General features: G+C 39.8%; 1 protein-coding gene and 1 long non-coding RNA gene across 2 annotated transcripts; one reads left to right on the top strand and one right to left on the bottom strand.

The window, feature by feature from the left end:
* Nucleotides 1–514: 514 nt before the first annotated feature.
* LOC116670935 (uncharacterized) lies at nt 515–12,413 on the bottom strand. The gene is made up of 3 exons (XR_004327157.1): nt 12,403–12,413; nt 7,794–7,796; nt 515–695 (listed from the first exon to the last, which is right to left on the bottom strand). It is a non-coding gene; the product is annotated as an uncharacterized LOC116670935 (long non-coding RNA).
* Nucleotides 12,414–13,901: 1,488 nt separating this feature from the next.
* slc39a11 (solute carrier family 39, member 11) lies at nt 13,902–42,464 on the top strand. Its single transcript, XM_032502198.1, has 4 exons — nt 13,902–13,985; nt 16,085–16,202; nt 17,583–17,621; nt 42,252–42,464. The coding sequence occupies exons 2-4, from the start codon at nt 16,095–16,097 to the stop codon at nt 42,447–42,449; spliced, it is 345 nt and encodes a 114-aa protein (XP_032358089.1). The 5' UTR covers nt 13,902–13,985; nt 16,085–16,094; the 3' UTR covers nt 42,450–42,464.
* The last annotated feature ends 29,625 nt before the right edge of the window (nt 42,465–72,089 follow it).

Genomic DNA, 72,089 nt, shown 5'->3' on the forward strand with positions numbered 1-72,089 from the left:
GAAAATTTGAATTAAACAACTAAAGGGTTAATCACTGATATCTTCCTAATGGAGAACATAATACCTAAGACCAAGACACACATTAGACAAAAGGGGTGACACCACAGTCTAGTACACATGTCCTGAACTCTCCCCTTCCTGAACTCCACGCCTCACTCCACCTCCATGCCACGTCAATGCTCACGGACAGATTCCCTTACCAAGAACTCAATAACACCCCCCAGATAAACCTGATCACCTCTTTACTCAGGTTGCTTTACTCCCTTTTTGAGGCAGTAACTGCAGGTTGGATATCATGCACACAAAACAGCTAGGGGACATTTTGCATTTGATTTGATGCTTATCAAGGCAATCATTTCCTGGGACAAATTCAAACCCAGATTACTTCAGTTCTCAGGCAAATTAGAGTATGTATGCCCAGGAATTCGGCCGAATATTGGGCTTTCTGACCAGGTTGGGTTTGTGCTGAGCCTTACATTTTTTTCCCGCTGAACCGAACCCTATCTAATTACGAGAAGGTGTTCACGTAGGTGGACGGTTCAATGCAGTAGGCTGTGAGAAATTGAAAATGGAATTTGTTCGCAGAAAAAGTTTTGTTTGGCAGTACTTTCAGTCTAAAGAAGGCGATTCAAGTCAAGCTACATGTTCAATTTGCAATGCTGATTTGTCCCGTGGTTGCAAGGACCCTAAAGTATCTAATTAGGCCCTATGACTTCATGTCAAAACTGTTTTAAAATGATAAATATTCTAGCCGTGCAACAAAATCCCCTTTTGGGCAGATACTGAACTCTGTTCCCTCTCACTGTCAAATTCTTCTTTGCCATTGGCACATGAGCATCGTTTAAACTTCCCGGAGATGTGGCTGGGGTTTATTAGCTCTTTTAAAAACTAGCCAGAGGACACAAGTGGGTTTCAACAAACAGGCAGTACATTTACAGTCGTTCCAGTTCACAGGATGCCCATCAGGAAAACAAGACACTCCAGAAGACACTCAGTTTGCTTCTTTTGCTGCCATGAGGTCTCTCTAATTTCCCCTCTTTGAACCTCAAACTTTTATTTCAACAGAACGTCAAAGTTTACAGCAGAGATCTTCAAGAGGGGGTCAAAGACCCAAAGCATTCTCACTCCCATCACGTAAAATTTGGACGCCTGGCCATGTGCATTTGGGGTTGTTATTGATGCTAAAAGTCTCCTTTAGCGCCATATCTAAACTTGATTTGTCTAAACGCTCTTGGTCAAGACTAATTGCGTCACTTTTGATGCTCTGGGTCAGGACGTACATTTAACTGACATGCTGGCCAAGAATAGGACAGTTGGGTTATGGACTGTTTGGTATTTATGGAATAAGAAATATTTCCCTCTGCAATGTAGTGAACCAAGTATCACAAAATAGAAATACTCAAGTAAAGTCTGAATACCACAGAACTGTATTGGAGTAAATACACCGAGTAACTTGCCCCTACTACTGTGACTTCAGGAGTGGCAGAGTGGTAAGAAATTGGTAAAGAATCATAGTGATATTTCCCAAGACTTATTATTTATTATCAAATGAAGGCAAGGAAGGCCCCGGGCGGCATCAGCCCAAGTCTCCTCGGGGACTGTGCGGACCAGCTCTGTGGTATGCTCAGGCACTTATTCAACCTGAGCCTGAGTCTGGAGAAGGTCCCAGCCCTGTGGAAGACCTCCTGTGTGGTTCCGGTACCGAAGTCGCCGCGCCCCAGAGAGCCAAACCACTTCAGGCCATTTGCCTTGACTTCTCACCTGATGAAGACCATGGAGAGGATCATCCTGTGTCACCTGCGACCCCTGGTGGGCACACAGCTGGACCACCTGCAGTTTGCTTATCAGCCTAGGATTGGGGTGGACGACGCAGTGATCTACTTGCTGAACAGATCGCTGCTCCACCTGGAGGACAGCAGGAGCACTGTGAGAGTCATGTTTTTCGACTTCTCCAGTGCTTTTAACACCATCCAGCCTTCACTGCTCAAAGTGAAGATGGAGAGTGCCGGAGTGGACCAACATCTGGCTGCATGGACTACGGACTACCTCACTAACAGACCACAGTATGTGAGGCTCCATCACTGTGTGTCTGACGTGGTGCACTGCAGCACAGGTGCCCCTCAGGGTACGGTGCTCTCCCCCTTCCTTTTCACCCTCTATACCTCGGACTTCGCGCACAACACCACCCACTGCCACATCCAGAAGTTCTCCGATGACACAGCCGTTGTTGGTTGTGTCTCTGAGGGGAACGATCTGGAACACAGGACGGTTATCAAGGACTTTGTCAGCTGGTGTGAGCTCAACCAGCTTCAGCTTAACACCAGCAAGACAAAGGAGATGATAGTCGACTTCAGGAGGAAAACATCCCCTTTCTCACTGGTGAGCATCCAGGGATCGGACATTGAGGTAGTAGAGAGCTACAGATTCCTGGGTGTTCACCTAAACAACAAACTAAACTGGACTGATAACACCCATGCTCTATACAAGAAGGGCCAGAGTCGCCTCCATCTGCTGAGGAGACTCAGGTCCTTTGGAGTGTGCAGGACTCTCCTCAGGACCTTCTATGACTCTGTGGTGGCCTCTGCCATCCTTTATGCTGTGGTCTGTTTATAATTTAAATTATGCTACTGACTCTTGCTTCTTTGCTCTAATTACACATTCAACTTAATTTTAACGTCACTTACACTGCAATATTGTTTCTCTTATCATGGCAACCGCACTTTAAAATTCCTTTATTTGACGCCATTTTGCCTACTCAGTCTACCATATTATCATTGTCTATTGTTTGCCTGTATTTCTTTTGTGCTTACTTGTTTGTGTGTTATTGTTTTTTGCTGTTATTGAAAAAATGCTTCTGCTGTAACAACAAAATTTCCCCGTCGTGGGATGAATAAAGTATAATCTAATCTAATCTAAAACATTTCCTATGTAACATGAATGTATGTGTGGTTCATTCCATACTTTGCACTGGTATAAAATAAAAGCAACAAATGAAACACAATTGTTTATTTACAGTAAATATTGCTATATAGCAATAGCATGTGAGAAATGCTCATACACCAAGTGACTATATGAGTAATACATAAATGTGAAATCCCAGTCCCATGTCTTGATCAACAGCCTCAACAAAACTCATGACACAACTTGCTTTACAAAATTGATTTTTGTGTGTTTTAGATGAGGCATAAAGTGCGTAAAATTATGCACTTATATCACTGATGCTCTGTGTAACATGTTTATGTTTCTGTCAACAATATACAGATTGTCACACACGCATCCTTTTCTCATTTATATGCAATTACTTCGCTGATGATTGACAGCCAACATCTGTTCTGACAATCCTTTGACAAGGGTGTTGGAATGCTGTGATTGGATCTATTTTGTGTGTGTGTGTGTGTGTGTTGTGTGTGTGTGTGTGTGTGTGTGTGTGTGTTTAGCAGAAATGTATTTAATCACTGTTATTTAAAGCGCTCATATGTGCTCATTTTCAGGTTCATAATTGTATTTAGAGTTATATCAGAATAGATTTACATGGTTTCATTTAAAAAAACACCATTTATTTGTTGCACATTGCTGCGGCTCCTCTTTTCACCCTGTGTGTTGAGCTCTCTAGCTACAGAGTGAGACAGCTCACTTCTATTCCATCTTTGTTGGGAGTTGCACATGCGCAGTAGCTAGGTAAGGACTACTAGCCAGTCAGCAGCTAAGTTAGCATTGTAAAGTGTGTTACAAAGTGACAAGAATCACAGAAGTAAAGGCTGGACTATAATAGAGCTGTTTGGAGCAGTTTGTGAACAGGGTTTCCTGTTGGAATTGGTAAGTCCCTTTGGGGGGGGGGGGACTTTGGGCTTTTTCATGTTGTAAACCTATAATATAAACAAAAAAGATATATAACACAATGAAGGAAAAGTAAAAGGCCAAAAAGCATAATATGTGCACTTTTAATCCTCCAGAAGGCATGGTTACTCCAAGGAGAAAAAGGTCTTAAAGGTAAAGCCAAACTGCTATTTCATAAAAATCATAACTTCAATTCAGGTGCACATTTTAATTGAAGTTGATGGATCACATTCCTCTGTGTGATTTTATGAAAGCCTTTCCATTACGTTGGATTACTGTGCGTCAAAAGCTAAAGCCCCAAGACTGCGTTTCAAAATGTCTCAACTGGTGACATTTTTAAAGATATAAGGTTTAGCAAACAGCACAATCCTTTTTTTAAGAGTAAATGCTTTGTTAAATGTGTTCTCCTTTCCTTGAAAGCATCTTTTAGAAATCCTCTTAAGCAATTCAGGCTCACGCAGTATAGCACAGTACGCCTGTGTAACACAAGGAGGAGTTGCAGGTGTTTGCAGCAGTGGAAGAAGAATTCAGATCCTTTACTTAGGTAAAAGTACTAACACCACACTGTAGAAATACTCTGTTACAAGTAAAAGTCCTGCATTGAAAAAAGAATGTTTGCGGATGTATGTGGAATGTATGTGTATGTGGAAAATATGCTCTATTTAAAGGTGCCCTACCACACGTATTTTATGACTTTGTGGTAATGTCTGAAGTTCTACCATGAACTCTGTAACATAATTTGAGGAAAAAATACCACGGTTACCTTGTGTCAAGCCATTCTAGCGTTGTGTAGAAAGCCTGCAGGAAGACTCAGCTTCATTTGTGTCAGTTCTCTTTAATACTCAACGATCTAAGCTGCTTGACCCTAATTGGCTGACAGCTAGCCAATGAGAGCCTGGCTATCAGCATCATGAATAAAAATGAGCTCAGGCAACATGGCATCAGACTGACCAGCTGTTGTGATTGGTCTGATTTCTCCTCTTATTTCTTTTCAGTGGCTAGAGCTGACAGACGAGGGAGCAGTTCATTTTCACATTCACCACATAACACACACACACACACACACACATATGGACCTCACGTATTTCAAAAAATGCAAGCAAAAATGGTTTTGTGTGGCAGGGCACCTTTAAAGTACCTTATGAGTAAAAAATATACTCAATGCAGAAAAATACTCACATTTTAGAAACCAGAAATGATCAAAAAACTAATGTTTAATAAGCTCATTTTTTTAGCTAGTACGTGTAGGACATCATATTTTTGTGTAGTTAATTTATAATACACTTTGGGTTTTTTATAAAAGGGTTTTTGTGTGCAAAAATTGGATTTGATAGTAATTAGTAAAAAAAGTGTCAGGTTAAAAGAAAAATTTTTTCTGAAAGTAGGGATTAAAGTGAAAGTAGCTGAAAAAAAAGTAAAATAAAGTCAAGCATCAAAAGGGGCCTAAAAACAGTATTTGAGTAAATGAAAAGGATTTTCCACCTCTGCCCCCCCAAATGGGGAGGGTCCCCCCATTGACGCCCTAGGGGAAACCCGATGGCTGGGGGAGTTGGGAGCTGTTGGGGTCCTTTCTGTCAGGTGGCCCAAGGCAGGTTCATTTATTTGTTTAGCCCACCGGAAACCTTCACTTTGGCCTTTTTGTTTGTTTGTGAAAGCCATCAAAACGGGGAATACGGGCAGGGGGGGCCCTCCATTGTGGAAGCAATTACAAAAGGCGTGCCCCGGGGGCGGGGGGTTGTTTTAGGGAAAGTAAAATTTGGTTTGTGCTTTCAGGGTGGGAACAATATTTGTTGGAAAGTTAAGCCACAGTAAAAAAAAATACTCTGTAGTAAAAAAGTCCCCGCTTTGAAAATATTAAGTAAAGGAAAATGTTTATGTATAAAAGTAATAAAAATATACTTTACTGGGGAAAATTTAAAAAGGCTTAAAACAGTTCTGCGAAGTTTTTTTATGGGTTTTTTCAGTGGATTGAACCCCTTACATTTTTGCATAGTTTAATTTAAAAAATAAAAAAACCCCATTTTTAAAAAAGTTTTTTGTGGGCAAACATCCAATTTGTAAAGTAACTACAACCAAAGCTTTGGGAAAAAGTAATTAATGAAAGTTTTTGAAGATGAGGGAAAGTGGTGAAAAAAAGGGATAAAATAAAGTAAAAACCCTTAAAAGGACGTATTGAGAAAATGTACCGTTTTTTGAGCTTTTTAAAAACCAAAAAAAAAATAAACCAAAAAATGTAACAACCCAAGTGTAAAATCTTCTATTAAACGTTACTCCCCCAAAAGAACCCCGGGGGTTTTTTTGTGAGTAAACTTTCTTTTAAAGATTTTGGGACTAAAGGCCCCTTTTTTTGAATTTTTTTTTTTTTTATATCCAGGTTACCGTTCCTTTTTTTGGGTCAAATGGCCTTTAAAGACAGTTTGGGGCACTTTTGAGGCTCAAAATCCTTTTTTTAAAACACTAAGAAGAAAAAAACGTGAAAACTTTTTCCAAGATCCCCGGGGGATCCAAAAGAACAAGAACAAGTTTATGACACGATTTTCCCAAAAAAGAAAAGTTTAAACCCCTCAGGTCCTGGGTAAAATCCCCAATTTTTATCAAGTTTTTTTGAGAATATAAAAATATGGATATGAGTGATGAAAAGTTGAAAAGCCCGGGGGCATTGTGAAGGGAAATTGAGGAAAAAAAAGTGGTTTTTTGGTTTTCTAGCAGAATGGTACCCCGCACACAGTGTCCATTAAAGTTTTACGTTCAGGTTGCAGGCATGGGGAGGCGAGGGGCGGCGGGGCGGGAAAAGGGTGGGGAAAGGCTCTGAAGGGTCGGGAGGGGCGGGTTGGGGGGGGGTTGGGAAACCCCAGGAGTAGACAGAGGCCCCGAAACAAAGTTTGGTGAAGTCAGGCGGGCGGTTTTTGGGAAAAGAGAGGAGAAGAAGGGTTTAAAAGGGGCAGCCACCCACTCCAAACCCCAAACCACCGCCACCCCCCTTTTGGTGAACGCGTTCAGGTTGGGCACGGGTTGGGGGGGTTTGGCCCGGAGCCGTGGGCCCTGAGGGTGAGCAGCAGCGCGGGTAGGACGTGGTAGGACCGTGAAGGCCCCGAGCAAACCCCCGGACAAGGTTTTTTAGGAAAAACCCCGAGCCCCCAGCCCGGGAGGGGGGGACGGCGCAGGACCCCTTCACCCGAGAAGTGGAGGCCTCGGGAGAAGGTGAGACGAGAACAGCCCATGAAACCCAAAAAGTTTTGGCGGCGGGGGTTTCTCCAGGGGGGAAAAGCGGGGGGTTGGGCCCCAGAGTAGCGGCGGGGGACCATCGCGTCAGACAGAAGCAGGGTATGGTTGATGCCGTCCAGCACCATGACCGTTTGCACGCCGGTGCGAACACCCAGTAGTTGGAAGTTTGGTCGCGATAAAGGGGAAAAGGCCGCAAAAGAGCGCGGAGCGCCAGGTTAAAAAATTGTACACGTGGGGGAGACGCCATTTTGTCCAACTTCAAAATGGCGACGATGACGAGGGAGTTCCCAGCGAGGCCCAGGATGCAAACCACCAAGTAGAGCACAGCCATGGCGATGCCGAAGCCGTCCATCTTGCCCTCCAAGAAATGGCGCTCATCCACGTAGGTCTGATTGTAGGCGCCATCTGGTAAAAATGAGGCATCCATTCTGCCTCAAAAAAAGAGAACAAAACCACAGATTACAGTCCGAACAGTGGCAGCTCAAAGGGAGACACAACTTCTTCTGTTTAAATTCCTCCGCGGTCACCTCTTGACTCCTCGCGGTGAAGGTGAAAAGTACTCACACGGAGAGACGAGTAAACAACTTGAAAGAGACCTGAAGATCAAATCCGTTTTCAGGTTCAAGAGCAGCCAGGCTGCAGCAACTTTATCTTTAAAAAAAAGTTAATTCCTTTGCGCTTGTCTCTGATACCCACACACACACACACCACACACACACGTGCGCGTAAACACACTCGTTGCTGCACAGCGTTGTGGATATGAGCAGGGCAGCCACTCGGACACTCGCCTGAACACCCTTTCTCCCCGGGAGCCCTTTTATATCTCTTCCTCCCACAGTGTGCAAGCCAGGGAGTGTGTCTACTGCTGTGTGTGTGTGTGTGTGTGTGTAAACCCCCACTTGTTCATCTCTTCTCAGTCCTCTGCCTCCCCCACCCCCCCCCACCACCACTCCCTCTGCCCGTAATGCTGTTTCCAAGGTAAACCCCGGCCCCATCTGCTACAATACTTTTGTTTTCATAACTTTTTTTTTCTCCGCTCTCTCCTTTCTCTCCCCTCTGCTTCTGTTTATTCCCCCCCCCCATCCCACCATCATCCATTTTGTCTCACTCCACTCCCACTCCTTCACAGTTCAGTGGGGGGTCATGCTACCAGACCTAATGCCACTATCTCGTTGCTCGGGGCCACCCAACACTGCAACCCAGACTGAGCCAATCTGCCAACAGGAAGGAGAAGTCGGCTGGGGGGGGGGGGTTTCCAGGGCGTTTTGTTTTGTTTTTATGACATTTGACATGAGATGCTGATTTGACTCCTTCTATCTTCCTCCAACCCCATCCTCCTCTTCAATTTTTCCCCTCCATAATAGGAGGTGTTGAAAGAGGAAAGGTGAAAGTCAGATTAGAGCCGAAAGGGAAGGGTGGAAAAAAGAAAAGAGGTGACAGAGAGAGAGACTGGTAAATTAGAAAGGGGAGGTGATGGGGGGGGAATGAAAGACTCTGGATGAGCGATGACTCCCATCCTGTTGCCGCTCTGACACGCATAGCTAGAATACCCCGGGACCTTCCCCCAGAAAACACCTCCTGTGTGTTCCGACACCCACCAACAACGCTGCAACGAAAAGATCAATCAAAACAAGTCGGTCCCACCCCACCCCCTTTTTTCATGTTCTCTCTATTTGTTTGTTACTTTCTTTGCTTAAATAAGAAAATTGAACAATCATATGGGACATAGTCTCACATTGCCAGACCTTCTTCCACAGAGCTGCGGTGGAGCGTCCATCACGTGTTTTTAATCCTTGGCTACTAGCAACTGCATGGAAAGGTTTTCTAAGATCATATTTATATATATATATATATATATATATATATATATTTTTTTTTTTTTTAAAGGACAGCTTAGACTTGAAAGAGGGAGAGAGGGGGGTAATGACATGCAGCGAAGGGCCGAAGGTCGCAGTGAAAAGTTCACAATACTTTATTCAGATTCTAATCATTTTATTCAAGGTAATCTAATGTTTCTTTAATATATTCCAAATGTGAAAAGTATAATAAAATATTGCAAGTCAACTGTTGTTGGTAATCTTATAGTTTTTTTCTTTCTTCATGTGTGGTGTTGTTCTTTTTTTAGATGTGTTCTGTATTTTTTTAAAAAAATAACCTAGTCAATTCCTCCCATCCCTCCCTTCAATGTCTATCCTGTGATTTTTATCTCATTTCAGAGATGGGATGTCCCAGCTTTCCTCAAGACATACCTTCAGTCTGGCTTTTAACTGGTTCCGATTAACTGGAAAAAAAAAAATGCCTTTGTAGTCCCGACTCCTGATTAGGTTGTGGCTTTACGTCCCCCTGGAGACTGTAGCACTTCATAAAGAGAAGCCCGCCCCAACCCCGGCCTCACGTAAAAACACCACTTCAAACGCTAGATTTGGAGACTTTGACAGCTCCGTGTTTCACGGGCTGTATTTCACGCTGGTGTTCAGACAGACACGCTGCATGGCGTCCACGTCCACGAGGACAGAGCTGTCTAAAGGACGAGCCACGCGGAAACAGATGACATCTATCACACCGCCAAGGCTACTTCACTGTTTATCAGAAAAGAAGATTTTAAGAAGTACTCTGCCCGGGGGTCTTTTCTTCTCCAGTGATGTCGTTCTCTTCCCCTCCAAGATTTTATTCCCGTCGACAGTCATACACTTGTTTAAACAAATCCCATGGACAAACTGCAATTTTAAAAGAAAGCAGCACAAGATTTTAGCCAAACCGGGGGAATCCCATTACTCCGCTGCTTAAGGTTTTCATTGGACGATTTGAATTTTGAACCCCCCTTAAAGAGCCTTGCATGGCCAAGCACCGCTTGCCCCCCCGGACTTTTACACGCCCCCCCCCACACTCCGGGGTTCTCGGGTTTTCACCGGGAAAACCTTCAAACTTCCCCAGACCCTTTTAAAAACCCAAGGGTATAAAGCTTTTTCTGTGGGGCCCCAAAGGCTGGAATTTCCCCCCCTTTTAGCCCTAGGGGTTGTTTTTGTGGAAATTTTAAAAAAAAAAAAAACCTAAAACCCTTTTTTTAGAAAAGCTTTTAATCAACAGGTTGTATTTAGTGTGCTTTTTAATTTGTTTTTTTTTAAAAGATTTTGTCCCCTTTGTCTGTGAAAATGATTTTAAAAAAGTTTATTACTACTTATATAAAATCGTGAAAATTTGGTTTTGGGAAGATCGGAACGGGGAAACCCTGTAAACCTTTTTCGAGTAGGGAACAATTAAAGGGAAAAAATGAATCTGTTTTTTTAGCTAGAGTGAATCACCCCCTTTTTTTTCTAAAAAAGTGTGTGTGTATTGCACCATAAACCATACAAAAAATCAATTTTTGAGTCCCAAAACATCTTTTATTTTTTTTTTATTTTTTTTTTTTGTTTTTGGCCTATAGCACATTGGCACCCACAACCCTGAAAAAACCTTTTAAACCCCTATTTTACACGCTTTTTTTAAACTACAGAAGAAAAAATTGGGTGGTGGCAGTCGGCTCAAAAATTTAAATCGAAAAAAGTTTAGAAAAATGTTTTTGTTAAAGGGAAGGGGGGGAACGGTTTCAAAACGTTAAATCGGCAGGCTATTCGGCCACGCCTGCTAGGCTCTTGACGGGTCTAATCTACTTTGGTGCTTTTTAATTTGGGGCTTTTTTGGGTTTATTACCCCAAATGAGGAAACCGGCTACACTAGCTGGTGTTTTTTGCTATGTTACAAAACATGCTACTCTCACAGTGACAATGCGAACACAAAGGCCCATGGTTGGGTGCAAATTTTTGCAATTGAAAAAATTGGAGCCACTTTTTTGAAGTTTTTCTCTAAATGTGCATTTTCTGGGGGGTAATTTTTTTTAAAAGAAAACATATCCAAAAAATGGGAATCAGACTGTGGTGCCGCAGATTTGCCGGAATCATTTCACCAGAAGTCTTTTTAAGTAAGATATATAATGGAATAGCATGCTCCACCAAATGCTTTCAGCACACTCTGAAATGTGAGGAAGCCACAGACGGAAATCTGGAACTCTACATCTGGTTTATTGTTTCTGGATATCTTTCATCTCATTGTTTTTGTAATACAAATCAGACTTCCTGCAATCGCAACACAGAGATGTAAACATTTTATGGGATTGTTGGTCCCAACTGCACTTTGACATCTGTGTTTCATTAATACAATGGATAGAAATGTCATAACATAATCTAACTGCATTAGTGGATGGATTTATGATATCCAGGTGGACATATTTAGCAAGCCATTTGATTAAAATGAAGTACTCAATAACCTTTCAACACTGTAAATTTAAAAAAGGCTGTTCTGTTGTTGATATTTTCTTTGGTGGCGTATTCCTATTATTATGATGCGAAACTGCCCAAAAATATGCAGTGTGGGATATTTCCAATGCAGGTGTTTTGAAGTATAAAATAAAAGGGGGTTCTTACACACCAGAGGTAAACATCAGTCAGGTCCCCTCAATCCCGTGAGGACAGAAGTCCATTGAATAAAAAGCAGAAAGACTAATTTATCCTCAGACAGACACATAATGCATTGGATATGTAAAATATGTTGCATTCTGAGTCATGGAAGAATTAATAATTTATTTTTTTTTACAAAAGCCTTTTCAATACATTAAAAGAAACTATCCTATCTGGCTGTTGTGGTACAAAAATACTAAAATGTTGGATTTTTTTGGATGGTGAGTTGTGAGGATTATATCATTTTTAGTAAAAATGATGTTACAAAGTTATTGCAGCAGCACTTTCCAGGCCACGTTCAAGTTGTGGATGATGTCAAAACGTTGAGTAGAAAGTACTGGAGAACAGGAAGTTGAGTGCTTAGTGGAAGAGTGGAATCAGTTACTGCTGAACTATCTGGGGTCAAAGGTCAACGTGCTTAGGAATTACCAGTGAGAGGTGAACGAGAGCCGCAAACCTGGAAGAGGAACATTACAGAATCTGGTCCTCGTCAGAAGTTAGTAAAAAGTCACACACGCATACACACACACACAACACACATGCACACGCAAGTGTGTCTCACTATCTTTGTGGGGACCAGTCATTGACATAATGCATTCCCTAGCCCCTTACCCTAACCTTAACCATCAAACCTAAATGCCTAACCTTAACCCTCACCCTCACCCTAACCAGAACCTAACTCTAACCCTAACCTTAACCCTCACCCTCACCCTCACAACCTAATCTACCCTAACCAGAACAACTCTAACCTAACCTTAACCCTCACCCCCACCTAACCATAACCTAACTCTAACCTAATCCTAAAACCAAGTCTTATTCCTCAAACAGCCCTTTAAGTTGTGGGGACCAGCATTTTGTCCCCACAAAGCTGTCAGGACCCCATAAGTATACTGTATTCCCAGTTTTTGGTCCCCACAAATGTAGTTAAACCTAATACACACACGCACACACACACACACACACACACACACACACACACACATACACACACACAAGCACACACGCATACGCATACACACAAACATGCATACTGTACACATACACACACATGCACACAAAAACACACATGCACGCACACACACACACACACACATGCATACACAGACACACGTACATGCACACACACACAAAACACACACACACACACACATACACATACATACACACACATACACGCAGACATACACACACATAGACACACACACGCATTCACATACACACACACAAAAACACACACACGCATACACACACTGACACACACACACAAAAACACACAAACACACATAGACACACACGCACACACACGCATTCACATACACACACACAAAAACACACACGCATACACACACAGACACACACATGCGTACACATACACATACACGCACACACAAGCACACACACACACACCTGCAGTAGAGAAGTATTACAGTAAAACTTGTACTGGCACAGTGTTACAGTAAAACACACTAATACAAGTCCATTATGGAAAATGTTATTTGAGCAAAGTAGTAAGTATTGTTGACAATGATGATGTTCTTAAAAGTATGAAGTACTCAATGCCAAAAAAAAATGCCCCAGTGAGTGTTACACCGTCCATGTTTGGAATTACAGTTTATTTACAATCACCTTGCAACTAATTTCTGAACCTTTTTTCAAATCTAGAAACAAAACTGCCATCACAAAGCTGTCCAATGTTCAAAACATTGCATTGTGCATTCACATCTTTAAAGAAATCTCGCACTTGCACAATTATTGGTTCAAAGAACTAATTTAATGTGAACTACCATTGAAATGTTACTTTAGATCACCCACACACAAGCTACCCATAGTTTCTCTGTGTCATTGTTCACACAATCATTAAATACTGTAGTACAAAATAGGGGATACATGTTTCATAATGGTACTAGATGAAAATGCACCCCTGTAAGAGCACTGCAGTAGTAGTGAGAGTACTACAGACACAGTGGAATCATTGAACAAAACCTGAAATGTAGCGATGAAAATACTGAGATGTGAGAGTGGGAATGATGAGTAATACTAATACTAATAAGTGGAATAATACAGGTGCTGTATAGACAGTGCCTTAATTCAAAATTGTTTAGGAAAATCCAAACTGCTTAGCCTTTTGCTCATCGTTTTCTCCTGTGTATTCTCATTAGATCCTCAAAGGTTCTTTCCAACCATAAGAATTTTTGTTCTAACCAATTGAAATACTTTTGATTGAATCCCTCATAAGACAGTGACATGTTGCACTTTATATTTATTGTATTTAAAAAAAGAAAGAAAAAAAAGTCGCCCCCCAGTGCTATCTTTGCTGTCAAAGGTATTAGCCAATAGGCTGCGAGCAGAGGCGGGTCTTAAACTGTCATAGACACGCGCACCGGGAAGTAGGAAGTAAATACAGAAGAGTCGCGGTGCCGCTGGAAACAAGTGAGTAAACGTGAAACTAACTCAACAAATTACCGATAACACAAACTAAGGGTAAAACTAACACTTGCCGAATGAATGCATGTTGTTTCATAATACCACAAATAGAGTTTGAGTAAAATATAACAGCGTTTTTTTTTGTTATAATGGAAGGCGAGCAAAAAATGGAAAGTTAGCCGGTTGGCTCTCGTTTACAGGTTAGACACGTTACCTAGTTACACGAAGACCACACAGAGCAGTGTTAACCTGTCATTGAAAATGAATTGCGCTTTTATGAAATGAATATGTATATTAGTCAGCCATATTGAGTTGTCAGCCGTCAATACATTAAAGTAGCTTTCCCTGCTACAGTGTGGTAAATATTCCTAATGCATGTTTTTTTTTTATGTGCTCATGAAATTTCAATGAATACATGAAAGTAGTTCCTGGAGCTTACATTTCTAAATGCACACATGTTTATTGATTGCATAATAATGTAAGAAGTCGCGAGTTTTATTACTTTAAAGCGTTGGAAAGCAGAAATAAGACAAGCTCTTCGTGGCTAATGTTAGCAAGCTTTATATTGGTGACATGACTTTATGACGCTTATCTTCTTGTGTCACTGTCACATTATTGCACCATAACACTGACCTTAATCCTTGTGTCTTCCTGTCAACCATAAAAACAAGTTTTCTAATAACACTATTATCACTTTTTCTGACATTTTTGTCACTTTGTCAATGTTATGGTTGCTTTTTTTTTAATGTTTTTTTCCAAAGTTATTTGATATTTCTAATGTTGACATTTTCAGCTTAATTCGAAAGCCAATTTTTTTTGTGATGAAAAAACTGAAAATGGGTCAAATTTGACCCGAGGACAACATGAGGGTTAATGTAAACTCATCTGTACCTCCAAATGAACCCATTGTAGAGCTCAAGTTCACTAACATGAATGTAGAACTCCCACTTAAATTATTGGAATTTAAAAAGAGTGTGTTTTGCAGTATAAATGACTAAATCACATCCCTAGTATTCACAGCACCTACTGTACATTGCATGTGTCGTTCAATCATCAACATAATGTAGGCTGTACTGTATCATCTTGTACTGGACTGTTTGGCTACACCGATTTAATATTCAAATTCCAGGATATTCAAGTCCTGAGCAAACAGGATTCTGACTCTCTGTTGATTTATTAAGTTGTGTGCTGAGCAGGTGTTTGTCAGACTGGTAATGGGAGGGCGTAAAGGCACACATTTAGGACGAGTCAGCCTAAGCGCATTTAGCCCTGTTGTAGGATCTGTTGTTTGTTCTCTTGTCGTTCTTGTCTAAACTTGGGAATCACAAATATAAGCCCTGGTAGCCCCCCCCTCTCTATAACTCTCTCTCCCTTCTATCTTGTCTTCAACCATCCTCTCAAATAGAGGCTACAAAATAAGCTGTGGTAGCTCACCTGGTTGAGCATGTGCCCCATGTACAAAGGCTCAGTTCTTACCACAGCTGCTTAGCAGCTCTTAAATAATCTTAAAAAAAATAAACTTCTTAAAAGTGCCGGAGCTGCTTTGACATTAGTAAAGATATGACAATTTAACCTCACGGTTATAATGACCGAAATGACTACGCTTTTCAGTATTATCGCGGTATTTTTCTAAGTGTGTCCAATGTCTTTTGCTGCATCTTCTTTCCTGCACGTTCTCCAGACAAGATCACTTTCTTCCATCAACCGTCCTTCTGCATTCTTATAATAACAAAAATATGCCCATGCTTCAGCCTTGGTCCTCTTAGAGGGCTGATAAATGTCCTGAGTGCTGTCATTCCAACTTCAAGATTAAACACACGGTTTCCACACCGTGGTAATCCACCCTTATAATAATGACTTTTCAAATGAAAACGGTAATTGTTATCGTCAACATTTTTATCGTGGTTTTACCGGTAATCGTTACTTCCCTATTTCACATGCCGCGTTTTTCATAAATACCAGCTCCTAATACTTAAAGGCAGGGTAGTTACTGAAGGATTTCAGACTCCAGTTCTCAAAGATAAAAGTGAGATATTATTAGTCACATCTTCCAACATAGTGTGTGTGTGTGTTGTTTGTGTGTTGTTTGTGTGTCGTTTGTCCAGGTCTGGCACCATGCTGGAAGGCTACAGCCCTGTGACCCAGGCCCTGCTGGGGACTCTGTTTACCTGGGGTCTGACTGCTGCCGGAGCAGCCCTGGTGTTTGTCTTCTCCAGCCGGCAGGTATTGTCCTGGATGAACCCAGAACCCCCAAACACGCACAACTGTGTACATTGTTTTAAAGGAACAGTTGGCATTTTGGTATATGTGCTTATCCACTGACTTAGCAAGAGTAAGATGAGAAGATGGCACTCCCCCACCCTACGAGCTAACACATTGTATCTAATTTGTGTAAAAAAAAAAAGAGATCTAACATGTTGAGTAGCGAGCTCTAGAGGGGCTGGTAGGTGGTTTTAGTTACCCCCCGGACAGAGCCCCCCCGCTTCCAATCTTCATGCTAATTTAATTGTACCGTGATTATTATTTTTTCCATAATCAAGCAGCCCTAGAAAGCAGCATCTGAGCAGGGAGCAGCAGCGTCAGTGCTTCGTCTGTATCACACAGGATGCGTTCAGGCGCAGTATTGAGTTCAGGCCACCCACGTCAACACTCAGTCGCTGTAGTTACACGTCTAAAACCAAAGAAAATGGACTTGAAGCGGAAAAACATTGATTGAAGTATAGATTCATTTAAAACAGAAGTGAAACATCCGAGCACATTGATCAGATTTATCAGTGATAAAATAGTCACTTTCTACATGAAAACCGCACATAAATGACCAATTTGATATTGATGATACAACAGAATCTTTACCTCCGGATTATGAAAAGAAAAAAAACAACAACTCCTGGCTCGGTTTGCATGAAACATGGTGGAAAGGTGTAGCATGTGCCAAAGGAAGAACCTGACTGAAACCTTGGGCGGGAACACTAATTCTTTCATTTTCTTCAATATTGCAAGATAGGGTGTTTGTGCTGCATTCTTGTGGCCATGACTTTGCGACAAGGAAGGCCTGAAAAAGAGTAAAAATATGACTTTACCAGCCTAAATAAAATTTCAAATATAACTTTACATGGAAATATGGCTTTAACAGCCTGGGGAAAGAAAATTCAAATATAGCTTCACATAGACATTTGAGCCTTTTAATTTTAAAATCACACATCAGATGATCCGATATTGCCCGAGTGACACACTGGATATGTATTGTCTCACCCAGAGTTGGAAATATTCACACCAAAGAGTCAACTTTGTGATATAGAGCATGCCTTGGCGGAGCTCTAAGTCTTCGAGTGCTCTTCTAGTTTTAAATGTTCTCAGCCACTCAGCGGCCGTTGCCAAAGCTAAGATTTAACAATGTTACCGCTAGAGTCAAAGTACATCACATGAAACCACTCACGACAGAATGGTTTCACTGGTAGATTGAGGTTTTGTTATCTCTGGACTTTTGGCTCTCTGGACCTGTTGCATTTCCGCCACTTATGTCAACAGTAACCGGTTGACTGAGGGGTTTGAAGATATGATTCAACTGACTCGCACAATCTCTCTCTTTATCTGCCTTTTCAGAAACGCATTTTGGATGGAAGTTTAGGCTTCGCAGCTGGGGTGAGGTTAGATTTCTATTGACACACACACACACACACACACACACACACACACACACAAAACACACACACACACACACACACACACACACACACACACACACACACACACACAACACACACACAGTAAAGATAGGATGCTGCTGCTATGTGATTGGTTTTTGGACATCACACAAAAGCCTAACACTTCCAGATGCCACATTAATTCTCTCTCTACCCCCCCCCCCCCCCCCCTCCCCCGAAGGAGTTCTGGCCTTTCATGTCAAAAGAGGTATTACACGCAAGAGAAAATACAGTGCGTAAACCTCACTATGTGACTCTTAAAATTACATGTTTTGATTTCCCGAGGGGTAAGCAGTTCACGGCCGATATTTATCAAGTGTGTCAGTGTAGGGAGTCAGTGACGTCTGTTAAATTATTTAAACGGTAATAATGAAAGTTGTCTTGTGTTATATCTCTGCTGGGATTTAGGCGAGCTGCAAAGCTGCGTAACTTGTTAAAAGTTCATAAAAGAGGGAAAATTATAGGACGAACAGCTCCACGCAGTGTGAGGTGGAGTACGGAATGTAAAACATTCATCTGATTTTACATAACAAGGTTCTTTAAATCTGCAGTAATTGATTTTTATACCCTATAGGCAGTGGCACAACAGAATAAGCGTAAACAAAACGTGGCTATTGACACATATATCAAACGGATAAGCATACCAAAAACCAAAGAACTGTAATGTCTATAAAGTTAAGTCTAGTATTTTTATCAAGTATTATTTACTGTATATGTTATTTTTATTTAACCTGTGTGGATTTAGTTGCAAAACACTCACATCATTTACATACACCACAAAAACTAATTAAGTCATTCCTACATTAAGAGTTACCCTATACCTTATATTTGCCCATGAGGCTTTTGAATGCATCCACTGAGAAAACTGTTAAGGCGTGTTCACACAGAACGGGGAAATTTGCATTGCTCTACTCATGCAAGTTTGACCGTGGGACGATATTGGGATCATTTGTGTTTCATATGCGTTACTCACACCAGTGCAGAGCTGTAGGCACTGACAACATTATAGCAACATTTTAGATTAGTGTCAGTTTCTTTTACAGCTATTGTTTTATTTCCTTTCAGTATGTTTTATGTTTATGCTTGCACCATCCACCATGGCAAATCCCTTGTAAGTGTTACTAACTTTGCAATAAATCGTTTGCATGATTTTGGATTCTTTCTGTCATCAACCTAGTCGAACTAAACCACTATTGCTGTTGTGGTACCTGTTGTGGACCTTCCAGATACATCAGAAAACCAAACTCCGTCACGTCTGGATCAACTTTATAATCGTCAACGTAAACGAACAAAATAACGAGGAAAAAAAAACATTGTTGTGAACGAGGCATTACAAAGAAACTATAACTATCTTCGCCCATTCTTCCTTCCAAAAGTCGTCCAGTTCTTTGAGATTTCTGGGCTGTCTGTCACGCACTGCTCCATAGATTTTTAATTCTGTTGAGGTCAGGAGATTGTGAAGGCCATGGCAAAACCTTCAGTTTACGCCTCTTGATGTAATCCACCGTGGATTTTGAGGTGTGTTTAGGATCATTATCCTAAACACCCCCCCCCCGCTTGAAAACGCCTTAGGACATCTTCATAAATTTGATTTTATAGTTCTTTGCATTTTTTTAAAATGATAACAGTGATTTTTAGAGAACTTTGAACTCTTACATTTTGCCAGCTTTGTGAAAAAACTGTCTTATACCATATCTGAAGAAAGAAGAACATTTATTATCATCACAAACAATTATACAATACAAATACAGCCGGGCAATATGGAAAAAAATATCTATCAATCCAAATATCTAATATCACAATATGTTTGACAAAAATACCTCAACACAATATTAACACAATGAGTTTTGAAAAATTATCCCCAATAATGTGGATACAATGACTAAGTGGGTAAAGGCAAATAATAGAACAAGTCTGGTAAATTCAGAAAATCCCTTTACTGTAAAGCAGCCTTTAAAACAGGAAAAGACCACTTGTGTCATATCATGACAGGACATAATCCAAATTTAAAACAATATCTAGTCTCATATATCAATGTCGATATAATATCAATATATTGCCCAGCCCTATGCACAATGTAGTTAAATTCCATCACTGCATTAATCCCATTCTAAGCATCAGGATCTCTTTTGGTTGGGGGCCAACCCCATAGAAACAGAACAACGTACCCGCTCTAGCTCTGACCCACAGCCACTTGTGTGAAATGGATGTTTTTTTTTTTTTAGTCCTGTTAAAACATAATAGCACTTCCTCATAGTGAGTCCAAGATTGTTGGTAATGACAGGCTCAGAAAAGTGAGTTGATAAGTCTAATGCCAAATGGTAAGAGATTGTCCACGCTTCCTTGAGGGAAAGCGAATGGCAAAAAATATAGATTGCATCTCAATCCGCCCTAATCTTAATTATCTATTCTTTGGTCTTAACAGCTTTTCAATTATGTCCCAGGCTGTGCTGAAACTCTTATACATTCCACTGACATGATATAGACAGGGAGAGCTGAGGGGGAGGGGGGGGGGGGGGTTCTGTCCGACGTTTGCTTAACGTCTTTCCAATTTTGTGAGGAGCATAGCTATCTGAAATAAATTTTTGATGAATTTAGCCACTCAGCATGAACACTATGAATCATTGATACACTTTCTCCAATTGTACAGCCTCTTGTTGGCATAATATTCTTTACAGTAATTCATTTTAATTAGAATCTCAATTTTTCATTCTGTTCCTTGCATATTATGTTGTATGTCGGTGATAGTCCTGTAGATGGACTCACTTATGAATAGAATATAAAAATGTAGGGCTGGTTGAGGTACTTTTTCCACATACTTTCCTAATTACTGCTCTACCTTGGTTGTAGTTTGGGTTCTCTCACTGTAAGTGTGTGCTTTTTAATCAAGTGTTGAGACTTCTCAAATATCCAAAATACAGGATTGGTTTTGTAACAATTAATTAATTACTGTGTATTGGAAAAAAATGTTAAGAAGCTATCAGTATTAATAATACGGGATATATATAGATGTAGAGAGACTAAGTGATGCGGCTAAAGGTACCCAACTTACGCAATTTCGTGCTTGTTGAATGCAGGCCGTGAACGGCAGTCTTTTCCACTCCAGATGTTGTGCCTCTGCGATCTGGCTGTGTCGAGTGACAAAGTTACTGCTACATTTGGCATTCATATTGGACAAATTCAACTATTCAGCTATATCAGTTTCTGAGGGAAACAAATGCCTGAGGGGCTTGAATGGAAATGGGGAAAAAAAGAAGGGAAGGAGCTCTCTTCTCCCTTTTATGTTGTTTTCAAAGCAGAATGTCATGAGCAGCCTTGGGATTGCTTTCTGGCTGCAGAAGGAGAATAAATGAAGTTCAAACAGATAGGTGGCAGGTAGGGACGGAGGGAAAGTTACATTTAATGATGGAGATTCTTCTTCAGTCCTCGATAATGGTCAGCAATCAGAAATAGCTTTTATCATTCTTTAAACAATTTCTCCTTGCCTTTTATTCCATCATTTTCACTTTTCCTTGTGCAAATACACCCAGCTGCCAAGCTTTTTCCCTCTGTCTCACATCTACTAGCATTGAGAAAATCTATTTGTGATTTTTCTGCCAGATGTTGCGATTACGATTTTATTTGTGATTATAAAAAAAAAAAGAAGGAAAAAAAGTTTGGCTTTAGTTTTTCTTCGGCGTGAATACAATATTTACTGTGTACAGATTTTAACACGTCATGGAGCATTACGACATGAAATTGAAATTTCTGAAATAAATGAAAAAATCCACTGAAAAAAGGACATTTTGGTTTACAATCTGTGATTTGTAACACAATTCCAGCATTTAACTTATGAAAAAACAGTAAATAAATAAAAAAAAAAACACCAGTAACATCAGTGATATTTTCACTCTCCTCCCTTACTTCTGTACAAAAATATATCCTTTTTTTTTGATTTGCACTTTATTTATATTTAGTTTGATTGATTTGGCCAGACTATTACAAGAAACCACCCCACAAATCAAAATACACAGATCAATAACTTTATTGCCAGACTCTAGGTCCTTAAAACATAAAGTAAAAAAAGGAAAAGTAAAATATACAGAAAAAAAAAAAACAAAAGAAACCATTTTTCTCCTTCAAAATTTTAAAATTTGGGGTCCAAGCTTTACTCGTTTTTAAAAAATTAAAATTTCCCCCTGAAACCCCCCCCCCCCAAATTTAAATAACGCTGTTTTGGGGGGGAAATTTTTGATTTTTTTTTAATTTTTTTTTTTTTGCTTCAAAATATTTGTGAATTTGGGGGGGGGTTTTTCACGACCTGCATTTCCTTTTTATTTTGGTGTTTTGATTCGGGTTTCCTCCTGCCCCCCCAGGCTTTAAGGTCTGTTGTTCCCCCCCCCCAAACACACCCTAAAATTTCCCAACCCTTTTCCCAAAACAAACCCCCGTTTAGCCCACCACACACACCACACAAACAACACCACCACCAAAAACACCCCACACACGGCCCCCAAAGGTTTTATAACATCAGAAAAATTCATCATGTGCCCAAAGAACACAGCATTCTAAGCTGTTTTTGGGGGAGAGATTAGAAAACAATAAAAATTTAAATTTTGGGTTTTGAAAAATGTGGGGTTCCCTTTTTCCTTTTCTTCCCGGGCTCACCCTTTCTTTTTAAAGGTAATGACGTTTTTATTTTTGGGGAAGGGGAAAAGTGTCTTGAAAAAAGCAAATTAAAGCGAAAGACGTTAAGGGGGCAAATTAAAGCCCAGATTTTTTCCTTAGGTTATTTTCGGGGAAACCTTTTGGAAAAAAATTTTTTTTTTTTTCTTCTGGGCGGGGTCAGTTGAATAAAAACAAAGTTTTTTCTCCACAGAGAGCTTTGAAGCGGTTTAAACCGAAAAAACAATTTTCATGGTTTTAAATTTTTTCACGCGGTGTGGGAAACGTCCCCCTTCCCCGGATTGGAACAAATTTTTCCCAGGGGATAGTGTATGGGGGTTAATCCAAAAGGATAGCCAAAAAAATTTTTTATTAGCGTGGGTTCCTCCCCTGGTGATTGAAAGAAAAGCAGGAAACCTTTTTGTAGAGTTCATTTATGGAATTTGAAGGTAAAATTTTTTCAAATATAAAAAAAATCAAAACTTTTGAAGCGAAATTCAAGGAATTTTTTTTTTTTTTAATATAAAATTTTGTTGGAAAAGGGTTGCAATCCCTGTCGCCGGGAAAAAAAACGAAAGCTTAGCATGTTGGAAATAAAATTTGAAAAGAGTGGAATAAAGGCATGTGAGGGTCATGGAGCTAATTCTACGTACGAGTAACATTTGTACGGGGGGGAAATTTGGGAAAACGCGGGGAAATAGTTTTAACAAGACTTTTAAAATTTGACATCAAAAAAGTAAAGTACGAGTTAGTGTTTGTTTCCTAACTGCGCCCCGGGGTCATAGGAGTTAGCTGGGGCTTTTATGGAGACAGCTAAAGTTTGTTAGCTGTCTAAATTGAATTTTTCTTTATTCAATTACCTTTTTAAAGCGTATTTTGGGGAAAAAAAAACATAAATAGTAGTGGGAGCACCGTTTAGCATAGTAAGGCGTAGCATCATGGAAAAATATTTTTTAACGGTTTATGAAAATCGTTTCGGCAACTTGTGCTAACTTTTGCGGGTAGCTTTTAAACGGAGTGCTTTAACACATTGTTTTGATAAAATTCAAAACAGGGCGGGGGATTTTGTTTTTGCGGTCCCCGTGGGGAAAAGATGTAAACAAAGGGCGGGAAGCAATGCAGAACCAAAGGAAGTCCCTTCAGACGGGGGGGAATGGGAAGCCCCCCTTTGAGGACAGAATATGTGTCAACAACCACAGTATAGAGACGAACATGACGAACATAAGCTGGTGGAGGGGCTTGGGGTCCTTGAAAAAACCCAAATTAAATAAAATTTTTTATTTCTTTTGTGAAAAAAAATCATACTAATAAACAGGCTGCATTTGGCTTCGTATTTGATTTTATAAGAAATAAAAAAAAAAAATTTTGAATGGTATTATAGAGAAAGATTGACAGTTCTAGGTGATTCCTCCTTTTTAATTTTAAACAGGCCAGAAACACACTTCCAAACAATTTGAATCTCCATCATCAGAAAAAACCATAAATAGTAATAGGCTCCTCTCAGCAAGAACAGTGTGTCATAACGTACTAGTAAAACATACATTGATAGGTATAGAAAATAATGTCCCTTAAATTTGAGGCTCACGCTCAACACCCACTTCCTTAACCCTTTGGTCTTCCCGTCAACCAGAACTGGTCATCAGGTCAAAATGTAATTTTTGTTTTGTGTTTTTCCGATGTTTTTGTCGTTTTTTTTCTGATTTTATTTGTCACTATTTCCAGCTTTTGGCGCTTTAAAAAAAAAAAAAAAAAAACTTGAGCAGGTTTAATAACAGGTTTTACATTTATTCTTGGAATTCATGGTCAACAGACCTCATTTGTATCAAATTATACAAGTTTTTAGGTGACAAGGCAAAAATTATGAATTATTTTGACTCATAGTTGAGATCAGAGGATGTTGGGTGGATGTCAAAGTTTAGTCCAAATATTGTTTTGAAACCATAAAAAAAGAATTCAAATTCTATAGGATTAAATAAAAAACCCCAAATACTCAATGAAAGTAATAATTAATTTTACCTGGAGAATGTTGTATGGAATCATCCATGTTATTTTTGGGCAATTTGGTTGAAAGAAATTCATATTTATGAAATAAAACACTTTGAAACGGGTCAATTTGACCCCGAGGACAACACAAGGGTTAAGTCCTCAGCTATACAGCCTCCAAGTTTGAAGATGAGTTTGTCGAGAAAATCGATGGACAGACGGACTCCTTCCGTTTTGGTAAAAACTAAGTTACTCATTCCTAAAAATTCTTCTCCAGCTCGCTTCCTTGAGCACTCCTAATGCATGCCGATATCTGGCTCCACAGTGGTTGTTTGCCCACCAATGGTAAGACACTGACATTCATTTTATGAATGCAGTACACATGCTGAAACGAGCCAAATGGCGTGTGTACTGCAATGAGCAAGGGGTTGGAAGCCGGTGTAAAGGACAGACCAAAGAACAGCATTTAATGCAATTATACCATGTGTTTTTTTTTTTTTTTTAGGATATTATGTTTCATAGAATTCAGCCAACACCATCTCCAAGGATCTTCAGCCATTTTCGGCATTCCGTGCACAGTTGTTGAAAACAAGCCGATAGAAGCTGGAGCAGAGGTCTAGGCATTCATCCGTATGGGAATTAGTTATTTTGCCATTCCGCTGCCAGATAAATGTTGTGTGTAAGGTGAATAAGGGTAATGAGGGGTAGACGGTATCTGCCAGGAATACTTTGTGAGTGTAGCATGTTGTTTTTTCTGTCATGGATTTAATATTCAGATGTTTTGGGAATGTAATAATGAATAGGAACCTCCTTTTTAATTGCATGCCAATGAGTTATTTCTAGTTTTAAAAGCAGCAGATGAGCCATTACAATAAGGTTTACAGTATTTTACCCACACAGGGATGTAACGATGCATGGTGAATCGGTTATAATTGATATGAACATTTAAATATTACAAATCCTTTACACTTCACCTATTTATTTCTATTCATTTAATTAGTTTGATGTGGGATTTGTTTTAGAATGCACATTTTTATTGAGTATTTTTAATATTGGATAAAATACAATTTCAGTAGCACTTTTGATGGGGGGACACATCTGTTATTTTGCAGTTTTTATTAATAAAGGGGTATTTTTCAGTCATTTGTCTGCAGCTTAATCGTCTAAAATTGTGAACCCTATCCAATTGTGAGTTGAGTATAACGTTACATCCCTATCACTTTCAGAACACCACATACATTCCTTTTGAAATGTTCTCATGGTTTACATGTTTACATAATATTTACAGTTTTTCAATGGAACAAGTGAGGCTGAATTGGAGTGAATTCAGTTTTACAATACTTTTGCAATACTTAATTATCAAGGTTCTGCTCATCCTCTATGGATGCATGTATGGAATTTCAAGTAGTTTATTTTTCAAGCCAAAACTTCTTCCACTCTCCATCTCGAGGATCTGTCTCACTGCATCCAGTCTACCACTCCCTGTCACATTGTAGTTTTGAGCGGTGCAGAAGCTGTGACTGAATGAGGCATGAGAGTAAAAGAAAGAAGGAATGCAGGCAGCAGAAAAGTCATTTTAATGGCACAGTTGTAAAGACCATAACAAAGCACGACACCGTGTGCAGTGCACAAGGTTGCCGAGAGCAGATCTGTTGTTTTCATATTCTGTAGGTGCAGCACGCTTTACATAAAGCGATGGGTGGTGCAGAGTAGAAATCGTGAGGCTAGAGATGATGAGTCAAATTACTTGTTAAATATGTTTACTACTTGCTCTTTGCTCGGTGGAAATATAATATTCTCTAAACGATAAAAGACCTAACCCTGCGTGTAATGATATGGAGATGGATGACTTATCTGTAAAGTATTAGTGCACAATTTATTACTGAAAATATAGGCCTAGATGTTATTTTGCAACTTTTTAAACAGTCCTCTGTTACAAACAGAGCAGTCGTTGTTCAGTCACCGTGACATCACAGTGTGGGACTAAAATATTAGTATTACTTTTGCGTGAATAGGCAGGATATGTTTATTTCTTTACATGGATGAATGCAAAGCCAATTAATTGACTTATTTCTTGTAGGATCCACTGCTTTCACATAAGGAAAAAGAAAACAAACGCAGTGACAGAATTAACGCAAACATTGTCGCTGTAATCTCTCTCGGACATTGCTTTCACCACCGTTTTAAGTCCAATGGAAGACATTACTTTAAAGCTTAGGGAGATCTGCAGGCTGTATGCCGCATGTCGCAGCATACTGGAACCAGCCCTACAGCAATACATGCTACAACTGAAAAAATTAGGTAAATCAATTCAATATTCAGAGATAGATACGCCTTAATTTGTTTCGCAGCCATCAGGTCTGTGAGAACAGCAGCGGAGCTTCTAGAGACTGCTATCTTGGCTGTTTTAACTTTTACTCCTCTTCCTGTGACATTTGCTCAATAATCTCAGTTCATCTTTGCCCTCGGTGGAATACCTCTTAAAGGGTAACTACATTTTTTTTTTTTCTGTGTAAGTGACTGAAATAGACAACAATCTTTGAAATTAGTCCAGTATATAAGCGTGAAGGTTGTAACCAGCAGCCAGGACCGGGCTGCAATGTAACCCCATGGGGCAAACGTTCAGTTAGTTTGGTCCAGGTAGTTTTTGCCACTTAAAGGCTCAGATAATTATCGTCTGATAAAATCATCCCTATAGAGATAGACCTTTTTGAACCTCTTTGAGAACTGTTAAACCAGAAACTGTTCTGATGTTGCTAGTGCTAAACCCACCAGACTCCATTAAAAAAGAAAAGAAAACGGCGGTAACGCAAACTCATTTTAACAGTGTAGATTTTTTTCATCGCAAGATTAATGCTCTTTTTGGCCTAGCAAACTAGCACCGTTTGGGCTTGTGAGCCGACCAAAGAGTAGTAAGGTTACGTTTCGAGACGCTGAAATGGACGCCAATAAGATTCTGAATGGAAAGTTTCCTTTTTAAAAGTAAGATGAAAGTGTGTTTTGTCGTTTTAGTCATCACCGCATATCCAGTCTGAACCCCCTCAACCACTTGATGGCCAATGACACAGCTAATGCAATCCCCCCCCCCCCCTTGTCAAAGTATATTTTTCACCCTTTTATTGATGGACAGTGTTACTCTGTGTGAGAGATTATTTGCTCCAAGTGAGATTGTTAGTGTGAAATTGAACAATACAGTAGGCTATCTGCCAATGTTGTTTTCAATTAAAAAATATTTGCACCAAGCAAGTCGATCCACTTTTCCATGTTGACAAGAGCATTAAAATGAGAAAAAAAAAATTGGACGAAAAGAAATCAAGGGACATTTAGAATAGATAGAAATGTGCGATTAATTGTAATTAATTGCAAGTAAACTGTGACATTAATACGATTAATCACAATTCTATATTTTAATCATTCGACAGCCCTATAAAAAACAATACTTTTCGCATGAATTGAGCCAACAGGTTATCGCATGTAAATTGGGAAACTATGTTTGTTTCAACCAAAACTATCAAAAATGGCATTTCATGTTTTTATTTTGTTTCAGTCGGCTTTGAATGAAGTGTATTTTACGTTTCCAAAATGACTGTTTATTTACATTGAGTCTGGCAGGTTTAGCGAACGCAATTTTAGTTTTTTTATGCTTAAAAACAAGGATCTTACTCTTTAATAAAAACGTTGACCTCCTTAGAGATCCTTTTCATAAGGTTGTTAGACACTTAAAATATGAATCTGAGCCTATCCGTGGCAAAAGAAGAATTTTTGTGAAGCTAAATACAAGCTGCACAATTTCCCAGTTAACTTCCATTGTAGTTCTGATCTGCCGACTGCAGCAATCTTGCTTAATAATGTATACTTGATCATTTTATACTAAATATTCAACCAATGATTGTTATCCATCAGTCATTTGGACACAAAAACATACTAAAAATGGGATCCAGGTTGAAAAGAATGGTAGTTACCCTTTATCTCTCAGTGTTAGCATCTTAACACCCAGGTGTAAAGACTTGCTGCCTAAAGTTTAGAGAAGTGAGTTTGTGCAGGAAGAATCTGTTTTTGACAAGAAAAATAATGGTTACTATCTCCCTCCATCACTCCACTAATATTTATCTAGACCTGCCCTTTAGAGAGGCATACAATCATCCAGCTGCACCATGGGAAGATGTTTGGTTGCTAGCTAGATGGGTAATTGTCAGTTGTTTTTGTAAGAGAATGTTAAACTGGGCAATGCTTGGAACATGAACTTTTGAAACTAAGACTGTTGGAACTCTGTGGACTTTTAGCCCGGACAAAACCCTTCTGAGGATCCATGAATTTTGACATTTAGGGTCCTTGGACATATGATCAACTGCATTCCCCCCCCCCCCCAACCCGACCCTCTAGTTACTTTTGACTTGAAAGGGTTTTGAAATCGCCCGTGGAGGCCCACTGAAAATATCGGTTTAGGAACAACGGTAAAGTATACTATCAGTAACGTAAATTTACTAAACCCTCTGAAACATTCATTTTTGTTCCCAAAATGTATCCTAATTTAAAAACTTTGGTGATCTTTGACTTTTAAGTTCCATGTAGAGTGAACACTATTGTTATTTGTCAGACAATTGTGCAACATGAGGTCCCCTACACCTATTTCTGCTGAAAAAGGGAATTGCCTAAAATTTTAAAAAAGTCGGATTGCTTTTTATGTTTTGTCTCAAAACAGAGACAACAACAGGACACTGCATTTTTTTCCCCCCTGATAACCAAGACTTTCTTCCTTACTTTTTGACCAAGAACTGTGTTCACACAACAATCCCTTAGTAAATGAGACAATATGTCTTAGACTTAGACGTAGCTTTATCAAGGGATGACTCCCGCAAGGAAATTAAAGTTACCAGCATCCGTTACAGCATGAAGGAGAAAAAAGGTTCCCAAGGTTCTTCGGAATGGTTGGTGACTTCTATTGCTCGCACAAGCTTTTTTACTGTTGTGCCATGGTTCAGTGATGTGTTTCAGCTCAATGCTTCGAATACAAATGCACTTGACCTACAAGTACAAGTACTGTACTTTTTTGTGACCTGACCAGGGAAAAACCATTTGATATGTCCATTATGCAGTCTAACTATGGAAACGCAACACATGCAGGTGCATATGTTTTCTCACTGATGGCAACTAATGGCATACAATTACCTGTTTTCTGTGCTCAAGTATTCTTTTTTGGAGCTGCAGGTGTGACTCTTGAGGTGCTGCTGCATTTAGATAATACTGGCAAAGACAGGTCTAACTTGGTTAACTTTGACTTAAGCTTTTTTCGAATGTGCGACTTTAACATTCGTGGTTGGCATCATAGCTCCTCTCATACTGTAGGATCCTGCATCAATATTGTATTTATACCAGAAATAATGCAGTAATATTGGGATTGATCTCTGAAAGATATTGTAGTGTCGGCTTTAATGAATCTGCTTCATATCGCTGTTGAATTACAATATCTAGCTTTCTCCTGAATGAGGATTAGTGGATTAGTGGCTTTTCAACGTGCACAGTGATAAGTGCTTCCTGTTTTTTTCCGGCTCTCAATAGAAGCATGTACTATTTGATAAGCACCTCAAAACTCACAGGTGATTGCCTCCTCAGAGAACAATCTGTCAATGTTTGTCAGCGTGGATAATGCTTTTTAATCATAACAAGAGTTGCAAGATGTCGTTAATATTGAAGGTAGAAAAATTCCATGGAAGTTGATGAGAAATAACAGGAAAAATTGGTATTTGCTCAAGCTGTATTTACCATGCCATATGCAGAGAGAAACAAACATTTTACCATATCATAATCCATTAATTTGCCAAATAAAGTCATTCATGTGTAAATGTGAAATGTGCTAGGGGTGAGTTACTGTAGCCAGCTAGCAAGTTAACTTATAGAAAAGTGATTTTGAAAAGTTCAAATTTGAAAAGACACTGTGGGCTGTGTGCAAACTTAACCTTTAAAGTGAATAACTAATATATAACATAAATGTTTTAAACTAAAAAGTAAATGGAAGTGGATTAATTAAAACATTTCAATTAGCATGCTCAATCTAGCTACATCTCACCTAGTCTTGCATTGCCAGACCTTCCTCCACAACGCTGCAGAAGAGGGTCTGGCAAGTCCACACAGCATTCAGGAATAGAAGAAAAACATGCTCTGGTTTATTGGCATTACTTTAAACCAATCACAATCATCTTTGGCGGCGCTAGGTTTTGGACGGAGCCCTGGTGCTGCTGCAAGATAGCCTTGGGAAATATCTTGTTTTGGTGGAACATGTGCACGTTTAAAAGTTGTTTTAGTCGTGCAACGAAAAACTGAGATTGGACAGATAGTCTAGCTAGCTGTCTGGATTTACCCTGCAGAGATCTGAGGACCAGGGAACCATAGTCCTCAGATTGGACAGATAGTCTAGCTAGCTGTCTGGATTTACCTGCAGAGATCTGAGGACCAGGTAACCATAGTCCTCAGATTGGACAGATAGTCTAGTAGCTGTCTGGGATTACCCTGCAGAGATCTGAGGACCAGGTAACCATGTCCTTCAGATTGGACAGATAGTCTAGCTAGCTGTCGGATTTACCCTGCAGAGATCTGACGACCAGGGAACCATAGTCCTCAGATTGGACAGATAGTGAGCTAGCTGTCTGGATGTACCCTGCAGAGATCTGAGGACCAGGTAACCATAGTCCTCAGATTGGACAGATAGTCTAGCTAGCTGTCTGGATTACCTGCAGAGATCTGAGGACCAGGTAACCATAGTCCTCAGATGGACAGATAGTCTAGCTAGCTGTCTGGATTTACCCTGCAGAGATCTGAGGACCAGGTAATCATAGTCTCAGATTGGACAGGATAGTCTAGTAGCTGTTGATTACCCTGCAGAGATCTGAGGACCAGGTAATCATAGTCCTCAGAAATTCAACGGAGTTAAAATTCCAGCACGTAGAAGGCGGAAGGTAACAGACATCCGTCCAAAAAGAAGGATGTCCCGGAAGTGGAACGTCGTGGATATAGACTACATCCCACTAAATAGCTATCTAGCAAAAACTACCAGAACATGTTAAGTTATAAACTGTCTACTTTGTGTCATGCTCCTATCTGCTGGTTGACTGAAATATCATGAAATGGATTAATGGAATATGAATGGAAAAGCAGAGCAGCATGTCCAAAAGGAAAAAAAATGATTGTGAAGGGAAAATAAATGGATGCATCTTCTCCTTAGTAGAAGAATTTGCTCTGACAGGGCAATACAGGCCATTAAAAAAGAGCAGTGAAATGGGTAACATTCACATGTCTCACCATGTGTTTATGCATGGTGAGAGGAAAGTCTAAGCAGATCGCCCTTGAGGCTCAATTTAGTCTAGTCATTATCTGGACAGAGGCCGAGTGGCAAATCACTTCACTCCCTTTCTGCTCACTTACTGTTACCTTATTTTTAAATTACTGTGTAGAGGTTGGGGAAAAAACATATCAACATCATACAGCCACTAGTCATTATGCAAAAAAGAGCAATAGAATCATTCACAACCCCGGATTTCGGGATCAACTAATTCATTATTTCTATGTCTAAATTGCTAAAATTTTCATGATTTAATTAAATATCAAATTTGCAGTATTCATGTTCAAGCAAGAAATAGCTATTGCCTGGGAATATTCAAAAGATGTTCAGGGAAAGGGAGGGAGGGTACGTTTTAAGGGGAAGGGAAAAAAATTTAAATTAATAGATGTAAAAACACCCAGGAAAAGATTATGTTTAAAAGGGCCCGGATTTAAAATTTGGGGAACAAAAAAATGGAACCTAAACGCCCAAAATATCCTTTTCAAAAAAATTAAAAAATTATTTTAAAAAGTTAAAGAAGCCTGTGAAAGTTTTGTTTTTGTTTTTTTTTTTTGTTTATTTTTTTTAATATATTTTGGGGTGGGTGGGTTTTGGTATAGTTGTAGTATGTAGGGTGTGGTATTATGTATTTATGGTGTGTATGTATATGTGTATATTAATATATGAATTTTAATGTATTGTTGGGGGTGTTTTTAAGTATGTGGTTGTAGTTGTTATTGTATGTTTTTTAAGTGTGTAATGAATGGTGGGGGTTTTTTGGTAGGATGTGTAAAATTTTATAGCCAAAATTTTAAAAATTTTGTAAAGCAAGCAAGAATTAAAGGGGTAGGAGTACAAAGTTTTATTCTCCTCCCCTTTTTCGCACATGTAATAGATTAAAAGAAGGACTTTGTTTGTTTTTTTCCTCCTTTTTTTGTTTTTTTTCTTTTTTTTTATTATTTTTTTGTATACACTTCCTTGCATTTTCGAAATAAATAATCAACAATCATAATCAATCAAGGGTTACAAGAAACTTTATAGATAGTGAGAAAAAAGCACGATAATGTAGTCTGTCCGTATAAAGGGTCTATTTGTTTCATGCCAAGTATTTCCCCAGACCCAGAAATGTTCTTTTTGGGCAGGGACACTAATAAATTTTGTTTTCGCGTCTTATTTTTGAAAGGACCCAAATTTGGTCCTTTTTCTCATTTGAAAGGGGCTGGATTAAGTAAAGCCCAACCCACAGGGGGGGAAAAAAATACTGCCGTAAAAAAGGGAAGCTTAAAGTTCAAAGGCATGAACTGTCCTTGGAAAGGTATCCCCCTTTTTTTTCTCTAACCAAGGGGAAGAATATAAACCCCAATCCTCCCACTTTTTAGAATTTTGTGCTCTTTCTGTAAAAAGTATTTTTTTTTACTTTTCATGATGTGGTTCAAGTGACAATTAAAAACAACACAAATACTACAAAAACACCAAAGCATACTAAAAATGACCCAGAGCGCCAAACCCTCCAAGAATGATTTTCGATTTTGATAAAATTTAGCTTTTTTGCGCTTATAGATTTCATTACTTAACTTAGCCTAAGGCGCTAGCACAGGCTAGTTTTGGCAACCTAAAAAGTCCCCAAAATAACACAAACCAAAACTAAGCGATAAAGGCATGAGGTAAAAATTAATGTTTTTGTGTGGATCGGTGGGCTTTGAAGTCATAGAAAAGCTTCATTTCCCTGTCGGAAAAAAGGTCTGGAAAGGGAAAACCCGTGAAAATATTTAATTAGCGTAACGGGGACTTGGATGATTCTAAACCGTCTCTTTGTCATGGCAGTGTATGTGCATATTAATGGATTCCCTCCATCTATCAGTTAGATAGTAACCTCATTTTTCTCAGATGGAAGTGATACTTATTGTGCAAAAGAATTATATGCCATAGCCATTGTATATGGTTATAATATAACGGCTATAAACCAAGATTGCTTGAAAAGATTGTGTTGATTTGAGCTCTACTAACTATAATACCAGGTACAACACCTTAACAAAAATTGTTCAACATGTAATTATCAGTGGTGCAGCTTTTGCTCCGATCTCCCAGCACTGCAGTGTCCTTTAAGGACAATGCAAGACAAGTGTACTTTGAATGTAATGTACTTTACAATGGCTGCAAATCATTCTAAATACCCCCATGATGATATACTGTAATATAAGCACAGACATAGGTAGCTCTTTCTGATAGGAATGTATTCTTGCAATTGTAGAAAAACTTCAGTTCAAACTTTCCATTTTGAACTGACGCAAGAAAATCCATTGACTATATGTGGGATTAATCCTCGAACAAGTCTCAAATATAACCGTTTGCAGGATATTTGTCTAGCAGCAAAACCTCAAACACCCTTATTTGGTATTGACAACTTAGAAATAAATTTAGTTTCAAACTACATTCCTATCCGCCTCAGCTGTTCTTTTTTATTTAGTGCTAATTAGCAAATGTTAGCATGCTAATGTGCTAAGCTAAGATGATGAACATGATAAATATCAAACCTGCTAAACCTCAGCATGTTAAAATTGCCATTGGCATTTAGCTCTAATCACTGCACTGTGCCCAAGTTCAGCCTCGCAGAGCTGCTAGCGTGGCGACAGATTCTTTGTCCTGTTATCGTCTCGGATGTCTCTTTTATTTTATTCAAAACTGACCTGGATTTGAATGTAGAGTTCTCCCTGTTTCATGATGAGAGTTTTTCCTGCCACAGATGTGAAGGAATCACTGATGAAGTTTCACACTGTGTGACTGTGGAATTAAATAGAAATAGGGTTTATGGCAATTGATTACATGGCATCTGCTTATCGGCTATCTGCAGAAGTGGTTTCTCTTGTCACGGCAAACACATAAATCAGTCCAATTTGTATTGGTCTCTTCTATAATAGCAGGCACAACAGGTAGCCTATAGAGTCTGTAGTAGCCTTCTTAGAACACAGGGACCATGTGCATCACATGTAATCACCACTGTATGTAAAACTACACAGTTGTGACACCATAAAATGACTCTGGGGGTTGATAATATTGCTGGTCATTGCTCACATTAAACCTCCGAACCCTGCAGGGTTATAATCACTGATTATAATCACTGACATGCATCTTGATGAGTTCCCTCAAGAATTATGAAATCAGATCAACCCTGCAGTTTTGGCCATTTCTTTGCTTTTGGTTTCTCTATAGAGCTCACCCTACATCTTCGGAATAGATATTTGGCAGCTCCTGTGTTTACTTGTGTCCTAGCTTTCTGCTTATTTTGCTACCTTCATTCAACTCGAAAAATGTTTAGTTAAGGTGAATAAAGCTAAAAAAAAAACCTCCATAGTTCCCTTTTAATGATGAGAGCATTTTGGGGTATTTTCGAAAGCAGTTTTATTAAAACTCTTTGTGATGTCTGTCTTCCTGTCCATCTTGGACAATTATAATAACATGGAAAAATTACTAAGTCTTTGTTGCGGACCATATATTAGAAAAGGTCCTGCTAATATTTCTATCAGTATAATTCTGAATAAACTGACCCCAATGTGACAATGGAAATCTTAAATTGCCCATATTATGAAAAAAACAAACACTTTTTCTAGTATTTGGTGTGTTATTTTGTGTCTTTGGTGCTTCCACACGCATACAAACTTATAAAAAAACACCCATGGTGTTTTGAGTGAGATCGGTTTCTGAATGTCCTCTGTCTTCAGTCTCCGGGTGAGCTGTTCAACATCTGCACGGCTTTCTACGTCACTAGCCGAGACGAGGTGGCTAATCGTAGCATACCTGTTCTGTAGGTATTCCACAAGTGGCCCTGGTCTAGAAGAAGTCTCCCAGCTAATCCTGACTTGGACTGACCAAAGTTGGACAAACAGTTATCTAGCTGATGTGATCTTACCGAGCTACTGAGCATGTGCAACTCCCAACAAAGATAGTATAGAAGTGAGATGTCTCAGTCTGTAGCTACAACAGAGACCCAAACACACAGGGTGAAAACAGGATCTGCAGCAATGAGCGGTACTACAAAAATATGGTGTTTTTTGAAAATGAAACAATGTAAAACTATTCTGGTATGACATGAAAATACAATCATGAACCTGAAAATGAGCATAATATGGGCACTTATGGGCACAATATGGGCACAAAGAGTATTTCAAATCCCTTTCTGCTATTGTCCACCTCTGCCATTTGGGGCTGTCAACAAAGAAGGAAGTAGGAACCCAGTGACATACATCACCTACTAAAAGCTTGTGTCACAGTTAGGATGGATGGACTTAGTTTAATAAAGCATTTATTCTTATACTATTTCTGTGATTACACTTAGGTTCATTAGTAACATATTACTTTTAATTGCTTACAACTTTGTGCAAAGTTCTGTAGCTGCTGTTTTGTGTCATTTACTTTTTTCTTAGTATTTTTTTTTATCTATTTGAGTTATTTATTTATGGACAGGACCAGAGAATATAAAGCCACACTAGAGGCTGTGTGGACGACTCTCTAAATAATTCAGTCTGGACCACAAATAGTTAGGCTGCTAGTGTGGCCAAAAAAGTTAAATTCTTCCTCCATGACTCTTCTCTCATCCCAATTGTATATTTTGTAAATGTACAGTTCAACACAAATCCAAGCCTGAGGAGGATCCTGTGTTTAGCTGTTTGTCCTGTCTGATATATTATTCATCGCTGGAGCTACCCGTGCACATGCACTAAGCTCAAAGCTAATAAGAACTTGACGGACACAATTGGAATAGAGTAAAAATGGCAATAATGATGACTACACTCATTTCCATTTTCCCCCATAACACTCTGTTCAGATGTTCATATGCTAACGGCGATATTTCTTGGGCACAATGCTCCATATCTGCATCTAAAACTAGCAAAAAGCTTAGCATTTGGCCCCAAGTGAAATAACAAAGTCGTAATTGGGTGCTGGTGTTTCAATAACCCAGAGACTGTTGATTTGAGACTTAATGAGCAATACTTAATGAGGGAGACAGGAGATTGTGAAATGGGCCTGGGGTTTGGCTGTTGAAAATGCAAATTAGAGAAAGGAATCAAAAGTACTTTGATGATAGGGGAACGGAAAAAGAGTAAGAAAGAATATTGCTAGGGCTGTCCCAAATATTACTGTTTGGGCTTCCGAGCTTCATAGGGCGGGCCGAGCGAGGATTTAGTTTAGTTAACTTTAACTTATGTTTAGTTCACTTCTGCTGTCTGTCAGGTTAGCCAGTGGCTATGCACTCTGCAGCTACTGAGAGACGTTAACCCTTGTGTTGTCTTCCCGTCAACTATGGAAAAAAAACACCTTTTGGTCAGATTATTACCGCTTTTTCCAACAATGTTGTCACTTTTTCAATTTTGTGGGTGCTTTTCTTGATGTTTTTTTTCCAAAGTTTTTTTTAAATATTTTAAATGTTGACATTTTCACCTCTTTTTTTCGATGGCCTATTTTTTGTGAACTGAAAACATGAGGGTTAACCGAAAACAGAGTCAGTTGGATAATCACTAGAGGTGCAATGGATCCCAAAACTCACAGTTCGGATGGGACCCTGGTTTTGAGTCACCGATCAGATCAATTTTCGGATCATCACAACACGTTTGAATGATGAAAACAGATTAGAAAAGTGTACTTTAAAGCCTGGCAATCAGACTTTATTAAGGCGGAGCTGTTTTTAATTCATTTTCCAAACTTGTTTGTAGATTTGTGATATACCAGTTTATTTCGGCATATCTCACACCCAACCTTTTGGTTGTCATCAATGCAAGTTTTAAACTGATTCCAGAAGCTTGACTTTTTCAACATCTTGCTTGCCGATATTTGCAGCCAAGTTGGTAGCCCTCCCGTGGTCAAACCTTTAGTTTGGATGCTGGTAATTTTGAATGATTTCTCAGGCCAGGTGCCAGGATTAAATGAGGCCGGCCGTTTTTCAATCTGACAGTCTGTCCATCATATTCAGTACTCTCCATTTATTGATGTTGAAGTCCTCAGAGATAAGCATCTATACCCCTCCCTTTAAAAGAGTCTTTTTGTCTTGGGCTCAGAATAGATTCCTTGTCTCTCTTTCCCCTCTTCCATCACAGATCCGCAGAGTTCATATGAGTGTTCTGTGTGTGGTTAACTGATGTCATGCTGTTATAGAATTTTTGAGTAGTAAAGTTCAAAACTTCAAACTGTTTTCCCTCACTGCCATTTGGAGCTGTCAGCGTGTGAAATTGACTATTGCTGCTTTCAGCCTTTGAATGTAATATTCAAACCATTTGAGTGATGAAACATACTCTTTTTCTACTTCAAACATCAACACAATCCATTCCTTTGGGACTTCTTTGTTAGGAGCTACATTGAGAGGCTTCTGAGCTCACTTTTCCTGTCCCAATTGGTACAAGTATTTATTTTGTGAGCATAAATCAGGTACAGGTAACGAAATTCAATGAATCTTACATCTAACATTTTCTTGTGAAATGATTACATTTCTTTTAATTCCAATAGTTTTTGTTTTGTTGAACCGCTAGCATCTACACCAGGGTTGTGAGTGGGATTTGCTGTGCAAATGGTGGACCAATTAGCTGATAGACCAATATTGCTGTCGTCAGGGCCATGCCACTATATGTTCTACAGGTTGTTATATAGGATTTTGGGATTTGATGTGCTTTAGACTATCATATAATAGTCTGTCACTGAGAATTTGCCTGAGAAACCTGCACGTTTGATTCTCCTTCTCCTGCTTCATTTCACAATTTTGCGAGAACCAATCACAAACTGGCTTAGCTACCTGGTGCGTTATTGGCGGGTTCAACACGATGGCGATAGAGAAGCAACCAAGCAGCTTCTTGTTTACATTCAACACAAGAGTGGCCACCCAACGCCTCAAAAAGGCAGTTGATGCTGCTGTCGCTTCTACGTCACCCAGATCGTTGGTCTGGTTGGTTGAAGGACTATCCAATTGCGTACAGAGTCATTTGAACAACGCCTGTTGGTCACACCACTTGTGCAGAGGAAATACAGATTAGACTCCCCAGACCAACGCTCGATCTCAAATCTGTTGAGCTTGGCTTGGTCTGGTGATAGACAGACCACCATTTTGTAGCTCTTTGGTTACATGCATTGCATTACATGCATATATTTGGTCCATGATACCATCTTGAAAGATTGAGTGACAAGGTCTTGGAAATCAGATTCATTTTTGTTTCTGAAAATACTGCATGCCGGAGAAGGCTTGATGTCAAAATTGATCTTGGATCATTTTCTATAGTTAAGCTTGTCCCGTTTTTAAATAGTAGAGATAGTAATCCTGGAATTTTAGTTGGTGGATCAATCCTGTAAGAGACCAAATGGATGAATTCTCATAGAAAACACACGTACAAAGTTATGTTTGTGCATTTACATTTTGTTTACCTTTGGGGTTTGGCAGCTGTAATTGCAGTGTGTCCCTCTGCAAGCCTTATTTGCGCTCTGGATATGGTATCCAGATCTGAATAGCATGTAGACAGCTCCCCTCCTTGACTCAATTTGCACAGAAGTACGTGATATTGTCCGGATTGCAGAACTGCACCCTTGATTGGTAGACGATGGACATTTACTATGGAGAGGGCTGGTGAGAAAGATAAAAAATAATCCCCTAAAGAAATCCCCTCAAGAGTGTTGGGAGTTGCTGGGATTATGGGTTAAGTGCTAGTGCGGCTAGGTATGAGTCAGATTTCAGAAAGTGAGAACATTCTCTAACAAGTTTTCAAGTTAACACAGAAGCATGTATAGCAACTAAAGCATGCTACTTTAAGGGAATTATCAGAATGGATGGAACCAGTGGCTGGGGTTGACCAGATTGCTTGGAGGAAACTACCTGTTCTAATTGGGAACTAAGTGAAGTGGAAGAACATGGAATGGAAACCAGCTTTGCAATTATTAACCAGGCTGCTCATTCTATGATAATAAGAAGGCCAGTGTTCCCATTAAATCATTGTCCAGCAGTGTGTTTTGAAGAATATGTTAAAATTGAATTAACCCTTGTGTTGTCCTTGGGTCAAATTGACCCCTTTTTCTATCAGAAATATGGATTTCTTTCAACCAAATTGCCCAAAAATAACATGGATGATTCTATACAACATTCTTCTGGCAAAATTAATTATTACTTTAACTGAATTTTGGGGTGTCTCATTTAATCTTATAGCATTTGAGTTCTTTTTTTTTTATGGTTTCAAAACAGTATGGGGACTAAACTTTGACATCTACCCATCTGAGATCCACACATCCTCTGATCTTAACTATTAGTCTAAATAATTCATAATTTCTGCCTTTTTTTTTAAAACTAAAAACCTATATATAATTTGATTCAAATGAGGCTTGTTGCAATGCATTCCAAGAATAAGTGTAAAACCTGTTATTAAACCAGCTCAAGTTTTTTAAAAAAGTACAGAAAGCTGGAAAAAGGGACAAACAAATCGGAAAAGCACAAAAAAGGACAAGTTCATGGTTAACGGGAAGACAACACAAGGGTTAAAACCAAAGGCAACACCTTCCTTCCTTTATGGTAAATAGTTTGCCAATTAGAAAAATCAGTTGATGTACTGATTGGTTGGTGTGAAAACCCGGATGTGGGAGCATGTCCAAGCATGGTACAAGACCAAAACCTGTTGCTGCAGGCTGCGTGTAAACCAACATTTACGGGTGTTTTTTTTATTCTTGTAAAGAATTCTTGTAAACAAGAACATATTTTTTTTTTTTCCCCAAATCCTTCCAATCTGCCTCACTACAGAAGATCGGAGCAACCATTCAGCTTATTTGACTCTGCCAACGTGTTGTTGAGATGGAGGAAGGTGTGTGCGCCAGCTGCAAATCATTAGAGACACTTCTCAATAGGAGAGCCAGCACAACACCACCGTAAAAAACCTCAAATGTTTTTGTACACTACTTATTTCTCTTCAATACATTGCAAAATATATAGTTACAGAATAATATAATATATATATATATATATTCCATGCATTGTGTCTTTTGAATCTAACTTTCTGCTTCTACCTGAATAGCTCTGTTCCCTCTCCTTGCGTATTGCCTTGTGCAGCCAGCTGGGCATTAAGTCAGAAAGCCGATACTATGAGAACAGGTACATTCACATCATAAAAACTGTGAAAGTGAGTGTAGATTGTTTTATGATCGCTAACATTAAAGAAGCATGAACCCTCGCTGGGCCAAATGACTGAGAAACTCTGTTTGGCAGCATCAAGACAGGTTCTATCGTAGATGGAAAAGACAATGGGATCATTTGTCCTCTGCAATCATAGTGTGGATTTGATTGCTGACAGGCAATTCAACATGGATAAGACTTGAATTAAACGGTCAGGTTTTTCATAAATCATACGTTTTCAGCTGCCAGCGTTCAACTTTTGCAATGTTACACTTTGTCTGACTAGCAGAGCGGACCAGATTTGATGCTAGCGGTACATTTCTTTGGAGATCCGGAGCTCACTGCAGCCCAACAATAGGCCTCCATTACTTTTGATTGGCAGGGCTGAACACCCACTCGTGTTATGCATTTCCAGGCCTAATACTGTTTCAGGAGGCAGCTATGAGAGGAGCTGAACTCAAAATAGAATAGGTTAATTGTTTTTGTTTTATCACAAGGCATTTTGGACAACATTAAGATGAGAAAACAAGACAAAAAACACCAACATGTAGTTGCATTGTTGTATTTTGTATGTTCTTTTCTGTCTTTGTTTTTATTTAAAGTGCTTTATGTATGTGTTATACTTATTATATATACATACCTATTTAATTTCTGGGTTTCATTATCATATTTCAACTTAAAATTTAAATTATGGGTTTATAATTTGTAAGTCAAACTAGTTCTTTTTTTCTCTGTGGTGACAGGTGGCCCATCTGTACCTGACTTTTATGACAGATCTATGACTACACGTCAATTGTGTTTGTGAGAGTATACATTAAAAAAACAAATCAAATCAGTTAAAGGTGCAACGTAAGAGCAAATGTGTTCATACCAGTGGTTCCTGCCTCAGGCCCAATGGACGAGGTATTTAAAAACAAGAAAACGTCACTTTCACATTGGCTCACATTGGTGCAGTATTTTATTTTTGAAGAGACTTGTCAACAATTAACATTTCCTTGTGCATAATGATTAGGGGTCGGGGGGGGGAAATCAATACAGCATAGTATCGTGATATTTCCCGCGGCAATACTGTATCGATACACAGACACCATGTATGGATCTTTTATTACATATGTGTTGGTCAGTTGGTCTGCTTGACAATCCCATTTTGCAACAGTAAAATTTAAATGATATGAACAAACGGAGAAATGTTTCTTTTTAGATAAAACCGATGTTGACGTTTCTTTTTTGGGGCATGATTTAAAATTGGGAAAAATTAGAAGTTGGAAAAAAAGGTTATAAATTGCAATATATCGCAGAATATATTTTAAATCGCAATAATATTGTATCATGGCATAAGTGTCTTGATGATATTGAATCGGGAGGCGTGATTCCCACCCCTAATAATGATAATTAGTCATATGAGATTGCTATATTTCTGTGTTCGTACAAGGCTCTGCTGATATGATACTAGTTCTTTTTTCATGTCCCCTTTTTCTCCCTTTCCTCGCCTCTCTCAGGTAATGCTGGCTGCTTCCTATTGGTCGTTGCTGGCACCGGCGATCGACATGGCGGAAGATTCCGGGAAGTACGGCTCGTTTGCTTTCTTGCCTGTTGCCGTGGGATTCACACTCGGGGCAGCCTTTGTTTACTTTGCGGACCTGGCCATGCCTCTGCTGGTAAGACCTCATCCCTACCTACAGGATAATCCGTACTGACGATAGTACCGGTTTTATTGTTGATTAACTGTAAAGGCTCTGCTACACCGAGTGTTGACTGACTGCACGTTATGTGTAGCAGTGTGTGCCGTTCTTATTAAACCTCCTTGACAACATAATTGCTTGCATGCGCACACCCTTTACACGCATGAAATCAGACGCCGGCCACCGCGAGTATTGACTGTCAGAGTTGGCGTCCCGTGGTGGGAGATCTCATTGCTGCAAGGTGTACTCCTTGATGCAGTTCAACTCCGACTTGTGGCCCTCGCTGCATGTCAATCCCCCCCTCTCTCTCCCCTTTCATGTCTTCACCTGTCTTATAAAAGTAAAGGCCTAAAATGCCCAAAAAATAATCTTAAAAAATAAACTAAAAAAGTGTTCGAGATGGGTCAGAGAGAGACAGAAATGTGATGCAGCCGCTGCATTCGGAGCAGAGAACAGCTGTTGCCTTAAGCTCCTGCAGTCACACCAGGACAGCAGCAATGACACGAATTACATATGAAGGAGCGGCTGACACATCACCGTCATGCACACTCATACCAGATGACACACACTCTAATAAACACACCGTATTCTTAGGACAGTGGAGGGTGAAGGAAGAGGATGATGCATCCCGTCGATACATACATAAACAAGATGGTGCACTTTAAAGGAAGCATGTTTGTAGTTTTTGTACAGTTTCAGTTTTTGGGGCTTAGTGCTGGGGGCTGATGACGGTGTACTGCCTATCTGCTCTAATTCACATCAGTTTTGCACATTTCAGTAACATTGTTTTGTTTTAATTTTACCATTCCAAATATTAATTCATCCTCTGGCCATGAACTCTAGATGCAAACATCATCCACATGTATTGTGTATATACTGTATGTATTGTGTAATTTGACATATACAGTGCACGTCACATTACATTCTGCCTCACAGGGATTTACTGGTAATTGACATTTTATAATGGCATGGTCCTGCCACCCCTTGTTGCAGTCTTGTTTCTTCCTTTATATTGAGCTTTCTAAAGCGGTGAGGGTGGCACAATAAAAAAATGTTTGCCACTAAAAAGATCATGATTAAAACGCCAGACCAAAATGGAGGCTGAGAGTTCCAGTTGCACTGCAAGTCAGCTTAGGCTTACAGGTAGCCATTAAGCTCCTAAACAGTCATTTCCCATCTCTCCACTGAGCTCAGCGAGGGCTAATAGGGCAGCTGACGTCCCTGGCCTAAAACCACCTTTGCAACAGTTGTGTAACTGCACTCTATTGGTAGTCTGAGGCAGAGGGGAGCTTTGAAATGAGATCTGGATCAGTCCTGATGGTCAAACAAGCCAGGTTTCAAGCCAGTATTTTAAGGCTTGAAGCCTTCACCAGGGGCACATGCTGGTAAGAAGGATTACCAGAAGGCAAGCAATATGTGCAAGAGCTGGGTCAATTAAGGCTTATACATTGAACTGATCATAAAAGGAACAATACAGTTGGAATTAATACATATAAATCATTGTCTAACCCTAGAAGAAAACCATAATTGACCTAAACACAAATTCCTGACATGGCAGAAATGTCACTGAAATTAGCCTGTGTCTGATATACTGCAGCAATATGTTATACATATACTGGAGGTGTATTTTTCAGAGCCGGAAAATGTAAGTGTGGAGAAACAGTATGTGAATGTGCTTTTGATCATAAATATGCTTGTGTAACTGCTCAGGAGAGGATGGGGGGGGATCAATGGAAGGACAAACACGAAGGGCCTCATGTGAGAACATATTTGTATTGGTAACCCCAAAAAATCTTTCTTACTTTTTGGCTGGATCTGAGCAAAGCAGTGGAAGGTCTGTCCCTGAGTGAGTGAGTTAGTGAGTCAGAGACTGGTGAAGTTACACAAAAACTAGACACTAGACACTAACTAGAAACAACCCTTTCCATAGCGGTCCTGACAAATGGTTCAGGGGTCTGGGTAGCTCACCTGTCTACAGCTGTCCTGTCTATTAAAGGCTAAAATGCCTAAAACATTACAAACAAAGAAACCATAACAAAAAAAAGTCTTGCAATGTAGTTTAAAAAAAAGAACTGGACAGTAAAGTGCTCCATCTTCTTGAATGCATGTCTAAAAAGCTCCTCTCAAGCTCCTGTATCAAGCGTAACGTCACTTGAGCAAGCTGACTAATATTACACATCCTCATCTCCGTTATTTCTGTGCTCCATCACGCCATTCTTGTCATTTTATCCTTCATGCCCCTCATCTATTCAGTGTCACTTTCATCTCTGCTCTCTTCTCTTATCTTCGAGTTCTTTCCCAGCTTTGCTTTTTCATTTCTCCACGTATTCCGTTGCTTGTCTGTCCCTGGCCATTCCTTGGTGCCATGGTGACAGTAGCGGAAAACATCAGGGTTGTGATAATAGCTAGCACGAAATCAACTGGGAACATGGGGGTGGGGGGGGGGGTCTTCCACACACAGCGGGGGGCCATCAGTGTTTGGACAGCTGCTGGTGCCATTTTTACTGGCTCCTCAACAAACACTGGGACTGAATGAGAAGAACTGTTGAGGAAGGGCAAGGTGGACAGAGAGGGAGAGCTGGGGTTGACAGGGAGAGAGGGATGGGACCGATAAGGTAACGGACACAGGAGAGGATGAGAGAGAGAGAGAGAGAGAGAGAGAGAGAGAGAGCTTGGCAGAAAGCAGGAAGGAGCTTAGAAAGCTTCCCAGCGTAGTGATGAAAACCAGGTAACCATGACACTGTGTAATGGTTCCAATAAGACATTTTATCACCACTCCTGTTTCCCTCTTTCTTTCCACACGTCTCTGTCTTTCAAGCTCTCACCATAAGGGAATCTAAAGGGCATTAAATTAGCATCTTAAAATGTCTTAAATACAGCATAGTGAGTGTTTTGTTTAGAACCATATTATGCAGATTAAGTTCTTATCTTTAAAAATATCATTGAAAGCCATAAATCTTCACACCTGGCAAAGTAATTGTTGAGAAATTGGGTTTAGTACTACATAAGAGATGGAGTTGGTAGAGTGTAACAACTAATTTGTCTTGAGCTTATCTGCTTTCACAGATTCGTAAAAAAATCACATTTTCTTCAGTTTACAAGGTCAAAAATGTTATTAATTTACAATGATAGCGCTTAGCACAATGCGCCAGGTTTCCTGCGCCTTGACAATGCAGACAAACCAAAGGGCACCCTTTATACTCAGTTAATATCATAGGGCTGCGTTTTGAATAATTAATATATTCTCAACTAGTCACAATACATTTCATCCCAACAAAAAAGGAAAGTTGAGACTGGCTTCTCCAATTAAAATGGAAAGAAAATAACACTGTTGTCAGAGAAGGGTAGGGTAGTAAAAAGCAATTGTAAAACACTTCAGTGTTTTTGTGATTTCCATTCATAGTGGTGCACATAACTTTGAAATAAAATTTTCAGATGTTTTCTCATAGCAGCTCTTAGCCTCGCACTGCTCATTTGCATGGAGTGGATTATAGCTGGTGAACATAGTGGCGCATTCAGCAGCTAAAAGAGACAGATAATTCCCTCAGGAGTTGGTGGAGACCAAACAAAAAGATCTAAAAGAGAGATAATACTTGACTTGCATTCATCTGGTGCACAAAAACAGGATTCAACATGAATCATGATGACGCTCCATAACTGCTAAATGTGAAATAAGCAACTGTTCAACTCAAAAGGGGAGCTCACAGTTCACAGCTTGTTTTTGTTGCCCCCAAGTGGCCAAAGAAATCCGTTATTGAAGGTTCAACATATTAAAGGAATCTGTTTTTGCAGGTCAAACTAATACACTTAACATTTACTTAAAAGCTGTAGTGCATAGTTTCTGTCTCCCAATGAGGAATTCTGAGTAATAATAATAACAGTATCGGGTCATCAACATAATGCAAGCCTTCACACCCCCACCCCTCCTCCACGCAGTAGCAAACACGGAGGATAAAAAACAATGCACACTTCAGAAGAGGCATTATTATTATTATTATTATTATTAGTATCTTGTAATTTGAATGTCCTCTTCGTCTCCCAAGCGTAACAGTGCTGTTGTGCTGTTGAGTCGTAAAAGTAATCACTCAAGCTTCAGCATGCGAATGTCGCCGGACTACACCATTTTGTAAACTTAGCAATACTGAGAGGTTTGTGGAGCTGATACGCTTCATTTGCTCAATATTTTGTATATTAAGTGTTGTAATTTAATCTGTCCATGTGTATAGTACAGCACCTTTTTCATTGCACGTGCGAAGAAAGGCCATTTTAAATGGAGAGAACTGTGTATTTACTGACTTCACACTAGGTCTTGCGGCCAAAGTTCAATTAAATTGACCGCAACTAAGCTGATCCCAACAATCCTTGTCCGACGGGACAATGGACAAGTTATGGCAGAGACAATTTTACTGTAAATTAGAATGTTGGAAAGCTTTCAGATTGCTCTGGTTCCAACAGGACTTATTAGATTAGGAGATAGATTTAGGAGAGATCTCAAGTATTTGCTGTTGCAGGTTTAAGTGGTTTTAGGAAGCAAGAGTCAGAGTGTTTCTCGGAAGAATAGATAGAGATAGAGAAAGGGATGGTAAAGAGAGTAATAGAAGGGAGGGAGAGAAACAGAGACTGTTCCAATTTCCCATGTTCTTTTCAAACCCCTACTTGTGCTCCTCGGGTAATGTGTGTGTAGTGTTTGCTTGTGTTCACAGGGACTCTGATGTGTCGGCTCTCGCTTGAAAGAAATAAAGTGCCACTGTACTTTCTCACCATGTTATCTTCTTAATCCCACCAAACTAGTCATCGCCATAACAACACATAGTGATCAAAGGCAGTGTTGGCAGTGGAGCATTGCATCTTGGTATACCGTATATCACTAGGTCTGGGCACATGGCATCTATACTGTTTACCGTGTCTTACTGGAGGGACTGACTGGGATAGTTATGCTGCGATCCAGACCCCCTTAACCCTTAAGTTACGACTTCAAGCCACAACCCATGACTTGGTAGCGTTCCAGGAAAGCAGGAAGACAAACCCTCCTAGCTGGTCTTAGCGTTAACTTGCGGCTACCAGATGTTGAAGTTAACTAGGCGCTAGCTGATAGTAGCAATTTCTAGACAGCAACATATTTTGGGCTTCATTTCATAAACATACAGTTGTGCTCATAAGTTTACATACCCATGCTTAAGTTGACTAAAAAGAGGAATAAAAAAACATCTTTTGGAAATAGAATTAAAAAAAAAAGGAAAAATCCAACCATTTAAGGACACCAATTTTCTTTGTGAATGAATAATGTATCGTGAACAAAAAAACGTTCTTCCTTAAAATACAGGGTAAGTATACACCCCCCTATGTTAAAATCCCATAGAGGCAGGCAGATTTTTATAATTAAAGGCCAGTTATTTCATGGATCAGGATACTATGCATCCTGATAAAGTTCCCTTGGGGGGGGGGGGGGGGTGTATATGTATGCCCCCTGCATTTTAAGGAAGAACATTTATGTATTTATTTACAATACCTAATTCATTTACAGAGAAAATTGGTGTCCTTAAAAGGTTGGATTTTTCCTTTTTTTTTAATTTAGGCATTAAGATCAATTTCCCCAAAAAAAATTATATTCCTTTTTTTAGTCAACTTAAGCATAGGTATGTAAACTTATGAGCACAACTGTAACCTGAAGTAGTACACAATTGTATGTGTATTGTTTTGATTACAATGTGGGGAATTACTTTACGTCGCCTAGTTATGTCTATTTAATTCTATTTCTCTCCGTTAATCACCGGCGTCTGCACAGGGTACAGGGTGTTGTACATCAACAGGGGTCGACTTTGTTGTTGATGTGTGTGATGTCAAAACTGTAACTGGTGATTACAAGGATCTGGGCCGAGTTCACGGGTAGTTAGTTACGGGTTTGACGTTCCAGGGCACTTTCACGGCTAGAAGGTTGTGAAAAACACGAGTTACAGGTTGACCTGGAACGCAGCATCAGTCATGGTTACCCAGTGTGAAAGTCTCACCCTTCAGACGCTAATTTTGAGAAGCTTCTTTAAGCCCTGCAACCTTTACAACGTTAGTTGAAGTGAAGACATACCAAAAAGGCTCTAACACAAAAAGAAGATGTGGATTTGAGTCATCTTTAAAGTGAACTTTTTATAACTTTAATAACGCTCAGGAATACAGTAGAGCTGTGTGTTGAATCTCAAAACATTTGGTCGACCAAAATGTGTAGGAGTATTAAATTCTTTTTAAGCACCAAAATATTTGTATTTTCTGGTCATATTTCTATTCTTGTTTACTCGCTCTTTGATCAGATAGTTTCTTATTTAAATCAAAATTTTACCTAATTTAATTAGGCAAAATTACGTGTACGTGTTTAGGCAGCATTTAATAATAGAGAAATGTATCTTATTTTATTAAATGAGTTCAAAGGGTTTTGTTAAAATTGTTACTGAAAGTAGAATATCAAAGAAAGTATAGTTTTGATTAGGGTGCAACTAACAATTATTTTCAAAGTCAATTAATCTTTTGATTATTTTCTCGATTAATTGATTAGCTGTTTGGTCTATGAAATGTCAGAAAATTGTGAAAAATGTGGATCAGTGTTTCCCAAACGCCCAAGATGATGTCCTCAAATGTCTTGTTTTGTCCATAACTCAGATATTCAGTTTACAGTCACAGAGGAGAGAAGAAACTAGAACATATTCACATTTAATAAGCTGGAATCAGAGAATATTTACTTTTGTCTTATAAAAATTACTCAAACCTACTAATTGATTATCAAAATAGTTGATTAATTTAAAAGTTGACAATCAATTAATTCTTGCAGCTCTAGTTTTGATAACAGTACCAACGCTTCTCTGTCATATGAAAAAATTAAAAAATAATGTGCCCTCATTGTCTGAAGCAATGAACACGAAATTGTATTTTTTGGATGTAAATTGACTGATTAACAGTTGTGAGTCAACATTTACTCATACATGGAAAGTGAACTATAAAACAATGTTTCAAATGCAGACTGCTTTCTTCACTTGTGCTTATACTGAGCTGTCTATTGATCAGGGTTTCTGTGTTGTCTTAAAGTGTCTTAAAAAGTCTAAAAATCCAAAATTCAAACTTTAGGCCTTTTAAAACAAGTATTGTGTTCTAGGTCTTAAACAATTTATAACGGGTCTTATTTTTCCTACATCATGCAAGGCTACCTCTAATGCCCATTTTTTTTTTATTCATGTGTTTTGCTTTTGTCCAATTATAGTTTTGCTGCATTGAGACCAACACGCTTATAATGCAGCCAATCAGCTTTCATGTTATTAGTAAGAGTCTTTTAAAGATTGCACCACAGACACAGAACAGTTCTTCTTCAGCTATGGGGAAGTGCAGGTTTAGCGATACTCGGCTCTTAAATTTGACTTGGTGGAACCTTCATATCTTAAACTCTGTAAAAGTGCCCATATTATGAATAAAACACTTTTTCTGGGATTTGGTGTTATTTGGTGCTATTTGTTTTTGGTGTTATTTTGTGTCTCCGGTGCTTCCACACGCATACAAACGTGGAAAAAAACAACTCTCCATGCTGTTTTGAGTGAGATCCGGTTTCTGAATGTCCTCTGTCTTCAGTCTCCGGGTGAGCTGTTAAACATCTGCACGGCTTTCTACGTCACTAGAGACGAGGTGGCTAACCCTAGCACATGATAGTGCTAGCATGCTAGCTTGTTCTCAATGGCAAAACACTGCTACATCACACACTTGTTGACCATAATCTCCAAAAGAACTACTTCCTGTCCCTGTTCTGCAGGTATTCCACAAGTGTCCCTCGTCTAGAAGAAGTCTCCCAGCTGATCCTGCCTTGTACTGACCAAAGCTGGAGAAAGAGTCATCTAGCTGATGTGATCTTACCGAGCTACTGAGCATGTACGACTCCCAACAAAGATAGGATAGAAGGGAGATGTTTCACTCTGTAGCTAAAACCGAGACCTAAACACAGGGTGAAAACAGGATCTGCAGCAATGTGCAGTACAACAAAAATATGGTGCTTTTTGAAAATGAAAAACGTAAAACTATTCTGGTACAACCTCAATATACAATTATGAACCTGAAAATGAGGATATGATGGGTGCTTTAATGGACTTTTGCTGGCATAAGTAACAAAAAGGGAAACTAGAGAGTGCCAATCAGGTTAGTAAAAAGTTGAAAGAAATGGAATCTGGTAATCAATCACTTAGACATAGTGAGGCTAAAAGGCATTGGAGCATTTCTGCTCTTTCAATGTATCAGTCTACACCAGCTCTGAGAAATGTACGCTAGTACGGGCGAGGTGGTGGATGGATGAGCATGTAGTGCTAACGTTTTGCGTATTGAATTATAATACTTGTACTAAGTGTACCAATATAAACAATCATTCCGTAACCACACTATATATGCCATGACCCGTCATTGTAGAAGACAAGAATATGTGTTTTTCCAAAGTGGTAATCTGAGTTTTGCCGAATTATTCAATAACAAAGTTTTTTGTCTGATACATGACCCATTTAATTAACCCATGAAATGTGCAAGATATTAGAACCCTTGTCTTTGTCTCCTGCCTGGCCTCGCCTCACTGGCTTAGATGAAATTGGTAGCAGGACTCCAGAGTCGTGACCCGGGTCCTTGCTGAGTGGCTTGGGTGGATTTGTAGTCCAACCATTGGCGGCCACCAACAGGCCCAGATGATTACTCTGGTAATGGTGTTCTGCTGGTTAAAGTGAAATTCAGAGGGAGGCTTTGTTTATCTGCCAGGTTCCCACCCTGTTCATACCAAGGACGTGAGATGATAATGTGTTGTATCCAATGGACAAATCTTTTTTTTCATTCTTATCTTGTAGCGAGTGCATGTTTGTGATTACACTGCATATATTCTGCGGAATTTCTCTTTCGTGTTATGCAGTGAGACTTCACAATTAGTTAGCATTTTAAAAGTTTTTTAGTTGAGGCCCCCATTGGAGCCATGGACACAGGGCTTAGCTTTTTAGAAGAACAGACAGAGACCATCTTTAATGAGCACACACACAAACTCTGTCTCTGTTTGTGTCGTTCTGTCTCACACACACACACACACACACACACACACAAATATCTGAGAAGACTGCTGAGTAGACATGGCCTAGTTACCTTTCCTTGTCTCTTCCCTCCCACGTCTGCTGTCAAAAAGGTTCCATCCATATCAGAAAATCCTGATCTTGTTCTGACAGTACACTGCACCTTATTACTCCTCCGCACATTAGAGCTTTTGCGGACTTCATTACATTACTTTGCACCCATAATGAGATATAAGGGAAAGTATAGCATTCTTTTTGTTAACTGTGCACTTGTGTCACGGATGAGGGGAAATATGGTTGTTGGGAGGTTTAGTATTCCTGTCTTGTTGTTTTTTGTTAACCTGTCTAGCTGTGATTGACACACTCCTTCCCACAAGCTGTGATTGGGAATGATTGTCTGAGACAAGGGAATTTAATCAAGCAGAGTCTTGATTTCCTTTCCTGAAGTGTTTTTCTTCGGTTTGGCTGCGTTTATTTCTCAGTTGTTTTCTTGGAGGAAAATGTCTTACTGCCCGGGGTATGTCAGGAAATGGGGAAATATGTGGCTCAGTGTTTTCCAAAGCCCAATAGGATGACCTTAAATGTTGAGTTTTTTTCCCACAAGAATATTCTGTCACAGGGGAGCGAAGAACTAGAAAATATTAGGATGAAATTAGGAAATGCGTTACTTTTTCATAGAATATAACTAAAACTGATCCGATTATTATAATTGTTGTAATTGTTGGCAATTTATATGTTGACAATTGGTTAATCAATTAATCTTTTCAGCTCTAGTATATTATAGTATAGCTCTGGGTATTAGAATATTCACAGAACATGATTAAATACTGCACTAGAACAATATTAGTTTTATAGCTGTTCTAAATTTGATTTGTAAATAAACAAAATGCTTTTTCAGGGAAGTTCAGTGAGTCTGTTATTAAAATGTTATGCACAGAAAAGTCAAAGCAACTTATGAAATATCAATAAATATCCCTCATCCCTAATCAAACATACTCCATATACACATAAAAATGAGGAAAGATGATGCACAGTCAATTTTGACAAGAATAATAGTTACATGTAAAAGCATCATGATGCGTTTTAGTTATGTTGGCCTATTGAGTCTTGACCCTCATGTACTCCAGCAGGTTATTAAAGTAATTACCCAAAGTTGTGGGACTCAGAAGACACAGATTCCTAACATATCCAACATATACTGCTTTTAAGTTCAAAGTACGAGTCCTGCCTCGTAAAATACTAGATCCTACACAGCTGCACTTTTGCAGGCACCATGGCAACTGTCGGCGTCTGAGATGTAAATGGTAATGGACTGTATTTATATAGAGCTTTAAGTAGCTAAGGACTACTCATAGTGCTTTTACATAGTACGTAACCATTCACCATGCACACAATCATACACATGTGCCACCTGCTCATCAGATAAACATTCACACACATTTACACTTCAGTGCACAGCATCGGGGGCAACTCGGGGTTCAGTGTCCTGCCTAAGGACACTTCAGCATGGGACTGCAGGGCCAGGGATCGAACGTTAAGATAAGGCACCAAAACGACTCGTTAAGTTCAAGAAAAGATCGTGGTTTGTATTAAATGCAACCACCTCCCTTTCCTGGCTAGCCACGTTCTTATACAGCGACAGTCAGTCGTGCACACAGCAAATAAAATCGTGTAAATCATACGAATTCCAGGGCTTAACTTTTCGTAGATTGTCAAACATATGGTTCATGAGAACAGGCTGTAGTGGCGGTTATTGTGGCATTAGTGTTCCTCTTGAAAACAAAATGTGTAAATCGAAAATGTAATTGAATTGTGACCTTAAAATGGAAAGTCAAATCGTATTGTGGATTTGGAGAATCTCGACTGTCCTAATATCTAAATTATATGTATCAGTATGTTAAGATATTATGAAAAGTAATACTCCTATGACTAGTAAACTGACTTTCATGTGTAGAGGGCCTCTTTTTTTATAATAACTCTTAGGAAAGCAGTAGAGCAATCCTTGACTGAACCAATCTAATAAGCTCTGAATAGTTTCCTTCAGTTTGTTTATGAATTTTGTTCAATATTATAGATACAAGAAGCAGACAAGAAGCGAGAGGAGTATGAAATGTAACAAAGGTCCTATTGACTCTGCAACCATCTTTCAAATTCGCCTCACGTTCTGTCTGAACAGCCCTTTAGGCTGCTAGACGCCCAATGACAAAATAACATCTGCTCTGACAGCTCTCTTTTTCTTTTTTTTTCTTTTCTCTCTTTTCCACTTTGGAATGTAGACTCAGAAGATCTGTGGACCCACCATAAAAAAAAGAGATCAGAGTAGTGTTAGGAAAAACTCATAAAGGCAATATTTAAACTTGAGTAGTTAATCCAAACAGGTCTGGCGAACCTGTGACCTGCAGGCGGTAATCTCCGATCACTGCCAGGTTTCTTCTCCCCTACAGACTGCTTTGAGCTCTCCTGTACCTTCAGACTGTAAAATCACTGACACTGGGAGTCTAGCACCACAATAGATAAGAGTTCATTGAAACACTGCAGCTTGTTGAACGGCTTACGTGTCTGACTTTTTATTAACTGGCCTATTTTACACAAGCTATCACGAGTGTATGTACTGTATATTGGTGGTCCCAGTAGAAATGGAACTTGAGATCCGTGCAGCATTAGTGCCATCCTTTACACGCTGCTCTGCACAGCATTCTTAACACCTGCATACCTGCGTCTAAGATATTCAGACGGTCAATGTTAGACAGCAGCAGAGATTGTAGTGCCAAAAAGGGAATGTTTTGCATGACATAAACTGGAACTGGACACAGCGGCATTGTCCTATATTTGGCAGAGTTTTACGGCCTCGTTTAAAAACTTTGGCCAGTCTTTTTAAAAGATAAAAAGAAGATGATTCATATTGACACGGAATCAAAGGGACTAGCCTCAATCATTTATTGCACTAGTTTCTTCTTTGTTTGCCTTTTTTGGCACTTTTTTTTTTTTTTGGCACAAAGTGTAAATGATGGAAATAAAATCTAACATTTCGTTAGACATATTATACAAATGTCTAATCTGTCATTTGATGCCTTTTGGAGATTTTTCCATCTTTTCTTGGCTACTTTATGCACATTAAGACAAATTTTTACCTGAGGTGCCCAAACTTTCAAGCCCCACTGTATTTGATTATCCTCGGAAGAAAAACAACCCCCTCAGCAAAAAACATGTGTATAGTACCATGTGACAAAGCCTTGTAGTGGCCATAGTGTATATGTAACTCGGACAAAGATGAAAGTCAGGTGTTATTCCCTGACAGCTTGTTTCCTGGATAAAGCCTGACATGATGACTGATTACCGTTACCCCTCACCTTCCGCTCTCTGTATTGTTTTTTTTTTGACAATGCAAAAACGAAATGCCTGCTTGGTTCTTTCGAACGGATGTGAGTGGTTTATGGAAATGTGAGACCTTATTCCACAGCACTGTAGAGATAGGTCTGGCAGTGCATTACTTCAGGTCCAACCTTATTCAAGCTTTGCAGAAATTTACATGTATCTTTACCAAAGCTTAAATCAAGTTTAAATCTAATTGGTGTCCTAATAAGTTATGTTAACCCAAACCATGCTCTTTCCCTAACTCTAATCTAGTCATTTGTTGGCCTAAACCTAACCACACCTCAACCCTTCTAGTGGAAGATCAGCATACTATTTGTAACGCTTTTGACTGAGAAATGTTGTCATGCCGATAGTGTTGTTACATTATTATAAAAAAAACAAACAGATGTTTTTGATCAATTACTTCTACTACGTATTTTGTCCTGAAAAATTTAGGAGTTATTGGACATTTTTCTATTTTCATTTGAATTAAAATGTCTGTTATTGACCGATAATTGTAAGCAAGTCGTTTCCCACTAATGCTTACACACGCACCGCACGCACCACGCACGCACGTACGCACGCACGGCACGCACGCACGCACGCACGCACGCACCACACACACACACACACACACACACACACAACACACACACACACACACACACACACACACACACACACACACACCACACACACACACACACACACACATTTGCGTAATTCCATTAGTCAAATGAATTCATGTGGACAGCTTCTAACCAAGAAGAATGGGCCCGGTAGAAAACCTCTGAGTGCACCTGTCACAAACCTGTTAGCAGTAATATTGCGATGAATCACTCTGTTCAAGGCTTTTACGGATGCAGCTTACATACACACCGCGGAAAACCTTGAAAAACCCTCTCTCTACACCGTGCTCATTTGTTGTCTGCAGATGTTTATTTAAAGTGGTCATATTAGGCTTTTTGGCTTTCCCCTGTCCTCTGTGTTATATATCTTTTTGTGCATGTTATAGGTTTACAACATGAAAAAGCCCAAAGTCCCCCCCCCCCAAAAGCGACTTAAGCTGAATCCCATTTCTCCATCTTACCCCTACCCTTTACCCCTAGCCCTTGACTGTGTAGAGCACAAAACAAGACTGTCGCAATTTTTTTATGTATATTGCTTGCGTCCTCCTTAGGTTTTTTCATTCACTGTCTATGGTTTTCAAGGGCCATACACCCATACCTCTCGATCAAAATGAGTATTGGGACAGCCGTTAGTCTCGCGTGCACGCACAATACCAAGGGAAAGGGGTAAGGGGTAGGGGTAAGATAAAGAAATGGGATTCAGACTTACCATCTCCAACAGAAAACACTGTTCCAAACTGCTCCAAACAGCTCTACTGTAGTCCAGCCTTTACTACAGAGACCAGCGCACGTCACTTTGAATGTAAATGTAATGTGCTGTATTTATAGAGCGCTTTTCCAGTCTTAACAACTGCTCAAAGCGCTTTTACATCTACAGGAAACATTCACCATTCACACACATTCATACACTGTGGCCGGGGCTGCTGTACAAGGTGCCACCTGCTCATCAGATAAACACTCACACACATTCACACTCCGATGCGCAGCACCGGGGGCAACTCGGGGTTCAGTGTCTTGCCCAAGGACACTTCGACAGTGACTGCAGGGGCGGGGATCGAACCACCAACCTTCCGATTGGCAGGCAACCACTCTACCACTGAGCCACAGCCGCCCCACTTTGTAAGACCCGTTGTAATAATTGCTATTGTAATCGTTAGGAGCTTAAATCGTGACCACCATTAACATTTGATTAATTGCACAGCCCTAATTTGACACAAAACTGAAGTGGATAGATAGGGAGTTTGTAATGAACACATAAACAACAAAAGTCACACTGCAATCACTTTTTTTGCTCTGCAACTGATTAGTACTTACCGCGCATGTGTGACTCCCAACAAAGATAGAACAGAAATGTGATGTCTCACTCTGTAGCTAAAACGGAGAGCTCAACACACAGGGTGAAAAGAGGAGCTGCAGCAATGTGCAGTACAACAAAATATGGTGTTTTCTGAAAATGAAACCACATAAACTTATTCTGGCCCAACCTCTAAATAGAAGTATGAACCTGAGAATGAGCATAATACGAGCACTTTGATAAATAAATGCAATATTTACTTCAAGTCTTTTATAAGCCACACACCTATTCACTTTTTTGATTGGCCACGGAGGCTTTCATCTTTCTTCCGCGTGTCTGTCGTTCCATTCAGCCAAGTCCTCCGTGGCTCTTCGACTCACTCTTACACCTGCCTTTTTGAAGTGAAGCCATCGTTACTGCGTCTCTGAACCATCATTACTTTCATCGGCCCCTTAATACGTCATTGGTGTCCCAGCTTCCAGCGCTGTGAATAGCGGAGCGCAGTGACCACTTAATGAGCACACAGCGTCTCTCCGTGCTCCAGCTACCGCGTTTGTTATATCCCCGGTGTTATGGAGATTTATGTTGGCCTGTGAACAAGCGATGACTTGCTTATCTGAGGCGTCTGGTCGGGCTGTAGAGTTCCTCTGTGTGTGCATGTTTAATGAATGATGCTGGCGAAACACTGATACGCTATCTTGCCAGTGTTTTCGAGTAAAAGGGAGACGGGAACAGCCGAGTGTTCCTCAGAGGCGTTTTCAAACCTCCATAAACACTGAAGGAGGTTGGAAGGACTATCATTTTTGGCTACATGTCCATCAGGGAACCTGATTGTCGCTGATTGATGTTTTGGTTTCCCAGTAGAAAGAATGTGTTGTTGTGTGTCATCACAGTCCTCGTGGCAGAATGTGTGTTTCATATTTCATCAATCAGTGTTCTCAGTCATTTTCAAAGATTTTTATGAAATGCCGTTCTAAAGAGTCGTATGACAAAGAAAAGCGAGGAAGCTGTCTTGTGTCAATTTGTTTTTTCACCGGCAAATCATAAAGAACAGGTACTTATTTGGTGGCCTGATCTCAATGGTGGCCTGATAAGGGAAGGAGGGCTAGAGAATAAATACATTAGGCAAGGCAAGGCAAGGCAGCTTTATTTGTAGAGCACATTTCAGCAACAGGGCAATTCAAAGTGCTTTACACAAAATCAGTTAAACAGATAAAACACAAGTAAAAACAGTTAAAAATCATAAGCATTAAAAACCGGTAAAACACATGAATAGACAGTTAAAAAATAGACACATAAAACACAAGAATAAAAGTTACAGTGCTGCATAAGAAATTTAAAGAAATGAGCATTCATTTAAAGAAAGGCAGCATCAAAAAGAAAGGTCTTCAGCCTTGATTTAAAAGAACTGAGAGTAGCAGCGGATCTACAGGTTTCTGGGAGTTTATTCCAGATATGAGGAGCATAGAAACTGAAAGCTGCTTCACCCTGTTTAGTTCTGACTCTGGGGACAGAAAGTAGACCTGTCCCAGATGACCTGAGAGGTCTGGGGGGGGGTCATAGTGTAGTAGCAGATCAGAAATGTATTTTGGACCTAAACCGTTAAGGGATTTATAAACTAGCAAGAGTACTTTTTTAGTAGAAAAAAAATTACATAAAATACAATTTGAAATACTACACAGACAACATTAAACACTCATAACGAGATATGTGCACAGGTACCTGGGTGAGTAAGTAAATATTGAGCCTTTTAAAACCATTGAAATGTAAAATACTGCCTTCAGTTTCAGAATGAAGTAAATAAAGTACACACTTACCTTTGTCTCTGCTCAACAAATTGGAGATGTTGTTGTTGTTGTTGTCGGCTGAGCTATGGCTCAGCACGCAGAGCAGATCGTTGACTAATTGCAGAGTTAGCAGTTTGACACCCACTCCCCCCTGTCTACATGTCCTTAGGCAAGACACTGGCACCCATTTGGTACAGATAGTTAGACCAGTTCCTGGCATGGTATAGGGGGAACTGTATGTGAACTGGTAAATGAGAGGCAAATTGTAAAGCGCTTTGGGGGGGGCTTAAATATTTCTCGATGGAGATAGAAGTCGCGTCAGATTGCCGCCCACCAAGAGCCAGTTTTTGCTTGAGGTTTCTGCCTATTAAAAATAAGTTTTAACAGGCAGGGGGGAATTGTTGGTCTCTGTTAATTACAGAGTGGTCTGGACCTCTTTTATTGCTAAAGTATGGTAAGATAACTTCTGTTGTGATTTAATAAAGGGATGCTCGATTATGGAAAAATCCCAATCCCAATTATGTTGGTCAGTACTGACCTTTTTATGATTATTTAACACAATTACTCGTTGACTTTTGGAAAGATGTTGCTTTTATTGAACTTAAAAAAAACCTCTTTCCCGTTCTAACTTTTTCAGACAAAATAAGAGTACTCGAAAACGTAATGTGCAAAATAATTGCTATGGTAATCGTTTGGAGCCTAAATCGTGACCACCATTAACATTTGATTAATAGCACAGCCCTAATTTGAAACAAAACTGAAGTGGATAGATAGGGAATTTGTAATGAACACATAAACAACAAAAGTCACACTGCAATCACTTTTTTAAATACATACAATTAATAATAATATTAATAATAGTAACAATAATGACACAAATTGCACTGCAAACCCTAAGAAAAAAACTCAAAATCCAACTTATTGTAATAATTTAAGAATTAAAAGTAAAAGCTGTTCTAAAAATAGATTTAAAAAATTGTCTGGTTAGTTTGAATGCCCTGCTGCACAGATTGCCTGATTAAGATTGCACCGAGGGTGTTGTACACTCATGCATCGACTACCTGCCTAGTCATGTTGAGGCTAGTCCATTTATTCTGTGTGTGTGTGTGTGTGTGCGTGTGTGTGTATGTGTGTGCGTGTGTTTGTACATTGACTGAGTGTGTGTTTGTCCTGCTGTTATTCCCCGTTGCTGTGTCTCCATCGATCACGTAGGCCACCTCTCCCCCGTCTCTCATGTTACTATTCTAGGTCTGTCTACCTCCACTCATGCACATCCACCTCTCCTAATTCTATTTGTCCTCCGCAGTCTGCACACCAACATGCTGTTTAAGCACTGTACGTACCCTGATTATTTAGAGTTACATCCAAAATGTTAGAATTAGGGCTGTCAAACGATTCAAATATTGAATCGCAATTAATCGCATTAATATCAGAGTTAACTCGCAACTAATCGCACATTTTTATTTATTCTTCTTGTCCCAATATTTTTTTCTCATTGTAATGGCCTCATCCACATGGAAAAGCGGATTGGCACGCTTTGTGCAAATGTTGTTTTTATTGAAAACAACATTGGCAGAAAGCCTACTGTAGTGTTCAGTTTCACACTAACATTCTCACTTGGAGCAATAATCAATAAAAAGGTCTAAAATATACTTTGACGGGGGGGGGGGGGTATCAGCATCAGCTGTGTGCTTGGCCATCGGGTGGTATTTCCGACTGGACGTGCTGCGATGATAGCTCAGTTCACAAACACACAGATCACTTTGGTCTCGTCAATGGAACATTTGGCAACTTCTACCCCTCCTGTTGTCCTCGGATCCAATTTGACTTTCACCACGTTTCTATACCAGGGTTGATGACCAGTTCACTACTTTCATTAAATTTGGTTGTTTCATTCAATTGTCTTGCATTTGAAAAAGAAAACGGTAAAAGAGCGCTGAAAAAAGTGACTAATATGTCGGAAAAAGCTTCAAAAATGTCAGTAACGTAAAAAAAAGTGGAGCGAAAAAACATTGGGGAAAGCGACAAAGGTGTAGAAAAGACAACCGAAATGTTGAAAAACTGACGCCGTTAATAACACGTTTAACTGACGGCACTAGTTAGAGTCCAGATTAGAATGAGGAAAAAAATGGTTAATTGCCACAATAAGTACACTTATGTGGAATTTGCCTCGGTGAACAGTGCAAACATAAACAAACATACATATTACACATTATTGTTAAATAAACAATAAATGGAGAAAACAAATATACACATACCAAATAACTGTTGCATGAGAAAAGAAAAAAGATGACGATGGTAACTGATCGGACCCAAAAGCGAGGCGTAGGGAAAACGGTATTTATTATGGAAAAAAGGAGGGAAGTAATGAGAGGGGCTTGGAGATAGAGGGGAAGCTGGGGATGAGAAGCCCGGGGAAAGGCTCTGGAACTCAAAGCCATAAAATCCCATTCGGAAAGTCGGCTTCATTTGTCTCCTTTTACCTTCTATTGTGTATTCCCCCCCCCCCCCCCCCCCCCCCAGAGTCCTCCATATCATTACTGCGTGTGTGTGTCTGCATCTGCATTGCAGGTGTGCGTTTGACTACGCAATCATCTGTGACTGTGGTCCAGATTTAGGTAGGATAAATCAAAGCACCGTTCCTTCAGTCTGTCAGCCTCTGATTACTTAAAGCAGCAGCAAATTATGCAATCAGCGGGGGGGGGGAGGGGGGGGGGGGGACAACCTATACCACCGGCTGATTACTGAAGCCTTAAAGACGCAGTCCAAACAGAGAGATTACTTTTCCACACTGACTGTGTCAAGTGTTGATTTCATGTTAGCATATTATAAAGTATCTCTATTAGTGTAGCTCTTATTTAGCTTTAAATGGTGCCCCAACAAATCAGAATTAAAGCTATAACAGTTGGTGAATCAATAAATCCATCTCAAGAAACATAATCGGAAAGTACATGGATATTGGATTCATTCTTTTTTTCTTTTTTCTTTTTTTTTTTATCCACATTGCTGGTTCCAGTTTCTCAAAGTGAGGATTTGGGGATTTCATATACGTTAAACGTCATATGTTTATTCATTAACTGAATATTTATATTTTTTTTTTTTACTGTTTTGAGATAAAACAAGTTTACCTTTAGACAAATTTGAAGATATCATTAATGGGCATTTTTCAGACCCAGAAAAACAAATGGTCAACGGGAAGACACTAGGGTTAGGAAAAAACACACACATTTGTTTTCATGTCATCTCGTTTAGTGCAGCTCAATTTAAAGCAACACTTAAGAACTTTTCTGCTTTGGTCCCCCTACAGGTTGGAAGCGGAATTGTCCATTACAGCTGTTGTAATTGTCTCATTATGTCTCATTGGAACTACAGATCCGTAGACATTATTTTGAGGTACACTATTTTGGTTTGCCATTTTGGGTAGCAAATCTGTAGTTTGATTGAGACATAAGAATAATGGAAACAGAAATGGACAATTCCGCTTTCAACCTGTTGGGGTGGGGGGGGCGAAGAGGAAAAGTTCTTTAGGGTTGCTTTAGTGTTTTGTGGCGGGTTCACTGCTCGTCTGTGAAACTTCTGAAAACAACACGGACATCCGCGTTTCTTTTTACACCTGCGCCAGTTCCATCTTCCTTTTTAGTAAATCGAGGAAATTGCACGCAGACCGGAGCCTCAAAAATAATGTGAACCTCAATTATCTCCTCTTGTGATCTGCATAATCTTCCTTGAATGCATAATGACTGTAATGACAGAAGACAGGTCATTTACGCTTCCAGGTGCGTGGGCCCTTTCCCCCCAACCCATGTTATTTTGCAGAATGCGTCTGAAACGAGGAACCAAAGGCTTAGTGAAATTGTTCCCGTCGGGGCGGGGGGGGGGCGTCAGCAAAGGACGACGCTAGTCAATGCATTAGTAATGGCCACTGCCTTACATCGAGACCACCTCTCCGTGTGCTCACGTCATTAGATAGCAGCTTTTCTCTCCCGCTGGGCCTCTGTTTGACAGAGAAAGAAAGGGAGAGAGAGCGAGAGAGACAAAAAAAAGCTACACATAAAGGGAAAAAATATGAGGTGGTGATTGATGAGAAGGTAATTATGTCTATATGCAATTGGTGTGCCACTTTTCTACTCCTCCGTTTCATTGGCTATGTTCAAAGAAAGCCTGCATCTTGAAGAAAGCCAGTCTGAGGAACAAGTCATCCTAACCCGTTATGCTCATGAGGATCAGTTTTTTATTTCTGTTGCAACTCCACCATCTTACGTCTGACATGCATTGTGATAAATGTAATCGACATACCTCAGAAGTGGTTCACACATGCCAGAACAATTGTAGGTATATTAAATTACTGGACCACATACTCAGAAATATTAACCCCTTTTTAAAATGCGATCAGTGCGCGTTTTTGTGATGATATATCATGAGGGGGAAAATAGAAACAATTAGCAGGAAGGATTGGCCGTGTCAGAGCAACTGCAAGTTACAGCACGTAGAGTCACAACACACAGGATATCAGTTTGTAAAAATAGAACCTATCGAGGCTGTAATAAATCATGGCGTGCTGTATCTTTGCTCAGTTGGAGGTCGACTGGAGTGGGATGCTATTATGTGAAACTCAATCCCGTTCTAATGGCTCATATATGAGATAACAGTTTCTCAGCTTGAATATTAAAGCATGGTTTTCCTCCTATGTCGAGCAGAGGCTTTTGAATGTGTCCTGAGTTTGTGTACGGGAAAAAGGATTACACAGGTTTTGGTGTGTGGGGAGCGAGACGTGATTATACCGACTGATTGGCTTGCACCGGTTAGCTATGATGAGATGAACAACCATCCCGGTAATGAGGTGCTTCACCTCAATGTGTACACTTTTTAAATACTATGATATTTAACCTCTTTATATCTTTTTTATGGTTAACAATTAGGCATATGATTATTGGTGGGTGTCCATAGAAGCGTTGTTTTCACAGATGGGATCGCCCCGTCTTCATTTCTGATTGATAAAGGTCACTTTAAGAGATTTTCGTCAGCTTTTGAGAGGCGGCGAGCTGTGTGTCATGTTACCACGGGCGAACTGACACGCATGGTTGAGACGCTCACGAAAAGAACTGACATAATCCATCACACTATGCTCAGTTTTTGGCATGAATGAATGATAGGCGGCTGTATCTCGAAGAATGGTTTATTACTTTATCCGATTCTTCGCCAGTAACAGAAACAAACCCTTGAGAAACAAATGGCTTGAAGCAAAGGTCAACCTCCGTGAGTCCCTTTTCAGGTAAAAACTCTGCGTTTATGAACCCCACAACTGCAGGATGTTTACCATTTTTGTGTGGTGTTTTCTTTCTAAGAGCCTGAAACATAAAAAACCAGTATAAAAAGCAAAAATGATTTAATGATTGTCATGAAGGGCAACGACAGTACTGTATACCATGAGAAAAAAAAAAACAACCTGCATCTAAGCCCATCAAGATGCGGGTCATCGTAGGGTGTTTCGCTGTGACATCTCCCAGCGTTGACGTGTACATTAGGCTCAGTGTTCTAAAAAAAAAAAAAAAACACCTGTTTGTTTGGTGCTGCTGGTCTCAAGTGACTCAATACTATGAGAAGCTGTCTGCACCTCCTGAGGTTCGGTTCCAAATATCGCTGGCAAAACCCAAGTACACTGGCCATATTCATTTATGCATCCGTTTTGCAAAGCCACAATTTCCACATCCATGCTAGAATGTCAGAATGGGATGTTTTTTTTTTTTAAAGCATTCACTGTGGAAAGTGCACCATGTGTTGGTGACTGCTCCATAGTGTGTTGTGAGTTGTTGTTCATCAGTAGATACACGGAACAATCGCAGATTAATTCCTTATGACTTCAGTGTATTGTACATGCAGATGAGCAGATGCGTCAGCTATCGAGAGTGTTCTTCAGCCTTGCAACATCAACAACCTTCATTGATTATACAGGATGTGGATGATTTGCTCCCAATGGGCGGTGGTGGCTGCATTAGGTGTGTGTGTGTGTGTGTGTGTGTGTGTGTGTGTGTGTGTGTGTGTGTGTGTGTGTGTGTGTGTGGTCCCAGCGGTTAGAACCCGACAGGCTTTGCAGGTAACAAAGGTCAGGCGGAGCCCCATGATTCATGCAGCCAACAGCGGTTCTCCACCTCATTTATTCACCACATGGTCACAGAGCTCATGCTCCATGCTGAATATCTCATGACAAGGGGCACGCTAGCCACTGTGTGTGGTGTGTGTACCTTTGTGTGTGTGTGTGTGTTTTTCCTACTGGGCTGGCTGCTTCCCGGTTTACCTATGAATAATCATTCCCTTTGAAATGTCACCTTCCAAACTCAGTGCCCCCAAACGGATCACTATAGAGGTGTGTGTGTGTGTGTGTGTGTGTGTGTGTGTGTGTGTGTGTGTGTGTGTGTGTGTGTGTGTGTGTGTGTGTGTGTGTGTGTGTGGTGTGTGTGTGTGTGTGTGTGTGTGTGTTGTGTGTGTGTGTGTGTGTGTGTGTGTGTTGTGTGTGTGTGTGTGGGTGTGTGTGCGAGCAGATGAGAGCAAGGCCTATACTCTACTAAAGAGAGACCGAGAGGAAGCTAGGCTCTGAGATGAGATAAAAAAAAAAAAAAATGACACAGACTTCTTAAGGGAATATATGCGTTTGCGTGGAAACAAGGTAACAGCATGTCCATAACACTTACGTCTCTGAGGGGACCATGTCGCCATGGAAATGCCATTTCAAATCCATAGTCTTTCTGTGGTGTTTCATTATTGGTGCAGAGGACTTTTCAATCACTTTATGCAAACAATAGAAAGTATACAGTGCTACTGTTTTGCTTGTACGGCAAATTGCTCATACTCAGACATACTTTAGGCATGAGGAACATGAGTGGATGGAAATGGAATGTACTTTGCAGAAATGTCCTGTCAACAGAAAAGAGGACTCATTGGAGAGAACAGGCAATACACTTTGCTTTATATTTCAGTTGTATTGTGGAGTATATGGAAAATCTTGTAGATAATATGCATGTTATCTCCAACCAGATTTTCCATGGACTCCATATTATGAAACCACAATATATGTAACGTACAGTATAGCTTTATTCCATTTATTTCAATCATTTGTCTATTGTCATACTGAACATTATGTAGTAAAAATGAAAACTATGTCATAGTTATTGAAATTATACCAAGGATAATTCACATACAACTAACATAGAAACCAAATTCTGTTATGTTTTGTGTATGTACAGTAAAAGACATATATATATATATATTATTTTTTTTTGTGTTACTCTTCTGGGGGCGCTGCCTCTGGGTAACACTGAGCGCCTTTAAGTGCTTCATTAGTTTCGAGGTGTTGGCAATCTTGACAGTTATTTTCCTGTCACCAGTATCACACCCTGCCACATTGCTGTTAAATCAGTCCACTGTTCGTGCAAAACTGTTACCTTCCAGACAGCTGGGAGATTAAGGCTCAGTGACTTCTGGACGGGACTGTTTTTTTTTTCTAGCCCCGTAGGAGAAAGCTACTTGAATTTACCATTCAAGCGTCAAAATTTAGCACCCAGCGCGTGTTTTAACATCGCAAAGTAGCTGGCAGTATCGGTGTGACTCAACAGTTCCCTAAGCTAGTTTGCACGCTTTTGAGATTACTCCCTAAGCCAGCGCTCTTCAGCAGGGGGGTCCAGGGCCCCTAGGGGGTCCTCAGAGTCACTGCAGGGAGAGCCTCTAAATTATTATTAATTTTTTTAAAGTAAAAAAAAAACAAAAACATTTTAATGTCTTAACATGAATCCATATAAATATAAAATATAAATCAATTTGAGAAAACAAATGCTGATAGGCTTACTGGTCTGAAGGTAGTCACTAAGGTAACCATCCACAGATACAGTTAATCCTGAGGATTCACTGTGGCACATGTGTGTTTATGGTTAAAACATGATTCATAAAACCATGCCAACAAATATAAATATATATATATATATATATAAATAATCTTCTCATACATATAAATATGAAGATTAGTTTAAAGGCTTTTCCGCCTTTAATTTTTGACAGGACAGTTAGGTGAGAGAGGGCAGAAAGAGGGGGAGGACATGCAGGAAATCGTCACACGTCGGACTCAAACCCTGGACCTCTGCGTTGAGGCATAAACCTCGAAGTACATGTGCGCCTGTTCTACCACTGACCCGACCTGGCCACAGCCAACAAATACTGGAATAGCTTAGTATTCTATGCTCTAAAAGGATATGTCTTAGGTATTTAGGCTGCCTACACGTTATTAATATGCAACCTAATTACAGTGGGTACGGAAAGGATTCAGACCCCTTTACATTTTTCACTCTTTGTTTCATTGCAGCCATTTTCCAAAAATCAAAAAAGTTCATTTTATTTCTCATTAATGTACACTCAGCACCCCATCTGGACAGAAAAACACAGAAATGTAGAAATCTTTGCAAATTTATTAAAAAGAAAAATTCAAATATCCTATGGTCATACGTAATCAGACCATTTGCTGTGACACTCATATTTAACTCGCATGCTGTACATTTCTTCTGATCCTCCTTGAGATTGTTCTACTCCCTCATTGGGGTCCTGCTGTGTGTAATTAAACTGATTGGACTTGATTAGGAAAGGCACACACCTGTCTATAGAAGACCTTCCAGCTCACAGTGCATGGGCGTTTCTCAATACCAAGTAAGCAAAGAACGGACTTGTGTTCTTGGGGAGACCGTACTTGCTAGCTGTACCTGGAAGACTGAACTCGCAAGTTCAGAAGAACACAAAACACTGTTGACAGTTTTGAGACGAAGCGTTCTTCCTGTTATTGCGCAACACCCCCAGCAAAGAGGACGCTTGCCACTTTATAGTTAGCTTTGATGTGTGTATTCATAATAAAGCATGGACGGTCACCCTTCACACCGCCTTGTTATTTTGTTGTTTAGTCTTCCAGGTTTTCAATTAAAGTGCTATTAAGTATCACGGGCCAATAACTATATAAATACCGACACAACGGCGGGGAAAAAATCCTTGTAACATTGTTCGGGATTCAATTTTAATTGAAAGCAGAAAAGAAACGTTAAAATAGGCATTAAAATTATAGATGGACTGGGTAAAGTTAGTCACTGCCATCTGTATATGTTACCGAGAAGCAGAAGAGGAGCCCGAGAGGGAGGAGAGCCAGGATGAGGAGGACAGATATATATATGACAGCGGAAAAAATTGTTTAAAATATCTTACAATATCTTAGACCTGGCTTTGCTGCAGTGGTCTGTCTAAATGTGCTGCCAGAGGGGTCTGTCTAGACGTGGGGCCAGAGGGGTCTGTCTAGACGTGGGGCCAGAGGGGTCTGTGAGCTGACTGACTGACCGGCTCGCGAGAGTCATTCCCGGCTGGCGTAGCAAGCTCGCCCGCCGGGGTTTGCGGAGCTTTCCAACTCCGAAGGCTTTTTTAATTCACCATCAATTTTCGTTAAACTGCCTATATTCAAAATCCACACCGCTGATTTCTCGCCTTAAAACATCTTAAAAATGAATTATTGATTTAATAATAGACGTAAATTGTGAAAATATGTGTACCGGAAACCATAAGCGCTTTACACCCGAATTGAATGCTGGGATACCTGCCCGGCCAAGTTCACACAAGTTACCATCCGATGTATCCTTGGTAAAATGGGCGTGTCGAGATCACATCCGGGGATTTTAACTGTTCTTGGCGAAATGTTAACTTGTGTAGTGGGTCAGTACTTTGGCCACCAAACATGACGTTTCACAAGGACACAAGGACACAAGTCCATAGAAGAACACAGATTGAGAAACGCCCCATGTTAGAGCAAATGAGAATCATGAGGTCGAAGGAACTGCCCCAGGAGCTCAGAGACAGAATTATGGAAAAATGGCTGCAATGAAACAAAGAGTGAAAAATGTAAAGGGGTCTGAATACTTTCCGTACCCGCTGTATATACAACATGTAGTAGGGGGTCCCTGCTCCATCTCTGTCGCAGTTAAGGGGTCATTGGATTGAAGAAAACATTCAAGACCCCCGCCCCATGCAGGATGGAGGTTTTTACGCACAGAGTGGATGCTCGGTGCTTTGATGGGAAGGTAATGTCATGTCAAAGGCTTCTTTGCTCAGGAAATACTTGGCTCGTTCCCTTCTCTGGAACTGATCTTTGATCAGTCAAGCTTTTTTTTTTTTTGCCTCCAACGTCGCCTTCCAGGCAGCTAACCCTAACCTTAACCCTGAACATAACCATTGTCGCGCTGCCTTTGGCAAAAATCACCAAATACATCCGACAAAGTGGCAGTGGGTCGCTGAGTCAAGTCACCGAAGACACTCACCAAGGGCTTAGTGCAGGGACGATAGACGCCACGTGTGAGAATTTCCCATGCAGCATGGTAGTCCTGATAAGCTCTCAGACACTCGCACACATGGTGTACTGTGAAGGTATGCATGCGCGTACACACACATACATACATACACACACACACTCACACAGCAGCTTAAATATATTCATACTTTTCCCTAGGTGTGAATTTAGATCTTTAATTCCTCTGCTCTTACAGGTTTTACTTAGTCTTCTGCTGTACCATCAGTTTTACACCACAATCTTTTAGTTTAGCAGAGTAGTTACTAACGCTGCAGATGAAATAGGCCAAGCTACGCTTGAGTTCATTTGATTGAACTGTTGCTAAACAACACCTGAAGCCAAGCTGAAGACAGTTTGCAATCATGAACTCTTCTAGCAAGGCTACATCTGGCTGTATGGTTTATTGAGAAGGCCTCGTTGAGTTATAAATAGTCTCCACACATACAATCTGGGAATGGAGTAAAGAAAGATCTGGGTTGTTTGCATTTCTTTAAACCAATCACAATGGTCTGAAACGGCGCTAAGCTCCAAACACAGCAACGATGGCTCTGCAAAAGAGTCTCGGGAAGGAACTTGTTTTGGTGGAATATTAGCACCCCGCAAAAACGAACGCCACGATTTTAAAATCACTGAGACCATAATTCAAAAAATGAACATCCTTCTGTGTTGCAGAAGACTTAAAAGTAGCAATTGAGACCATAAACTCATGAAAATGTTTTACTGAGGTAATAAATCAAGTGAGAAGTGGGTCATTTTCTCATAGACTACCACAGAAACCGACCTCCTTTTGCAACTGCATGTGTCGCCCCCTGCTGGAATTCAGGTAGAATGCAGGTTGAAGGCAATTCCGCATTTGCAGCATGTCACTAAACCGGATGCTCTGTCCATTAATATTTACAGTCAAGACCAAATGTTTTGTACTTTAATTTGTCATTGTACAGTAGACGGAGAGAAATAAAGCTTATTTTACTAATGTTTCATATTGATTATGTCTTAAAGCTCAAATAAATAACCATCAAACATTCAACAGATGATTTTTGTGAAGATGATGCTCTTTTCTCCTCCTATGCATTTTATTATTTGCAGCAGTTAACAAGGAAGTGTGATACTTTAGTATTGATTTATGACCATTATAGGACGAAGGCAGAACAGACTGCTTTTTTCTTCTGCTATCGCTCTGCAAACGTAAACGGTGGAGAATGGGAGGGGGGATCTTCTAAGCCAGTGATTCCCAAAGTGGGGGGTCGGGACCACAGGGGGGTCGCGAGCCAGAGAGGGGGGGGGGGGGGGGGGTCGCAAGTAGATTTCTAGAAATAAAATAAATATTTAAAAATGATTAGAAATAGCATATGTTAGCCATGATTTTAACGCAAGATAATAGTGCGTGCGCGGTTGCGCAAAATGTTTATATACGTTTTATAGTGGGGGGGTCGCAAGTCACTTGCACCGTTACTTTGGGGGTCGCGGGCTGAAGGTTTTGGGAACCCCTGCTCTAAGCTAAACCTTCGAGGCTGCTGCTCTGCACTTGTGTACTGATATCGCGAGACAGCTTTTACCTTGACGTGGAATCTTGTCACTTTTTGATCTCGCAAGATTCTCTTCCCACTTCTAGTTATATGTGGTAGATTTTGCTTTATGTGATATTAGTCTGTTGTCAAGGCAACTCAAAGAAAGTAAAGTGTAAATGTATATTAGCAGAAACACACCATCTGTTGCGTTACCATTACATCAACAATTGTTTTAGGGAGACATAGACCTGAGTATATTTAGTTCTTACATTTTTATGTAATTTTCCTTTTAGTTAAATATTTCTTTCCTGATAGGAAAAAGGAGAAGTTATTAATAATGGCAGGGGAGAAAATGAAGAGAGGGCTCTGACAGAATGGGATCCACTTAGAAAATAATTATCTGGCAGAGTCGAGGTTTGTCACGACTTCACCTCTTCCCCTGGCAAAATAAACATGCATTTTATTCAGCATGAGGTTGGTAGGGGCTGTCAGCTATTCTAAAAAAAACTAGTGCTGTCAAATAATTAAAATATTTTACCGCGCTTAATCACATTAATTTCATAGTTTAGCAATTAGCAATTAATCACACATTTCTATCTATTCAAAATGTCCCTTGATTCCTTTTTGTCCCATTATTTCTTCTAATTTTAACGCCCTTATCAACATGGAAAAGTGGATCGGCTCGCTATGTGCAAATGTTTTTTGGCATCAGCTGTGTGCTTGGCTATCAAGTGGTATTTCAATCAATCAATCAATCAATCAAACGTTATTTCTAAAGCACATTTAAAAACAACCAGGTTGACCAAAGTGTTGTACATTGACATGAAACAATAAATAGACACAATACAACACCAGACAAAGACAACATACAGTTCTCATGCCGGATTAAAAGCCAGGGAATAAAAATGCGTTTTTAATCGTGATTTAACCCTCATGTTGTGCTGGGGTCAAATTGACCCGTTTTCATTTATCACTGTTCTTTTTAATTACCCAAAAGATAACAATTGATTCCACCCAACGTCCTTTGGCAAGTGCAAATCTCTACTTTCTTTAATTTTGGGGCATCTCATTCAATTTTATAGCATTTGGAGGAAAAACATTGAAGTGGTTTTGAAATAGTAGGCTATTGAGTTAAAGTTGACATATTCCAGTCTGTGATTATCCCATTCCTTTAATTTTAGTCTAAATAATTCCTAATTTCTGCTTTTCTAACTCAAACATTAGGTATAATTTCCTTTAAATGATGTTTATTGATCATAAATTCCAACAAAAAAAAAAGACAAACATTGAAAAAAGAATCACAAGTGTTGAAAAAAGGGACAAAAGTGTAAGAAAAAGTTAAAAACATCCATAAAAAGCATCAACAAAAGTCTTGATTTTCAATTTTGACGGGAAGACAACACAAGGGTTAAAAAACGGAAGGCTGGGGGCCAGTCTGACGTGAAGAGGCAATCCATCCCACAGTCTCGGGGCTGCGGCTGAGTAAGCCCGATCACCTCTACTCTTGATTTAGGGACAACAAGAAGACAGACCGGACGTGCTGCGATGATAGCTCAGTTCACAACGACCAAACAAACAGATCCCTTTGGTCTTGTCAATGGAACCATTTGGCAACTCTTCTTATTGGCCGATCATATTGGCGTCCATTTCGGCATCACACA

Source organism: Etheostoma spectabile, chromosome 21, assembly GCF_008692095.1.
Source record: "Etheostoma spectabile isolate EspeVRDwgs_2016 chromosome 21, UIUC_Espe_1.0, whole genome shotgun sequence".
NCBI classification, from domain to species: domain Eukaryota; kingdom Metazoa; phylum Chordata; class Actinopteri; order Perciformes; family Percidae; genus Etheostoma; species Etheostoma spectabile.

What these genes read in the sequence shown, in the direction of transcription:
- slc39a11 (XM_032502198.1), top strand. Translation starts at nt 16,095, where the DNA reads ATGCTGGAAGGCTACAGCCCTGTGACCCAGGCCCTGCTGGGGACTCTG. An exon ending in TTGTCTTCTCCAGCCGGCAG is followed by an intron (nt 16,203 to 17,582) that starts GTATTGTCCTGG and finishes CTGCCTTTTCAG; the next exon opens with AAACGCATTTTGGATGGAAG. An exon ending in GTTTAGGCTTCGCAGCTGGG is followed by an intron (nt 17,622 to 42,251) that starts GTGAGGTTAGAT and finishes CGCCTCTCTCAG; the next exon opens with GTAATGCTGGCTGCTTCCTA.